Genomic DNA, 62,716 nt, shown 5'->3' with positions numbered 1-62,716 from the left:
CTGCCGAGAGGCAAAGGTAGAGGAAAAAAGCTGGAACACGCAGCTAGTTCCCAAGAGCAGAAGTCCTCCCCCGCATCCGGTAAGTCCACAGCATGACGCTGGAGCTGCTCAGGCGGACCGGGGACGGTGGGGGCCCGTCTCAGGAATTTCAGCGCTCAGTGGGATCTCTCACAAATGGATCCCTGGGTTTTTCAAGTAATATCTCAGGGGTACAGGCTGGAATTCGAGACGTCTCCCCCCCGCCGTTTCCTAAAATCTGCCTTACCGGCAACTCCCTCTGCCAGAGAGGTGGTGTTGGTGGCTATTCAAAAACTGTATTCACAGCAGATGATTGTCAAAGTACCCCTCCTTCAGCAAGGAAAGGGTTACTATTCCACAATGTTTGTGGTACCGAAACCGGACGGTTCGGTGAGACCCATCTTAAATCCTTGAACACTTATATCAAAAGGTTCAAGTTCAAGATGGAATCGCTCAGGGCGGTTATTGCGAGCCTGGACGAGGAGGATTACATGCTCTCCCTGGATATCAAGGATGCATACCTCCATGTCCCCATTTACCCTCCTCACCAGGAGTACCTCAGATTTGTGGTACAGGACTGTCACTATCAGTTCCAGACGCTGCCGTTTGGGTTGTCCACGGCACCGAGGGTCTTTACCAAGGTAATGGCCGAAATGATGATACTCCTTCGCAAGAAGGGAGTTTTAATTATCCTGTACTTGGACGATCTCCTAATAAAGGCGAGGTCCAAGGAACAGTTGGTAGTGGGGGTAGCGCTTTCTCGGGAAGTGCTACAACAGCACGGCTGGATTCTCAATATTCCAAAGTCACAGCTGGTCCCGACGACACGTCTTCTGTTCCTGGGAATGATTCTGGACACAGACCAGAAAAGAGTGTTTCTTCCAGTGGAAAAAGCAGAGGAGTTGTCATCTCTAGTCAGAGACATCCTAAAACCGGGACAGGTGTCGGTACATCAATGCACACGAGTTCTGGGAAAAATGGTAGCTTCGTACGAGGCGATTCCATTCGGAAGGTTCCACGCAAGGACTTTCCAGTGGGACCTGTTGGACAAATGGTCCGGGTCCCATCTCTCCAGATGCAACAGCGGATAACCCTGTCGGCAAGAACCAGGGTGTCGCTGCTGTGGTGGCTGCAGAGGGCTCATCTACTAGAGGGCCGCAGATTCGGAATACAGGACTGGGTCCTGGTGACCACGGATGCCAGCCTACAGGGCTGGGGTGCAGTCACACAGGGAAGAAATTTCCAAGAACTGTGGTCAAATCAGGAGATTTCGCTTCACATAAATATTCTGGAGCTAAGGGCCATTTACAATGCCCTAAGCCAAGCAAGACCCCTGCTTCAGAACCGGCCGGTACTGATCCAATCAGACAACATCACGGCGGTCGCCCATGTAAACAGACAGGGCGGCACAAGAAGCAGGAGGGCAATGGCAGAAGTCACACGGATTCTCCGATGGGCAGAGAATCATGTGTTAGCACTGACAGTAGTATTAATTCCGGGAGTGGACAACTGGGAAGCAGACTTCCTCAGCAGGCACGACCTCCACCCAGGAGAATGGGGACTTCATCCAGAAGTCTTCCAGATGCTGGTAAACCGTTGGGAAAAACCACAGGTGGACATGATGGCGTCCCGCCTCAACAAAAAGCTAAAAAGATATTGCGCCAGGTCAAGGGACCCTCAGGCGATCGCTGTGGACGCTCTAGTGACACCGTGAGTGTACCAGTCGGTTTGTGTTTCCTCCTCTACCTCTCCTACCCAAAGTACTGAGAATAATAAGAAAGCGAGGAGTGAGAACTATTCTCGTGGCTCCGGATTGGCCAAGAAGAGCTTGGTACCCGGAACTTCAAGAGATGCTTGCAGAGGACCCTTGGCCTCTGCCGCTCAGACAAGACCTGCTGCAGCAGGGACCCTGCCTGTTCCAAGGGGATGCAGTCAGTTTACCTCCAATCAAAATCCCGACGTTCTAAATCCCGACACCCATTGACCGATGGTCAAAATCCCGACAAGGTCGAAATACCGACACGGGCTAAATACCGACATTTAAAATACCGACAAGGTCAAAATACCGACATGTAAAATGCCGACAGGTCTAAATACCGACACGAGTTTTTCATGATTTTTTTCATTGAAACCGACTTGTTCATACTTTACCGTCCCAGTGGACCTGGAGGGGGAATATAATAGTGTGCCGAGCGCAGCGAGGCACCGTGCCCGAAGCATGGCGAGGGGACGCGGTACACTTTATATGGTGTCCATGTTGATTTATGTCGACATACACACAAAAAAACATCAAAAAATGCATGTCGGTATTTCGACCTGTCGGCATTTTACATGTCGTTATTTTGACCTTGTCGGTATTTTAAATGTCGGTATTTAGTCCGTGTCGGTATTTCGACCTTGTCGGGATTTTGACCATCGGTCAATGGGTGTCGGGATTTAGACCGTCGGGATTTTGATTGGCGGTATTTCATACCGATCCCGTTCCAAGACTTACCGCGGCTGCGTTTGACGGCATGGCGGTTGAACGCCGGATCCTAAAGCAAAAAGGCATTCCGGAGGAAGTCATCCCTACCCTGATCAAAGCCAGGAAGGATGTCACCGCAAAACATTATCACCGCATTTGGCGGAAATATGTTGCTTGGTGTGAGGCCAAGAAGGCCCCAACGGAGGAATTTCAACTGGGTCAATTCCTGCATTTCCTGCAAGCAGGTGTGACGTTGGGCCTCAAATTGGGGTCCATTAAGGTCCAGATCTCGGCCCTGTCGATTTTCTTCCAGAAAGAACTTGTCACAACTGAGGGCTGATGCTGACCAGGCAAAGCCTCAGTTGTAGGAGCTGAGGTATATGTGTACCTGGGAGGCAGTACAGGGTTCTTGGACATGCAGAGAACCTTTAGAACAAATGCCCGAAGGCGTGACCAAGACAACGAAGGAAAGTTCAAAGGTTTTATTAAACACAGTTCAGAGGAATACTGATGGATGATTTGGGATCGATGACGGAACACCGATGGTTACTGGAGATCGATGACGGAACACCGATGGTTACTTGGGATCGATGACGGAACACCGATGGTTACTTGGGATCGATGGCGGAACACCGATGGAGACTTGGGATCGATGGCGGAACACCGATGGTGACATGGGATCGATGGCGGAACACCGATGGTTACTGGCAGGGCAGAGCACTGCTGGAAGCTGGTGTCGGTAACTGCCAGTCACAGGATGCAATGATGAGACACTGCAGAGTCAGGCTGTACTGCAGAGAAAGTCTATGGGAGGACTGCACACTGGGATCACTGAAGACAATTGAAGCACTGACATCTCTCCACCCGAGGAACAGGATATTTATACCAGCTGGGAAACAGGGATTGGCTGGCTGATTAACCAGAGACCACAGGGCAGCTGCTGTGTAATCAGGCTGAGAGCAGAGTCCAGCTGATAGGCTGAAGGTAACATGTGATTAGGAAAACATGGCTGCGCCCATGTTAGCTTTTGGAGGGAAAGATTGTTTGTAACTTGCATGTGAAACTTAACCCTGATGCTGCCAGAATCACAGTAAAGAGATTAGAGACAATGAGATGCAGCGTGCTGCACACAGACAGTGCAGATGGAATCCAGGCTTGGAACACTGGGACAGTCTCAGGAGGCATTTGGAAGGTAAATACTGATAAGGAATTACCTGGATCGTGACAGCACCCCCTCCTTTAGGAGTGGCCCCAGGACACTTCTTATAAGTTCTTTACCTGAACAAATGGAAGGATCCAGATTGAATCCTGATGAACTTGAACTGGCTGGAACCAGAGGAGACTGTACCGGACTTATGGACGAGACCAGATTGTGCCCAGACAAACTTGAACTGGTTGAGACTGGCGGAGACTTTAGACTAACGGATAGGACAGGATTAAATTTGAAGGTTCTAGAATCGTCTGGAACCGAAGGAGGCTGATCCGGACAGACGGATGGGACCGGAAAAGCTTGAACTGGCTGGGACCGGAGGAGTCTTCGGATTGACAGTTGAATCAGCTGGAACTGAAGGAGTCTTTGGACCTACGGATGGAACCGGATTGGGTCCAGAGATATTGGAATCGGCTGGAACCGAAGGAGTCTTTGGACCTACGGATGGCACCAGATTGGGTCCAGAGATATCGGAATCGGCTGGAACCGAAGGAATCTTCAGACAGACGGATAGAACTGTTAGGCGCCGGGGTCCGCTCGTCGGTGCGGCCCGGCGCCTAGCAACCAGGGATGCCGTACGCGGACAGCCGCCGGCTCCCTGGCAACGCTGGACGCCGGGCGCGCTGAGCCGCACGGACCCTAGCAACGGGGACGCCACTGGCGGACCACGTTCCCCGTTGCTAGGCTTTAGGAGTTAATGTATTTACCTGCTCTCTGGCCGTGCAGCAAGGCAGCTGCACGGCATTTATTCTAATCAGCCTTTTGACAGCTGATTGGAGGACTCCTTGTTAAATACACTCCCAGGGCTTCTCACAGACGCCAGTAATAGCTTCCTGCATGCTGTCTCTGTTTTCTGAGAGTCTGTTCCAGTCTTGCTGTATCCGGTCATTCCAGTATTCGGAAGTCCTGAACTCGTAAGTTGTCATCTTATTCCTGGAGTCCTGACTAATCACCATATAACATCCAGTGGTGTTCGTGAGTCGCGGCTTTGCCGTGTGTTGCGGCTTGTCCGCTTTATTATTTGTGTTTTGGAGCATTTCGCGGAGGGTTCCGCTTCCACAGGTCCACTCTGGTATCCGGCGGTGCTGGGTAGGAGTATTGGACAAGTGGATTTTGGTTGTCCTTTTCCCTGGCGGGTTTCCGCACATACTTCAGGTTTTGTTAGTTAGCTTGTTGCCCCTGGCCTGTTGTCAGTCAGAGGTCCTCTTGTTATCATCCTGCCTCGGATTTCCCTTTGTCTCTCACTAAGACCGGGGGGCACAATCCGCCCTTCCAACGTGGCTGCCAGGGGCTCAAGAAACCATAGTCTCGCAGGGGATTTCCGATAGCATGGGTGAGACAATAGAGTTAGGGCGCCAGGGGCAACTAGTCTTTCCTGCTCCCGTTACCTGCATTCCATTCCAGCGCTCTGGTCCTTGTCATAAAATCTCCTCCGGTCAGGAGTGCTGGAATCATAACATTATTACCGGCCGTACCAAAACTTAAAATTAAACGGAGTTTAATTTTTTCTTATTCAGTTTTTGTAAGAAATTGTCGGCCTCATGAATCCAACAGGGTTAGGACCAAATCCTGGTCATCTCTTAGTCAGTCAGATTCAAGAACTTACTCAGATGGTTCAGGATCTTTCCCTTCGGGTGAAGTCGCAGGAAGATCTTTTACGAACTTCCCAGAGGGTAGTTCCTGAACCAAAAATGCATTTGCCTGACCGTTTTTCTGGTGACAGAAAAGAGTTTTTTAATTTTAAAGAATCCTGTAAACTTTATTTTCGTTTAAGACCGATCTCCTCGGGTACTGAATCTCAGCGGGTCGGGATTATTATTTCTTTGCTCCAGGGGGATCCCCAGACTTGGGCATTTGGTTTAAAAGCAGATGATCCGGTGTTGTTGTCAGTAGACGCTTTTTTGGGGTCTTTAGGACTGTTATATGATGACCCTGATAGAGAGGCATCCGCTGATGGTCAATTGCGCGCTCTCAGACAGGGTAGGAATCCTGCAGAGGTTTATTGTACGGAGTTTCGCCGGTGGTCGAACGACTGTGGCTGGAATGACCCAGCCCTGCGCAGTCAGTTTCGCCTCGGCTTATCAGAATCTATTAAAGACAGTCTCCTCCAGTATCCCGCTCCTGAGACTCTCGATAAACTCGTGGAGCTTTCTATTAAGATTGATCGTCGTCTCAGAGAGCGGAAGGCTGAAAAAGGAGCATCGGTCAGGTCATCTCCGTGTGTATATTCCATCCCTGAGGACATAGAGGAGCCCATGCAGATGGGTCTCTCCCGGTTGTCTCCTGAAGAGAGAGCCAGAAGGCAAAACTCTGGTCTTTGTTTGTACTGTGGGGGTAAGGGACATTTTGCTCGTAATTGTCCGAATAAGTCGGGAAACGCCTTGACCAGGTGAATTGTGAGGGGGTTCACCTAGGTCTGCAGCTTATCTCCTCGAATAACTCCCTTTTAGTCCCAGCTAAGGTTTCCTTTGGCAGACTCAGTTCCTCGGTGTCGGCTTTTGTCGACAGTAGAGCCGCAGGAAACTTTATGGATTTAACTTGGGCTAAGGCCTTAGGCATTCCTCAGTTATCTTTGGGTAGGTGTGTCACCATGCATGGCTTAGATGGGAGTCCACTGTCCAATGGGGTTATTTCCCTCTGTACACCCCCTGTACTACTTACGGTAGGAGCTCTTCATTCTGAAAAGATCGAGTTCTTCCTTACCCATTGCCCAGCAGTTCCAGTGGTTCTGGGTCACCCTTGGCTGGCCTTTCACAATCCCACCATTGATTGGCGGTCAGGGGAGATTTCTCAATGGGGTGCCTTGTGTGATAAGGAATGTATTTCGTTTCCAGTCAGAATAGCTGCTGCCATTCCTGAACTCATTCCCGTGGAGTACCAGGAGTTTGCTGATGTGTTCTCCAAGGGCAATGCAGACATTCTGCCTCCCCATCGGCCTTATGATTGCGCCATTGAGCTAATTCCTGGTGCCGCGTTGCCAAAGGGAAGGTTATATGCTTTATCCGGGCCAGAAACTGCGGCCATGAATGACTATGTTAAAGAGAGCCTAGGGAAAGGATTTATTAGGCCATCTAAATCTCCTTTAAGTGCAGGCTTCTTCTTTGTGGAGAAAAAGGATGGCTCGCTCAGACCTTGCATTGACTATAGAGCCCTAAATAAAATCTCCGTTAAAAATACTTATCCTCTGCCGCTGATTTCTGTCCTCTTTGATCAGCTGCGTTCGGCTGTGATTTTTTCCAAAATTGATCTAAGAGGAGCGTATAACCTCATCCGAATCAGGTCCGGAGATGAGTGGAAGACAGCCTTCAGTACTCAGTCGGGTCACTACGAGTACCTAGTGATGCCGTTCGGCTTGTCTAACGCTCCAGCAGTTTTCCAGGACCTCATTAACGATGTGCTCCGTGACTTCCTAGGGAAATTCGTGGTCATTTACTTAGACGATATCCTGATTTATTCTGACTCTATTGAACAACATGTTACCCAGGTGCGTCAGGTTCTTCAAAAGTTACGTGAGAATCATCTATATGCCAAACTGGAGAAATGCGAGTTTCATGTCACAGAGGTATCTTTTTTAGGATACATTATTTCTCTGACGTCCTAAGTGGATGCTGGGGACTCCGTAAGGACCATGGGGAATAGCAACTCCGCAGGAGACAGGGCACAAAAGTAAAAGCTTTAGGATCAGGTGGTGTGCACTGGCTCCTCCCCCTATGACCCTCCTCCAAGCCTCAGTTAGGTTTTTGTGCCCGGCCGAGAAGGGTGCAATCTAGGTGGCTCTCCTAAAGAGCTGCTTAGAGTAAAAGTTTTGTTAGTTTTTTTATTTTCAGTGAGTCCTGCTGGCAACAGGCTCACTGCAACGAGGGACTTAGGGGAGAAGAAGTGAACTCACCTGCGTGCAGGATGGATTGGCTTCTTAGGCTACTGGACACTAGCTCCAGAGGGACGATCACAGGTACAGCCTGGATGGGTCACCGGAGCCGCGCCGCCGACCCCCTTGCAGATGCTGAAGAGAGAAGAGGTCCAGAAATCGGCGGCTGAAGACTTCCCAGTCTTCTTAAGGTAGCGGACAGCACGGCAGCTGTGCGCCATTGCTCTCAGCACACTTCACACCAACGGTCACTGAGGGTGCAGGGCGCTGGGGGGGGCGCCCTGGGCAGCAATGAAAGTACCTATGCTTGCTAAAAATACATCACATATAGCCTCTGGGGCTATATGGATGTATTTAACCCCTGCCAGGTTGTCAGAAAAACCGGGAGAAGAAGCCAGCCGAAAAGGGGGCGGGCCCTATCCTCCTCAGCACACAGCTCCATTTTCCCTCACAGAACTGCTGGTGGGAAGGCTCCCAGGCTCTCCCCTGCACTGCACTACAGAAACAGGGTTAAAACAGAGAGGGGGGGCATTTTGTGTGGCGATATTATAATATATTAAGATGCTATTAGGGAAAACACTTATTATAAGGTTGTCCCTGTATAATTATAGCGTTTTGGTGTGTGCTGGCAAGCTCTCCCTCTGTCTCCCCAAAGGGCTAGTGGGGTCCTGTCCTCTATCAGAGCATTCCCTGTGTGTGTGCTGTGTGTCGGTACGTGTGTGTCGACATGTATGAGGACGATGTTGGTGTGGAGGCGGAGCAATTGCCTGTAATGGTGATGTCACCCCCTAGGGAGTCGACACCGGAATGGATGGCTTATTTATGGAATTACGTGATAATGTCAACACGCTGCAAGGTCGGTTGACGACATGAGACGGCCGGCAAACCAATTAGTACCTGTCCAGGCGTCTCAAACACCGTCAGGGGCTTTAAAACGCCCATTACCTCAGTCGGTCGACACAGACACGGACACTGACTCCAGTGTCGACGGTGAAGAAACAGACGTATTTTCCAGTAGGGCCACACGTTACATGATAAGGGCAATGAAGGAGGTGTTACATATTTCTGATACTACAAGTACCACAAAAAAGGGTATTATGTGGGGTGTGGAAAAACTACCTGTAGTTTTTCCTGAATCAGATAAATTAAAAATTGCTAATATCTAAGAAATTATTGGCGTTATACCCTTTCCCGCCAGAAGTTAGGGCGCGTTGGGAAACACCCCCTAGGGTGGATAAGGCATTCACACGCTTATCAAAACAAGTGGCGTTACCGTATCCAGATACGGCCGCCCTCAAGGAGCCAGCTGATAGGAGGCTGGAAAATATCCTAAAAAGTATATACACACATACTGGTGTTATACTGCGACCAGCGATCGCCTCAGCCTGGATGTGCAGCGCTGGGGTGGCTTGGTCGGATTCCCTGACTGAAAATATTGATACCCTTGACAGGGACAGTATTTTATTGACTATAGAGCATTTAAAGGATGCATTTCTATATATGCGAGATGCACAGAGGGATATTTGCACTCTGGCATCAAGGGTAAGTGCGATGTCCATTTCTGCCAGAAGATGTTTATGGACACGACAGTGGTCAGGTGATGCGGATTCCAAACGGCACATGGAAGTATTGCCGTATAAAGGGGAGGAGTTATTTGAGGTCGGTCTATCGGACCTGGTGGCCACGGCAACAGCTGGAAAATCCACCTTTTTACCCCAAGTCACCTCTCAGCAGAAAAAGACACCGTCTTTTCAGCCTCAGTCCTTTCGTCCCCATAAGGGCAAGCGGGCAAAAGGCCAGTCATATCTGCCCAGGGGTAGAGGAAAGGGAAAAAGACTGCAGCAGGCAGCCCTTCCCAGGAACAGAAGCCCTCCACCGCTTCTGCCAAGTCCTCAGCATGACGCTGGGGCCTTACAAGCGGACTCAGGTGCGGTGGGGGGTCGTCTCAAGAGTTTCAGCGCGCAGTGGGCTCACTCGCAAGTGGACCCCTGGATCCTACAGGTAGTATCTCAGGGGTACAGATTGGAATTCGAGACGTCTCCTCCTCGCAGGTTCCTGAAGTCTGCTTTACCAACGTCTCCCTCAGACAGGGAGGCAGAATTGGAAGCAATTCACAAGCTATATTCCCAGCAGGTGATAATGAAAGTACCCCACCTACAACAAGGAAAGGGGTATTATTCCACACTATTTGTGGTACCGAAGCCAGACGGCTCGGTGAGACCTATTCTAAATCTGAAATCTTTGAACACTTACATACAAAGGTTCAAATCAAGATGGAGTCACTCAGAGCAGTGATAGCGAACCTGGAAGAGGGGACTATATGGTGTCCCTGGACATCAAGGATACTTACCTCCATGTCCCAATTTGCCCTTCTCATAGGGTACCTCAGGTTCGTGGTACTGAACTGTCACTATCAGTTTCAGACGCTGCCGTTTGGATTGTCCACGGCACCCCGGGTCTTTACCAAGGTAATGGCCGAAATGATGATTCTTCTTCGAAGAAAAGACGTCTTAATTATCCCTTACTTGGACGATCTCCTGACAAGGGCAAAGTCCAGGGAACAGTTGGAGGTCGGAGTAGCACTATCTCGGGTACTGCTACAACAGCACGGGTGGATTCTAAATATTCCAAAATCGCAGCTGATCCCGACGACACGTCTGCTGTTCCTAGGGATGATTCTGGACACAGTCCAGAAAAAGGTGTTTCTCCCGGAGGAGAAAGCCAGGGAGTTATCCGAGTTAGTCAGGAACCTCCTAAAACTAGGAAAAGTGTCAGTGCATCATTGCACAAGGGTCCTGGGAAAAATGGTGGCTTCTTACGAAGCGATTCCATTTGGCAGATTTCACGCAAGAACTTTTCAGTGGGATCTGCTGGAAAAATGGTCCGGATCGCATCTTCAGATGCATCAGCGGATAACCCTGTCCCCAAGGACAAGGGTGTCTCTTCTGTGGTGGTTGCAGAGTGCTCATCTTCTAGAGGGCCGCAGATTCGGCATTCAGGACTGGGTCCTGGTGACCACGGATGCCAGCCGGAGAGGCTGGGGAGCAGTCACACAAGGAAAACATTTCCAGGGAGTGTGGTCAAGTCTGGAGACTTCTCTCCACATAAATATACTGGAGCTAAGGGCGATTTACAATGCTCTGAGCCTAGGAAGACCTCTGCTTCAAAGTCAATCGGTGCTGATCCAGTCGGACAACATCACGGCAGTCGCCCACGTAAACAGACAGGGCGGCACAAGAAGCAGGAGGGCAATGGCAGAAACTGCAAGGATTCTTCGCTAGGCGGAAAATCATGTGATAGCACTGTCAGCAGTGTTCATTCCGGGAGTGGACAACTGGGAAGCAGACTTCCTCAGCAGGCACGACCTCCACCCGGGAGAGTGGGGACTTCATCTGGAAGTCTTCCACAGGATTGTGAACCGTTGGGAAAGACCAAAGGTGGACATGATGGCGTCCCGCCTGAACAAAAAACTGGACAGGTATTGCGCCAGGTCAAGAGACCCTCAGGCAATAGCTGTGGACGTTCTGGTAACACCGTGGGTGTACCAGTCGGTGTATGTGTTCCCTCCTCTGCTTTTCATACCCAAGGTACTGAGAATTATAAGACGTAGAGGAGTAAGAACTATACTCGTGGCTCCGGATTGGCCAAGAAGGACTTGGTACCCGGAACTTCAAGAGATGCTCACAGAGGACCCATGGCCTCTGCCGCTAAGAAGGGACTTGCTTCAGCAAGTACCATGTCTGTTCCAAGACTTACCGCGGCTGCGTTTGACGGCATGGCGGTTGAACGCCGGATCCTAAGGGAAAAAGGCATTCCGGAAGAGGTCATCCCTATCCTGGTCAAAGCCAGGAAGGAGGTGACCGCACAACATTATCACCACATTTGGCGAAAATATGTTGCGTGGTGTGAGGCCTGGAAGGCCCCCACAAAGAAATTTCAACTCGGTCGATTCCTGCATTTCCTGCAAACAGGACTGTCTATGGGCCTCAAATTGGGGTCCATTAAGGTTCAAATTTCGGCCCTGTCGATTTTCTTTCAGAAAGAATTGGCTTCAGTTCCTGAAGTCCAGACGTTTGTCAAGGGAGTACTGCATATACAACCCCCTTTTGTGCCTCCAGTGGCACCGTGGGATCTCAACGTAGTTCTGGGATTCCTCAAATCACATTGGTTTGAACCGCTCAAATCTGTGATTTTGAAATATCTCACATGGAAAGTGACCATGCTGTTGGCCCTGGCCTCGGCCGGGCGAGTGTCAGAATTGGCGGCTTTGTCTCACAAAAGCCCATATCTGTTTTTCCATTCGGACAGGGCAGAACTGCGGACTCGTCCCCAGTTTCTCCCTAAGGTGGTGTCAGCGTTTCACCTGAACCAGCCTATGGTGGTACCTGCGGCTGATAGGGACTTGGAGGACTCCAAGTTGCTAGATGTTGTCAGGGCCCTGAAAATATGTTTCCAGGACGGCTAGAGTCAGGAAAACTGACTCGCTGTTATCCTGTATGCACCCAACAAACTGGGTGCTCCTGCTTCTAAGCAGACGATTGCTCGTTGGATTTGTAGTACAATTCAGCTTGCACATTCTGTGGCAGGCCTGCCACAGCCAAAATCTGTAAATGCCCATTCCACAAGGAAGGTGGGCTCATCTTGGGCGGCTGCCCAAGGGGTCTCGGCTTTACAACTTTGCCGAGCTGCTACTTGGTCAGGGGCAAACACGTTTGCAAAATTCTACAAATTTGATACCCTGGCTAAGGAGGACCTGGAGTTCTCTCATTCGGTGTTGCAGAGTCATCCGCACTCTCCCGCCCGTTTGGGAGCTTTGGTATAATCCCCATGGTCCTTACGGAGTCCCCAGCATCCACTTAGGACGTCAGAGAAAATAAGAATTTACTTACCGATAATTCTATTTCTCGTAGTCCGTAGTGGATGCTGGGCGCCCATCCCAAGTGCGGATTGTCTGCAATACTTGTACATAGTATTGTTACAAAAATCGGGTTATTATTGTTGTGAGCCATCTTTTCAGAGGCTCCGCTGTTATCATGCAGTTAACTGGGTTCAGATCACAGGTTGTACAGTGTGATTGGTGTGGCTGGTATGAGTCTTACCCGGGATTCATAAATCTTTCCTTATTGTGTACGCTCGTCCGGGCACAGTATCCTAACTGAGGCTTGGAGGAGGGTCATAGGGGGAGGAGCCAGTGCACACCACCTGATCCTAAAGCTTTTACTTTTGTGCCCTGTCTCCTGCGGAGCCGCTATTCCCCATGGTCCTTACGGAGTCCCCAGCATCCACTACGGACTACGAGAAATAGAATTATCGGTAAGTAAATTCTTATTTTCCCCTCTGGGATTTTTCATGGAACCAAAGAAGCTCCAGGCCATCCTTAGTTGGGCGCAACCCACCAATTTAAAAGCAATTCAGCGCTTTTTAGGGTTTGCAAATTATTACAGGAGGTTCATTCATTCTTTTTCCGATCTGGTTGCTCCCATTGTGGCCCTGACAAAGAAAGGAGCGGATCCTACCAACTGGTCGCGTGAAGCGGAGTTGTCCTTTCGGGCCTTGAAACAAGCTTTTGTCTCGGCTCCAGTCCTCAGACATCCCAATCAAGGATTGCCCTTCGTTGTGGAGGTTGATGCCTCGGAGGTTGGAGTAGGGGCTATACTATCTCAAAAGGATCCAGAGTCTCAGGAACTACATCCTTGTGCCTTTATGTCCAGGAAATTCTCCTCCGCTGAATCCAACTATGACGTTGGTAACCGGGAATTACTGGCAATAAAATGGGCTTTCGAGGAGTGGAGGCATTGGCTGGAGGGAGCAACACATACCATTTCAGTATTGACTGACCATAAGAATCTGCAATACATCGAATCAGCTAAGCGGCTGAATGCCCGGCAGGCTCGTTGGGCTTTGTTCTTTACTCGTTTCAAATTTATTATAACTTTCAGGCCAGGTTCCAAGAATACCAAGGCAGATGCTCTGTCACACAGTTTTCTTCCGGTTCATGATAACAGTCCTGTTACTCCCATACTTCCATCTTCAGTCATTTGGGCAGGCCTCACACCAGATTTATTTACCCAGTTAAAACAGCTTCAACACCAAGCTCCTGGAAATACTCCTGCTGGTCGTCTTTACGTCCCTGAGTTCTTCAGAGCTACTGTTTTGACTGAGTTCCATGATAACAAAGTTTTCGGGCATCCAGGGATCTCTAAGACATTGGAGTTAGTCTCCCGCTCAGTATGGTGGCCTGGTCTTTCTAAAGACGTTAAGGAGTTTGTTTCTTCATGTCAGGTTTGTACACAGCATAAGGTTCCCCGTTCCTTGCCTATCGGGCAACTTATGCCCTTGAATGTCCCTCTCAGGCCATGGTCTCATATTTCCATGGATTTTGTGGTGGACCTTCCCCTTTCAGCTGGATGCAGAGTCATTTGGGTGGTAGTAGACCGTTTTAGCAAGATGGCTCATTTCATTGCCCTTCCCCGACTGCCATCTGCCCAAGGATTGGCAGTGTTGTTTCTCCGCCATGTTTTCAGACTTCATGGGTTGCCCACTGATATTGTTTCTGATCGGGGTCCACAATTCATTGCACAATTCTGGAAGTGTTTTTGTGCTTCATTAAAGATGAGATTGTCATTAACATCTGGTTACCACCCACAGTCCAACGGGCAAACCGAGCGAGTTAACCAATCATTGAAACAGTATTTGCGTTTGTACTCAGCCAAACTCCAGAATGATTGGTCCGAGTTTCTTCCATTGGCGGAGTTTGCTTACAATAATTCTTGTCATTCCTCCACCAACGTGTCTCCATTCTTTTCAGTTTTTGGTTTTCACCCCAGAGCTAATTCTTTTTTTCAACATTCCTCAGTTTCCTCGCTAACCTTAACCTCCCATCTCAGAGCCATTTGGAAAAAAGTGCACCTTGCTCTCAGAAAAGCGGCCTTTCGAGAGAAAAATTTTTCTGACTGGCTCCGACGTCCTTACAATTTTAAGGTGGGAGATAGGGTATGGTTGTCGACTCGTAACATTAGACTTCGACAATCTTCAGCTAGGTTGGGACCCAAATTTATTGGACCATTTCATATCATTAAAAAAGTTAACCCAGTTGCTTTCCGGTTACGTTTACCAAAATCTCTTCGGATTGGTAATACGTTTCATTGCTCCCTGTTGAAGCCATACATTTCTTCCAATAAATTTCCTCGGAAGATCTCTCAGGGAAGATCTCCAGTGGATGTACAGGGACAACAGGAGTTCCTGGTGGAGAAGGTTCTCGATTCCAAGTTGTCCAGGGGCCGGCTTTATTTTCTGGTTCACTGGAGAGGTTATAGTCCAGAGGAAAGGTCCTGGGTCCTGGATAAGGATCTTCATGCCCCAAGGCTCAAGAGGTCATTTTTTCGGGAATTTCCTTGGAAGCCTGGCTTTAGGGGTTCCTTGACTCCTCCTCAAGGGGGGGGGGGGGGTACTGTTGGTGCCGGGGTCCGCTCGTCGGTGCGGCCCGGCGCCTAGCAACCAGGGATGCCGTATGCGGACAGCCGCCGGCTCCCTGGCAACGCTGGACGCCGGGCGCGCTGAGCCGCACGGACCCTAGCAACGGGGACGCCACTGGCGGACCGCGTTCCCCGTTGCTAGGCTTTAGGAGTTAATGTATTCACCTGCTCTCTGGCCGTGCAGCAAGGCAGCTGCACGGCATTTATTCTAATCAGCCTTTTGACAGCTGATTGGAGGACTCCTTGTTAAATACACTCCCAGGGCTTCTCACAGACGCCGGTAATAGCTTCCTGCATGCTGTCTCTGTTTGCTGAGAGTCTGTTCCAGTCTTGCTGTATCCGGTCATTCCAGTATTCGGAAGTCCTGAACTCGGAAGTTGTCATCTTATTCCTGGAGTCCTGACTAATCACCATATAACATCCAGTGGTGTTCGTGAGTCGCGGCTTTGCCGTGTGTTGCGGCTTGTCCGCTTTATTATTTATTATTTGTGTTTTGGAGCATTTCGCGGAGGGTTCCGCTTCCACAGGTCCACTCTGGTATCCGGCGGTGCTGGGTAGGAGTATTGGACAAGTGGATTTTGGTTGTCCTTTTCCCTGGCGGGTTTCCGCACATACTTCAGGTTTTGTTAGCTTGTTTCCCCTGGCCTGTTGTCAGTCAGAGGTCCTCTTGTTATCATCCTGCCTCGGATTTCCCTTTGTCTCTCACTAAGACCGGGAGGCACCGGAGTTGGGCAGACATAATCCGCCCTTCAAACGTGGCTGCCAGGGGCTCAAGAAACCATAGTCTCGCAGGGGATTTCCGATAGCACGGGTGAGACAATAGAGTTAGGGCGCCAGGGGCAACTAGTCTTTCCTGCTCCCGTTACCTGCATTCCATTCCAGCGCTCTGGTCCTTGTCATAAAATCTCCTCCGGTCAGGAGTGCTGGAATCATAACAGGAACCAGATTGAGTCTGGAGACAGTTGAATCAGCTGGAACTGAAAGAGTCAGATTCCGGTTAGAACCGGAATGAGTTGTATCCGAGTGTTCAGTTAGACCATCCTGCACCTGGTCCATGCTGGATGCCAACAGGGTGGTGCTCTCTGAAGACGGCAAACAGGAGTTCATAACTGCATCTGTAGCACAAAAATTTCCATCTGGGAACTTGGCTCTGGATACTTCCCTTGGGGCTGAAATTTCGGTGACCCCTCCTGGGGTTGACGAATCAGACACCTCTCTCAGGGTTGTTTTCTCCAGCACCCCTCCTGGGGTTGACAGATCAGAAACTCCTTTTTGAGAAGACTCATATGCCCCTACTAGAGCTTGAACATTGGATACCCCTCCTGGGGTTACAGAAACTAACGTCCCTTCCAGGGCTGTAGACACAGACGTCCCTTCCAGGGCTGTAGACACAGACGTCCCTTCCAGGGCTGTAGACACAGACGTCCCTTCCAGGGCTGTAGACACAGACGTCCCTTCCAGGGCTGTAGACACAGACGTCCCTTCCAGGGCTGTAGACACAGACGTCCCTTCCAGGGCTGTAGACACAGACGTCCCTTCCAGGGCTGTAGACACAGACGTCCCTTCCAGGGCTGTAGACACAGACGCCCCCCCTTGGGCTGTAGACACAGACGCCCCCCCTTGGGCTGTAGACACAGACGCCCCCCCTTGGGCTGTAGACACAGACGCCCCCCCTTGGGCTGTAGACACAGACGCCCCTTCTTGGGCTGAGTAAAGAGAGTCATCATTCCAGGAAAGTTCGGACGCTAGGATCTGGTACTGTACCAGATATTTACCGACTGTTTGTGTCCCCTGACGTAGCTGGAGGATATCAGAGGAGGCTGAGGTCACACGACCTGGTTCGTCAAAGATGCACCTGAAGGTTGCCACGAAGTCTGCATATGAAGAGAGCAGGTCATCTGACTGCTCCCATAAAGGTGATGCCCAATCGAGGGCGGAGCTACTGAGGAGGGAGATGATGTAAGCAACCTTGGTGTGGTCAGTTGGGAAACTGCCAGGCTGTAACTCGAAATATATCTCACACTGATTTAGGAAACCCCGACAGGCTTTTGGGGAACCATCAAACTTGGCAGGTGTCGGTAAATGGAGACAAGGAGCAGAAACGGGAATGGTGGGTGGGGATACCACCAAAGGTACTGCAGTCGGCACACTGGACGCCCCTGAACCACGGAGGGTTACTTGTATTCCATCCAGCCAAGAGGAGAGGTCCTGGAGACAGCGGATCACATGGCCCTGTGCAGTCTCCTGACGTTCAAGGCAGGCTGCAAGTTCTTGCATCGGCTTGGTCGCTTGGACCTGGTCTCCGGCCGGATCCATCTGGTCAGTGCTTACTGTCACAACTGAGGGCTGATGCCGACCAGGTGGAAGCCTCAGTTGTAGGAGCTGAGGTTTATGTGTACCTGGGAGGCAGTACAGGGTTCTTGGACATGCAGAGAACCTTTAGAACAAATGCCCGAAGGCGTGACCAAGACAACGAAGGAAAGTTCAAAGGTTTTATTAAACACAGTTCAGAGGAATACTGATGGATGATTTGGGATCGATGACGGAACACCGATGGTTACTTGGGATCGATGGCGGAACACCGATGGTTACTTGGGATCGATGGCGGAACACCGATGGAGACTTGGGATCGATGGCGGAACACCGATGGAGACTTGGGATCGATGGCGGAACACCGATGGTGACATGGGATCGATGGCGGAACACCGATGGTTACTGGCAGGGCAGAGCACTGCTGGAAGCTGGTGTCGGTAACTGCCAGTCACAGGATGCAATGATGAGACACTGCAGAGTCAGGCTGTACTGCAGAGAAAGTCCATGGGAGGACTGCACACTAGAATCACTGAAGACAATTGAAGCACTGACATCTCTCCACCCGAGGAACAGGATATTTATACCAGCTGGGAAACAGGGATTGGCTGGCTGATTAACCAGAGACCACAGGGCAGCTGCTGTGTAATCAGGCTGAGAGCAGAGTCCAGCTGATAGGCTGAAGGTAACACGTGATTAGGAAAACATGGCTGCGCCCATGTTAGCTTTTGGAGGGAAAGATTGTTTGTAACTTGCATGTGAAACTTTACCCTGATGCTGCCAGAATCACAGTAAAGAGATTAGAGACAATGAGATGCAGCGTGCTGCACACAGACAGTGCAGATGGAATCCAGGCTTGGAACACTGGGACAGTCTCGGGAGGCATTTGGAAGGTAAATACTGATAAGGAATTACCTGGATCATGACAGAACTGGCTTCACTGCCTGAAGTTCAGACTTTTGTCAAGGGAGTTCTGCATATTCAGCCTCCTTTTGTGCCCCCAGTGGCACCTTGGGATCTCAATGTGGTTTTGGAGTTTGAGCCACTTAAGACTGTGGATTTAAAATATCTCACGTGGAAAGTGGTTATGTTGTTGGCTCTGGCTTCGGCCAGACGTGTGTCAGAATTGGCGGCTTTGTCCTGTTAAAGCCCCTATCTGATTTTCCATATGGATAGGGCAGTGTTGAGGACTCGTCCTCAGTTTCTCCCGAAGGTGGTATCAGCTTTTCACTTGAACCAACCTATTGTGGTGCCTGCGGCTACTAGGGACTTGGAGGATTCCAAGTTTCTGGACGTAGTCGGGGCCCTGAAAATTTATGTTTCCAGGACGGCTGGAGTCAGGAAAACTGACTCGCTGTTTATTCTATATGCACCCAACAAGCTGGATGCTCCTGCTTCTAAGTGAATAATATTACTATATAATAATCAGATAATACGGAGATCTTAGTTGCGTATATCTGCAGATATAGGGTTAAGCCCCCAGGCCGATCGACAAGGCTTCTCCGTCACTGGGGGTCCCTAATACTAGGTATGGGCCTGGGGCGCAGGACCCCACAATGTCGGCACAGGTCGGCCACCCCAGGTCAGCACACAGGTGAAAATTAATAGGGGTTAATAAGAAGCACAGAAGTGCTATGTAAGTGGTGTGATTAAAATAATATATACAAAGTGATAGGAAAAATAATAAGTGTTAATAAAGTGTTAGGGTGTGCCGACCTGCAGCAGCCCACCCATACCGACACAGGGGCCACTGCACCCCACACCCACCCCATAAATAATTACATATATATATATCTGGGTTAAATTCCCAGTGTAAGGCCACATGGTAATGGCACCTACAGCATCTGAGAGCCAGCTTACCTGGGGATACCCCTGACTTCCCCTATGGCACTACTAGAGTCAGCAATCCCTCCTAATGCTGACCCATTTGTGCCTCTCTATATACAATACACAAGGTGGGAAGCTGCTCAATCAGATTGTAATGTCACTCAGGTGCTAAAAGGGGAGGGGTAATTCTGTGTAGGAAAAAAAACTGTGTTCCCTAATGCACACCGAGTGAATAATATTACTATATAATAATCAGATAATACGGAGATCTTAGTTGCGTATATCTGCAGATATAGGGTTAAGCCCCCAGGCCGATCGACAAGGCTTCTCCGTCACTGGGGGTCCCTAATACTAGGTATGGGCCTGGGGCGCAGGACCCCACAATGTCGGCACAGGTCGGCCACCCCAGGTCAGCACACAGGTGAAAATTAATAGGGGTTAATAAGAAGCACAGAAGTGCTATGTAAGTGGTGTGATTAAAATAATATATACAAAGTGATAGGAAAAATAATAAGTGTTAATAAAGTGTTAGGGTGTGCCGACCTGCACCCTACACAGAATTACCCCTCCCCTTTTAGCACCTGAGTGACATTACAATCTGATTGAGCAGCTTCCCACCTTGTGTATTGCTCCTGCTTCGAGGCAGACTATCGCGCGCTGGATTTGTAGCACTATTCAGCTGGCGCATTCTGCGGTGGGACTACCGCAGCCTAAATCTGTAAAAGCCCATTCCACTTGGGCGGCTGCCCGAGGGGTCTCGGCCTTACAACTTTGCTGAGCTGCTACTTGGTCAGGGGCAAACACGTTTGCAAAATTTTATAAATTTGATACCCTGGCTAAGGAGGACCTGGAGTTCTCTCATTCGGTGCTGCAGAGTCATCTGCACTCTCCCGCCCGTTTGGGAGCTTTGGTATAATCCCCCTTATGGAGTCCCCAGCATCCACTAGGACGTCAGAGAAAATAAGAATTTACTCACCGGTAATTCTATTTCTCGTAGTCCGTAGTGGATGCTGGGCGCCCGTCCCTAGTGCAGACTTCTTCTGCAATACGTGTATATAGTTATTGCTTACTAAAGGGTTATTGTTATGAGCCATCCGTTGAATAAGGCTCAGTTGTTGTTCATACTGTTAACTGGGTATAGTTATCACGAGTTGTATGGTGTGATTGGTGTGGCTAGTATGAGTCTTACCCTGGATTCCAAATCCTTTCCTTGTAGTGTCAGCTCTTCCGGGCACAGTTTCCCTAACTGAGGTCTGGAGGAGGGGCATAGAGGTAGGAGCCAGTGCACACCAGATAGTACCTAATCTTTCTTTAGAGTGGCCAGTCTCCTGCGGAGCCCGTCTATTCCCCATATTCCTTACGGAGTCCCCAGCATCCACTACGGACTACGAGAAATAGAATTACCGGTGAGTAAATTCTTCTTATTATTATTATTATTATTGTTGTTATTATACATGGGGAGCAGCCTGTGGTGTCCGGTTATTATTATTCTTATTATTATACAGGTGGAGCAGCCTGTAGTGTCCTGTTATTATACAACGGGAGCAGCCTGTAGTGTCCTGTTGTTATTATTATACCGGAGGAGCAGCCTGTGGTGTCCTGTTATTATTACTATACAATGGTAGCAGCCTGTGGTGTCCTGTTATTATTATTATTATACGGGAGGAGCAGCCTTTGGTGTCCTGTTGTTGTTGTTGTTGTAATAATAATAATACTATTATTATTATTAATACTGGGGGAGCAGCCTGTGGTGTCCAGAAATTATTATACAGAGGGAGCAGCCTGTTGTGTCTTATTATTATTATTATTATTATTATTATTATTATTATTATTATACAGAGGGAGCGGCCTGTGGTGTCCTGTTTTTATTATTATACAGGGGGAGTGGCATGTGGTGTCTTGGTATTATTATGCGTTGTGAGTGGTTGTGATGTCCTACAATACAGGAGGAATGGTCTGTGGTGTCCTGCTTTTAAAGACATCTGTTATTATTTTTACACTGGGGTGCTGCCTTTAGTGTTGTTGTTGTTGTTGTTGTTGTTATTATTATTAATTTGATTATATGTAATTGTGGGGATTGAAAATATTGCTCAAAATCTAGGATGTATAAAAGCAGAGACCATAATATCCCTGGTATGTGTAACAGATGATAATTGGAGCAGTATGAAGCAAATGTATATCAGACTCCTGGGAGTGTCACAGTGACGTCACTTATATCTATAGTAATAAGACAGTGACATGACGGGGGAGGTGAGGGGATCTGGGACCATCACAGTGACATCACTTATATCTATAATATTACAGGGATATGACTGGGGAGGTAATGGGATCTGGGACCATCACAGTGACATCGCTTATATCTATAGTAGTAATACAGGGACTTGAGTGGGGATGTGAGGGGATCTGGGTGCGTCACAGTGACATCACTTATATTTATAGTAATAATACAGGGACATGACTGGGGAGGTGAGGGGATCTTGGCGTGTCACTGTGAAATCACATCTATAGGAATAATATAGTAGGGACATGACTGGGAAGGTGAGGGGATCTGGAAATATCGCAGTGACATCACTTATATCTATAGTAATAATATAGGGACGTGACTGGGGAGGTGAGAGGATCTGGAATCATCGCAGTGACATCACTTATATCTATAGTAATAATACAGGGACATGACTGGGGAGGTGAGGCTCTGGAAGCATCGCAGTGACATCACTTACAGCTATAGTAATAATACAGGTACATGACTCGGGAGGTTAGGGGATCGTGAGTGTCACAGTGACATCACTTACAGCTATAGTAATAATACATGGACATGACTGGGGAGGTGAGGGAATCTGGGAGCATCACTGTGACATGACTTACATCTATAGTAATAATACAGGGACATGACTGGGGAGGTGAAGGGATCTGGGAGTATTTGCAGCAATATTGATGTCTCCCCCATTTCGCAGGGTTACACAGTAGTGAAGACGACCTCTGGTGAGTGTGAGACACCCAGCAGCCATCCTCGTGTGTCAGGTGGATTAAGCAGGACCCACAGCCCCATCACGGTGCCTCCACCTCACTTACTGATACATGAGAGACACAGTGACCAGACGATCCTGGAACTCACCAACAAGACCATTCAGTTGCTGACAGGAGAGATGACGGCTGGGAAATGGGCATTATACAGTAACACCGGGGGATGTGTCTGGGTGATGACTGGAGAGGTGACTGCTGGGAATGGGACATTATATAGTAACACCAGGAATGTGTCTGGTGATGACTGGAGAGGTGACTGCTGGGAATGGGGCATTATACAGTAACACCAGGGTGTGTGTCTGGGTGATGACTGGAGAGGTGACTGCTGGAATGGGACATTATACAGTAACACCAGGGGACGTGTCTGGGTGATGACTGGAGAGGTGACTGCTGGAATGGGACATTATACAGTAACACCAGGGGACGTGTCTCGGTGATGACTGGAGAGGTGACTGCTGGGAATGGGACATTATACAGTAACACCAGGGGATGTATCTGGGTGATGACTGGAGAGGTGACTTCTGGGAATGGGACATTATACAGTAACACCTGGGGATGTGTCTGGGTGATGACTGGAGAGGTGACTGCTGGGAATGGAGCATTATACAGTAACACCGGGGGATGTGTCTGGGTGATGACTGGAGAGGTGACTGCTGGGAATGGAGCATTATACAGTAACACCAGGGGACGTGTCTGGGTGATGACTGGAGAGGTCACTGCTGGGAATGGGGCATTATACAGTAACACCAGGGGACATGTCTGGGTGATGACTGGAGAGGTGACTGCTGGGAATGGAGCATTATACAGTGTCACCAGGGAATGTGTCTGGGTGATGACTGGAGAGGTGACTGCTGGGAATGGGGCATTATACAGTAACACCAGGGGACGTGTCTCGGTGATGACTGTATCACTGTGTGTGTCAGGTTCCTATAAGGTGTCAGGATGTCACTGTCTATGTCTCCATGCAGGAGGGGGAGTATATAGAGGAACACAGGGGTCTGTACAAGGACGTGATGATGGAGAATCACCGGCCCCTCACATCACTGGGTAAGAGGAGACTGTCATGTATTGTACAGGGGAGAGCAGGTATGGGGGCCCCCTATATAGACACATCATCTGATAATCACATATATACACTGTACTCAGTCACTGTGTGTCTCCTACAGATGGGCTCAGTAACAGAGATACCCCAGAGAGATGTCCCCGTCCTCTGTATTCCCAGGATTGTACAGAGGAGAATCACAGGACCCCACAGGAGGATCAGGTAGGTGGGATTTAGGGTCTCGCCAATATACCAAAGTGACTGTCACTATATGATCTGTAGAGGAGCTGTGTGTCTTATACACTGATATTATACTGTTTCACCTCAGTTTAATCACTATGTAAATGCCATTGTATTTTCTGCTGCGGGATACACTGGGCTCCACAAGGATTAACATCGGGTGTAGAGTAGGATCTTGATCCGAGGCACCAACAGGCTCACAGCTTTTGACTGTTCCCAAGATGCTCAGTGCCGCCTCCTCTATAGCCCCGCCTCCTCTATAGCCCCACCTACTCTATAGCCCCACCTCCTCTATAGCCCCGCCTCCGTGCACAGGAGCTCAGTCAGTAAGTTGGAGTCTTGCAGTAAGTAGGCATATAACAGGGGGGCTGCATTAGGCAGCCTATTGATGGGTTTATTGTAAAGGAAAAGACTGAAGATTCTTCTGACAGAGTAACAGGGCTGCAGCCGGCAACGTCTCACAGACGTCCCTGACTGCAGCTCCATCACTCCCAGCGGCTCTGTATACTCCCGCGCCCTGGTTGCCGGGTCACTGCAGCGGAGGCTCCGGTTCTTTCACAGCATCAGTCACACACACGCCGCCGTCCTCCCGGATCGTGGGGCCGCAGGTACGGGGGGGGGGGGTAAGGGGTCTCTCTGGCCGCACTTTACCGCGATCCAGCACGGCTGTAGGAGGCGGGCTGCGCGTGCGCTGGCGTGGACACTGTTATTGGGCAGCCACGCCACTAGCCACCAGGGACAATTACAGGGCACAGGTCTGGGTTTTCTAATATACATAACCCCGGTTTTCCCTGCCCGCAGCGCCCGGTGGGGATGTCAGCAGGGGGAGCAGATCTGACCTGTGGCCCCTCCCCCCAGCCCCAGGGCGCCATTTCTGAAAATGTTCCCACCCTGGAGCTGCATCTCTCTCTCTCTCTCACTCCCGGGCAGCGGACATTATAGACAGGGCTGAGCTGTTCCTGGGAATGCTGGGGCAAATCCTCCTCTGTGGAACCTCCTGACTGCCAGCGCTGTGCTTCCTATAGGACACTTAGTATTCTACCTGTCACTGGGACTGTTAGGTAAGAAAGAGTGCATACAGTCAGGGTTGTGTGGTACAAACACCCTGTGATATAACAAAGCACAGTAGGTACTGGATGTATATCTACTGTTATCACATATAGCCGTACTGAGTATTACTTTGTATTGCTAGTCCAGTGCAGTTTATGGTGTATAATTTCTGCATGGTACGTGTGTGACTATATATGTGTGTGTGCATGTAGCTGCTGCGTGGCTGCCTTATTGCAGAGTATTTCACTCAGTGGGCTATTCCTATATTGTTATATCTATTGTTATCACATATAGCCATACTGAGTATTACTTTGTATTGCTAGTCCGGTGCAGTTTATGGTATATAATGTCTGCATGGTACGTGTGTGACTATATATGTGTGTGTGTGCATGTAGCTGCTGCCTGGCTGCCTTATTGCAGAGTATTTCACTCAGTGGGCTATTCCTATATTGTTATATCTATTGTTATCACATATAGCCATACTGAGTATTACTGTGTATTGCTAGTCCAGTGCAGTTTATGGTGTATAATTTCTGCATGGTACGTGTGTGACTATATATGTGTGTGTGCATGTAGCTGCTGCCTGGCTGCCTTATTGCAGAGTATTTCACTCAGTGGGCTATTCCTATATTGTTATATCTATTGTTATCACATATAGCCGTACTGAGTATTACTGTGTATTGCTAGTCCAGTGCAGTTTATGGTGTATAATTTCTGCATGGTACGTGTGTGACTATATATGTGTGTGTGCATGTAGCTGCTGTGTGGCTGCCTTATTGCAGGGTATTTCACTCAGTGGGCTATTCCTATATTGTTATATCTATTGTTATCACATATAGCCATACTGAGTATTACTGTGTATTGCTAGTCCAGTGCAGTTTATGGTGTATAATTTCTGCATGGTACGCTTGTGACTATATATGTGTGTGTGCATGTAGCTGCTGCGTGGCTGCCTTATTGCAGAGTATTTCACTCAGTGGGCTATTCCTATATTGTTATACCTGAGTGACTAAGTGTATCAGATGTCTTTCTGTATAATATAGGATTGTATCACAAGATATACTTGCTGTGTATTTTTCCTTGTGATTTATAGTCACCATATTGATTTATATCTCTTGAACACCCGGTTTGTGCTGTCATAGTCACATCACCGGGTGTTCTTGCTGGGTATATTGCTGCTACACCTTGTACCAGGTTTCCCGATATTGTGCACGCTCTTATGTCTGCTACACGTGGCAATGACGCTGGGGCTTCTCCCACACTGCGTGGTAGTGAGGCCGCAGATGTAATGGAGAAAATGGTTGTTTCCTCTGCTCTACAAGTAACTACCGTCACCTCCCTGAAGGAACCGACGGATAGACGTGTGGAGGGTTGTTTAAAAGCAATTTATACCCTAGCGGGGGCTGTGCATAGGCCAACCATTGCAGCAACTTGGGCTGCTGAAGCTGTTGAGGCGTGGGCTCAGGAGCTTGAGGCGGAACTGCCTTCCAATGCGTCTGAGCATGCTCGACAATGTCTCTCGTATATTACCACGGCTTCTCTGTACCTTAAGGAGGCGGGCTCCGATGCCGGGGTGCTCGAGACCAAGGCTGCTACTACGTCCGTCTTGGCAAGACGTATCCTTTGGATGAGATTCTGGTCGGTGGATGTGGATTCCAAGAAAACCCTGGAGGTGCTTTCTTTCAAGGGAGACATTCTCTCCGGAGAAGACCTCAATAAGATTGTGGCTGATCTGGCTACTGCTAAAACTACTTGCCTACCTAGTACGGCTCCTTCCGCAGAGAAGGCTAAAAGTACTTTCGCTCTGCCCTTTCGTCCTCCAGGAAAAGCAAAAGGTCAGGTGTACCCAAAGCAAGCTCGTGCTTCCAGACCTGCCAAGCCCAGACTGAAGCGTGCCTGGGCCGCCCATCAGCCAGCTTCCAAAACTGACAAGCCTGCCACATGATCCCACGTGGGGGGCCTACTTCTAGGTTTTGCCCAGGAATGGTTGCAGACCACTTCGGATAACTGGGTAAGGGAAGTCGTCACTCGAAGGTTACGCCATACCTTTCAAGAATCGTCCCCCTCATTGATTTTGTTTGACAGATGTGCCTCTGGATCCGGCAAAAGCATACACCTGGCATTTGGTGGTGCACTCCCTCCTGTCCACCGGAGTGGTGGTACAGGTTCTTCTAGCTCAAAGAGGCAACGGGTACTATTCAATTCTGTTCCTAGTCCCGAAAACCGGACGAGTCCTCACGGCCCATTCTCAATCTGAAGTCCTTGAACAAGCATGTGCGGGTCTCCCAACTTTCGTATGGAAACTCTGCACTCTATTGTTCTGGCCTTGGAGCCTGGGGACTTTATGGTCTCCCTGAACATACAGGATGCCTTCCTGCATATTCCTATTGTGGTATCTCATCAGCAGTACCTGAGGTTTGCGGTGGGCAACCTACATTACCAATTTCGGGCGTTACCCTTTGGTTTGACAATGGCTCCCCGAGTTTTCACCAAAGTTATGGCGGTCATGACAGCTTCACTCCGCCGTCAAGAGGTCAGGAGCCTGCCGTATCTGGATGAATTGTTGATCCTGGCGAATTCCCCAGATCTTCTCCTGTGTCATCTCGATCTGACGGTCCAGTGCATGAAAGCCCACGGGTGGCTGATCAACTGGAAGAAATCCTCCCTGGTTCCTGCTCGGAGCATGGTACACCTGGGAGCGTTATTGGACACTCACAACCAGCAGTTGTTCCTATCTAAGGAGAAAGTCCTGAAACTTCAGGACAGGATTCAATGCTTCCTATCTCGTCCGCAAGTGTTGATTCATTCGGCAATGCAAGTGCTAGGTCTCATGGTGTCGGCTTTCGACATGGTGGAGTATGCTCAATTCCATTCTCGCCCTCTGCAGAAGTTGATTCTGTCCAAGTGGGATGGCCTGCCTCACCGGATCAGGTTTCACATGATCTCCTTGTCTCCGGGGGTCCTCCTGTCACTGAGCTGGTGGTCCCAGGACCAACGGTTATGCAGGGGCCGTCCCTTCTGGATATCCAACTGGGTCCTGCTGACGACGGATGCCAGTCTAAGAGGTTGGAGAGTAGTGTTGGAACAGCACTCTCTTCAGGGTCGGTGGACCAAGGAGGAGTCTCTACTCCCGATAAATATTCTGGAACTGCGGGCAGTGTTCAATGCATTGACAATGGCCCAGCATCTCACACTGAACAGACCTGTTCAAGTAGAATTGGACAATCAGGGCGGCACTCGAAGCCACATGGCATTGAGGGAAGTATCACAGATTCTTCAGTGGGTGAAACATCATCTGCCAGCCATATCGGCAGTGTTCATTCTGAGGGTCCTAAATTGGGAAGCGGACTTTCTCATTCATCAGGACGTACATGCCAGAGAGCGGAGCCTCCATCCAGAAGTGTTTCAACTCCTCGTGGACAAGTGGGGCCTTCCAGATGTAGACCTGATGGCATCTCGACACAATCACAAGGTTCCAGTCTTCGGAGCAAGGACAAGGGATCCTCAAGCTGCGTTCATGGACGTTCTGGCAATACCATGGAACTTTCAGCTACCTTATGTGTTCCCTCCGGTGTCACTCCTGCCCAGAGTAATACGGAAGTTCAAGCAAGAAGGCGGAAACCTACTTCTGGTTGCGCTAGCGTGGCCCAGATGGCACTGGTTCTCCGATCTACTGGGACTCTCGTGGGATCGTCCCCTTCTTCTTCCACAACGAACGGACCTCCTCGTTCAGGGCCCTTGTGTTTACCAGGATTTGACCCGTCTGGCATTGACAGCGTAGCTATTGAAGCTTCCGTCCTGAGTGCCAAGGGTTTTTCTGAGGTGGTCGTTCAAACTGTGTTGAAGGCCCGTAAGCCGGCTTCTGCTCGGATCTACCATAGGGTCTGTAATGCTTACTTCACTTGGCGTGCGTCTCATAATCATGACATTTCGAAGTTCAGTACGGCCAAACTATTGGCCTTTCTACAACAGGGCCTGGACTTAGGCCTGCGTCTGGCCTCCCTCAAGGTTCACATCTCTGCCATCCCCCAAGGTTCACATCTCTGCTTTGTTCCTTTGGTTTCAGAGAAAGATAGCTACCCTACCTGATGTCCATACATTCACTCAGGGTTTGCTGCAGATTCAGCCTCCATATGTGCCACCTGTGGCCCCTTGGGACTTGTCGGTGGTTTTGGAGGCCTTGCAAGAGTCTCCGTTTGAGCCTCTTGCCTCTGCTGACCTTAAGTGGCTGTCCCTTAAGGTCCTCTTCTTGCTGGCGATTGTTTCAGATAGAAGGGTATCGGACTTGGGTGCCTTATCCTGTAAGTCTCCCTATTTCATTTTTCACAGTGAACGGCCGGTTCTTAGAATGCGGACAGGTTATTTGCCTATGGTGGTGTCTTCCTTCCACCTTAACCAGGAGATATTGGTTCCGGCTTTTAATTCTCCTGAGTTGTCTTCCAAAGAGCGGTCTTTGGATGTGGTACGGGCTCTCCGTATCAATGTGAAGAGAACTGCCTCTTTTAGGAAATCTGATTCTCTTTTTGTGTTGTTTGGTTTTCACAAACGTGGCTGGCCTGTTTCCAAGCAGACTTTGGCCAGGTGGATTAGAATGGTGATTGCACATGGTTATGTACAGGCTGGTCATCCGGTTCCTGCTACCATTAAAGCCCATTCTACTTGGTCGGTAGGACCTTCTTGAGCGGCCCACCATGGTGCGACCCTTGAACAGTTGTGCAAGGCGGCAACGTAGTCCTCTGGGAACACGTTTATAAGGTTCTATGCCTTCGATTCTACCGCCTCCCAGGATGCTTCCTTTGGACACCGGGTTGTTGTGCCCGCTACAGTGCTTCCCCTCCCATAAGGAACTGCTTTAGGACATCCCCGATGTTAATCCTTGTGGAGCCCAGTGTACCCCGCAGCAGAAAATGAGATTTATGGTAAGAACTTACTGTTGTTAAATCTGTTTCTGCGAGGTACACTGGGCTCCACAAGGCGTCCACCCTGACACACTTAGCTTCTTTGGGTTGGTATGGGCATAGCCGCTGACACCCTTTCCTGTGGTGAGTGTGTGGTGTACTTGGCTACGAGCGATTGTCGTCTCTGATACCTGCTACTGCATTGGGCTGGTTAATGAAACTGAGCTCCTGTGCGCAGAGGCGGGGTTAAAGAGGAGGTGGCGCAGTGCATCTTGGGAACAGTCAAAAGCTTTGAGCCTGTTGGTACCCCGGATCAAGATCCTAGTCTACACCCGATGTTATCCTTGTGGAGCCCAGTGTACCGCGCAGAAAGAGATTTAACAACGGTAAGTTCTTACCATAAATATCTTTATTTTTTGGTTATTTAGATAGAACGTCTGTCTGATATTAAGGCAGAAGATATAGAGGGAGAAGAAGAGACGTATGTGAGGGGTGATCAGCAGTGTAAGGAGGAGGAGATCCCTACAGATATCAGCACAGGTGAGTAATAAACACTTATTGCAGAAGTCACATATTCTCATTGCTCAGTCACTACAGCAATCTCTTATCCTACACCCTCCTCCGCCATCAGCCCTATTCTCAGTTGGGTGTTTCTAACACAAGGCTATCCATGACAAATTTCACATGTAGAGAGTTATTACACACAACACTATAATGTTATTAAAAATAACAAGCAGAAGTTTATTATTAGTGATTATATATAAATGTGTATATATGTATGTATATAATATAATTAGTATTGTTTTTTGTGGAGTGCCTAATTTATATGCATTTTGTTAGATGATGCAGGTATGAAATATTTCCTGCTATACAGTAGACCTGAGGTCACCAAATACAATTCGTATAAGATTCAGAAATAAAATGAAATTTGAATCTTGAACTTCAAGTAAAACAGATTAAAATCTTATCACAAGTACATATCTGTATAATCATAAGACAAGCATTTTGCACTTGTGTTCACCCTTGCATGGGCGGGCTTGTTCTTATCCACTCCAATTCACTCTAAATCCAAATTGCGTGTCACCCAATGCGTTTTGTCAATAGTGACTTCTTCAGGGGTGTTTTCTGTTAAAGGCTTTATTCTCAAATATCAGTGTAGACTTGAAATAATTGTGTAACCTTCAGACGGTAATTGTGGACTTGTTCATGATGAACACATTCCTAATTACTTGTGAATAATAGTTCCTGCTCTGTGCAGTTCTGAGGTTATGACTTTAGGAAATGTAATGGCCAGATCCAATATTGCTCAATCTAAGGTCTCCCAGTAGCCTTACTACATACATAAATGTGTCTTGCCCTCACTATTTTAACTAACAATAATAAACAGTGGATTTTAGTTCATGTATTGCTCAGTGCATTTAAGCCTGCAGCCCCCGACAAGGGACCCCACTATACTGCAGGTCCTACTCTATGGCTCAAAATAATTACCATAAAAACAGCTATCACATTAGTGTTAAACTTTAGGTATGCTCTCAGTGGCGGAACAGTGGGTGAAAGGCTTGGATTGGTTTTCAGAGCACCAGTCTGACGTGCCACCACATCTCACGTGGCCCTCCAATTCACCAGATCTGGGACTGTTTGGCTGGGTCCGGCATTGTACTGTTGGTGCAGTTCCTGATGCGTTTGGTACGATTGGTGGTTGCTAGGCGCCCTAAATGCCTGTGGTCCCGATTTGTCATGATCTGCTTTCGCCCACTGTTCCGCCGCTGAGATTCTTGGTGTCCATACTTCTTCCACTGTAGATGGATACTACTCACTGTCTACAAGGGATCACCAACAAACAAATGCCGGTCTCGGCCAAAACCAATGGCTCCCTTTTGCCAGTCGCATCACGTGCACGACCCATGGTTCCATCTGAAAAAGAAACAATATCTCAACAAATTTGCATTGTATCAATACCTCAGGCATCCACAATGATCATCCAGTAGTTGTAGTGTCACCATCTACACGCATGTGCACGTCAGTTTTTTGTTTGGTGCGGCAGGAGCCAGACCATGGTCAGAGGGCTGCTGTTTTTTAGCAGCCATAAGTTTTCTTATTTCTCATACGTCCTAGAGGATGCTGGGTCACTTCAGAACCATGGGGTATAGACGGATCCGCAGGAGACATGGGCACTTTAAGACTTTTCCAGAGTGTGAACTGGCTCCTCCCTCTATGCCCTCCTCCAGACCTCAGTTTAGAATCTGTGCCCAGGCAGACTGGATGCACTCCAGGGGAGCTCTACTGAGTTTCTCGGGAAAAGACTTGTTAGGTTTTTTATTTTCAGGGAGCACTGCTGGCAACAGTCTCCCTGCTTCGTGGGACCTAGGGGAGGAAGTAGGAACCAACTTCTGTGAGTTTCATGGCTCTGCTTCTAAGCTGACAGGACACCATTAGCTCCTGAGGGGTACTGAACGCTAGCTGCGGCTATGTGCTCACTCCCACAGCCTGCCGTCACCCCCCTTACAGCGCCAGAAGTCAGAAGACAGGGGAATAAGAGGAAAAGACTCTTCAACATCGGGACGGCTAGAAAGGTACCGCGCAGCGGGCGGGAACGCTGTGCGCCATGCTTCCACACACACAGGCACTGCAGGGCGTGGGGGGAGGGGGGGCGCCCTGGGCAGCATGAACCCTTATAGGACTGGCAGATTAGGGGCATAAGTTGCTGCGGCACAGTCCTACCCCACGCCAGTATAAACATGAGTCTCTCTAAGTCTGAGTGAAAGCGCGCCATTACGGGGGCGGGGCTTCTTCCTCAGACAGCCAGCACACTGCTCAGCGCCATTTTCACTCCCTCCAGGCTGCAGAGAAGACCGCTGGTCCTCCTCCACTGCTGAAACAAGTATCAGAGTGTAAAACGGGGGGGGGGGGGGGGGGGGGGGTGGCGCAGTGAAATTTGGTGCTATGTACATTGTGTAATTATAAAAGCGCTGCATGTCAGTGGGCATCTTGTGTTTCACAGACAATTTATTACTGGCGCTGAGTTGTGAGCTGGCAATTCCTTCTGTATCCTTCTGACAGATTTTACTGTGGGTCTGTCCCCTATAAGCCCCGGAGTGTCTGTGGTGTGGTGTACACGTGTGTGGCATGTCTGAGGCAGGGAGCTCTTCCCCTGAGGAAGCCATTATGGGGACACAGGGTTGTAATGTGATGTCGCTACCGGCACACCACGAGCCTGAATGGGTGAAAGAATTACGTGATAGTGTGAGTCATATCAGTAAGAGATTGGATAAGTCTGAGTCTCATGCAGAAACTTGGAGAAAGTCTGTGGAAGATGTGATTTGTCAAAACTCTGTGTTTTCATCCACAGGGGATCCCTCTGGGTCCCATAAGAGGTAATTTGCTCAGGTTATACAGACTGACACGGACGCTGATTCCTGTGTCGACACTGGTGATTCCAGGGCAATAGATCCAAAATAAGCTAAAAACATTCAGTACATGATTGTGGCTATAAAGGAGGTGTTAGAGGTTACGGAGATCCCTTCTTTACCTCAGCAGAAGGTTTACCTCTATAAAGAAAAGAAAACTAATGTAACGTTTCCTCCTTCTCATGAACTGAACACTCTCTTTGAGGGTGTCTGGGCAAACCCTGAAAAGAAGTGACAGATCCCCAAAAGAATTCAGGCTTCTTATCCTTTCCCGGTAGAGGACAGGACAAAGTGGGAGTCACCCCCCGTTTTAGACAGGGCCCTGTCACAGTTAACAAAAAAGGTGATTCTCCCTGCACCTGGGATGGCTGCTCTCAAGGAGCCGGCAGAACGCAAGTTGGAGACTATATTGAAGTCTATTTATGTGGCCAATGGGACACTACTCATGGCCTACCATTGCCTGTGTGTGGGTGAGTAGTGCTATTGAAAAGTGGTCAGATAACTTGTCTTCTGAAATTGACACAATAGATAGAGACAAGGTTCTCCTTACGTTGGGTCATATAAAAGACGCTGCAGCATACATGCGTGAAGCTATGAGAGATAGATGCTCTTGATCCCAAGAGCCCAATACCATGGCAGTATCAGCACGGAGAGCGTTGTGGATTCGCCAGTGGAATGCTGACGCAGATTCCAAAACAAATATGGAGTCTCTCCCGTATAAAGTATAGGCCTTGTTTGGTGATGGGCTAGATGCTTTAGTTTCTGCAGCTACTGCAGGTAAATCAACTTTTTTGCCTTATGCTCCTACGCCGGCAAAGAAACCTCATCACTTTCAGATGCAGTCCTTTCGGCCCAATAGATACAAAAAGGCTAAAGGTTCCCCTTTCTTGGCAGGTAGACGAATGGGGACGAGGAAAAAGGTCCTCAGCGTCCCCAGGATCACAGGAGCAGAAGTCACCTGCTTCTGCCAAGTCTACAACATGACGCTGGGGCTCCCTTGCGGGAGTCCGCTCGAGTGGGGGCACGTCTGCAGCTTTTCAGTCAGTTCTGGGTTCATTCTGGCCTAGACCCGTGGGTCTTACAAATTGTGTCCCACGTGTACAAACTGGAGTTTCACGGCGTTCCCCCTCGCCGCTTTTTCAAATCTACCTTACCAGTTTCTCTCCCCGACATGGAGGTGGTAACTGCAGCAATACAAAAATTTGTGCCAGGATCAAGTCATTGTCCTGGTTCCCCTCTCACAACAGGGAGAAGGTTTTTATTCAAGCCTCTTCGTAGTTCTGAAGCCGGACGGCTCGGACAGACCAATCCTGAACCTAAAATCTCTGAATCTATACCTGAAAAGGTTCAAATTCAGGATAGAATCTCTGAGAGCAGTGATCTCCAGTCTGGAGGAAGGGGATTTCATGGTATCAGTGGACATAAAAGATGCCTACTTACATGTTCCCATTTATCCTCCGCATCAAGCTTATCTGAGATTCGCGGTACAGGATTGTCATTACCAATTTCAGACGTTGCCGTTTGGACTCTCCACGGCACCGAGGGTCTTCACCAAGGTGATGGCAGAGATGATGGTCCTCCTTTGTCAGAAAGGAGTCAATATAATTCCTTACCTGGACCATCTCCTAATAAAAGCGAGGTCCAGGGAACGGTTGGTGCAGAACATTGCACTCTCCCCGACAGTGCTTCAACAACACGGTTGGATCATAAACATTCCAAAATCACAATTGGAAGCTACAACAAAGTTATCCTTTCTGGGAATGATTATGGACACAGAAGTACAGAGGGTATTTCTTCCAGTGGAAAAGGCTCTGGAAATCCAGAAAATGGTCAAATTCTGAAACCGACAAGAATGTCAATTCATCAGTGTATTTGGTTGTTGGGAAAGATGGTAGCGCCCTTCGAGGCCTTGCAGTTTGGCCGATTCCATACCAGGGTATTCCAGTGGGATATGTTGGACAAGTGGTCCGGATCCCATCTACACATGCACCAGAGGATAATCCTGTCATCAAAAGCCAGAATTTCGCTCCTGTGGTGGCTACACAGTGCTCGCCTACTGCAGGGTCGCAGGTTCGGGATTCAGGACTGGGTCCTGGTAACCACGGATGCAAGGCTGGGGGGCAGTCACACAGAGTAAGCTTCCAAGGAAGATGGTCAAGTCAGGAAACTTATCTTCACATAAACGTTCTGGAGTTGAGAACCATTTACAACGGCCTTCTACAAGCAAAGCATCTTCTTCAAGATCTACCCATACAGATCCAGTCCGACAATGTAACAGCAGTGGCGTACATAAACAGTCAGGGCAGAATAAAAAGCAGAGCGGCGATGGCAGAGGTGACAAGAATCCTCCTCTGGGCGGAAAAACATGCAAGCGCTCTCTGCAATTTTCATTCCGGGAGTGAACAACTGGGAAGCAGACTTCCTCAGCAGATATGATCTCCATCCAGGAGAATGGGGCCTCCACCCACACGTCTTCGCAGAGGTGGCAAATCTTTGGTGAGTCCCTCAAGTAAACATGATGACATCTCGTCTCATCAAGAGGCTTCAGAGATATTATTCCAGGTCGAGAGACCCTCAAGCAATAGCAGTGGATGCACTGGTGACGCAGTGGGTGTTTCAGTCAGTGTACGTCTTCCCTCCACCTCCACTGATTCCAAAAGTCCTCAAGATTGTAAGAAGAACAAGGGTTCTGGCGATCCTCATTGTCCCAGACTTGCCAAGGAGGGCTTGGTATCCAGATCTTCAAGATTTACTCATAGAAGATCCTCGACCTCTTCCTCTTTGCGAGGACCTGCTGCAGCAGGGGTCGTGCGTGTATCAAGACTTATCGCGGCTACGTTTTTGACGGCATGGCTGTTGAACGCCAGATCCTAGCCCGAAAGGGTATTCCAGAAGAAGTTATTCCCACTTTCATTCGGGCCAGGAAAGGAGTAACATCTAAACATTACCACTGTATTTGGAGAAAATATGTATCTTGGTGTGAATCCAAGAAGGCTCCAACGGAAGAGTTTCACTTGGGACGTTTTTCTCCATTTTCTACAGGCGGGTGTGGATGCGTGTCTGAAATTGGGCTCCATTAAGGTCCACATTTCGGCCTTAACAATTTTCTTTCAGAAACAGTTGGCCTCCCTTCCAGAAGTTCAGATGTTCGTGAAAGGGGTTTTGCCCATCCCACTTCCATTTGCACCATGGGATCTTAATGTGGTGTTGCAGTTCCTTCAATCACGTTGGTTTGAACCTCTACAGGAGATAGTTAAAATTTCTCACTTGGAAAGTGGTCATACTGTTGGCCTTAGCATCCGCAAGGCGGGTGCCTGAGTTAGCGGCCTTGTCTCACAAGAGCCCTTACTTGATCTTCCATGAAGATAGGGCGGAGTTAAGAACTCGGCAGCAATTTCTTCCGAAGGTGGTTTCCTCTTTCCATATAAACCAGCCTATTGTGGTGCCAGTGGCTACTGACACCTTCTCTGCATCAAAGTCCCTAGATGTGGTCAGGGCTTTGAAAATTTATGTCGCAAGGACTGCTCAAATATGGAAAACAGAGGCTCTGTTTGTCCTGTATGCTCCCAACAAGATTGGGTATCCTGCTTCTAAGCAGACCATTGCGCGCTGGATCAGAGGTACGATTCATTCCATGGCAGGATTGCCGTTACCGAATTCGGTGAATGCCCATTCTACTAGAAAGGTGGGCTCTTACAGGGCAGCTGCCCGGGGTGTCTCGGCGTTGCAACTTTGCCGAGCGGCTACTTGGTCGGGGGGCAAACACGGATGCCAAGTTTTACAGGTTTGATACCTTGGCCGATGATGACCTCAAGTTTGGTCAATAAATGTTGCAGGGTCATCCGCACTTTTGATAAAGCCTATTCTTTACCTGATAACATTCACTATATATTTGTACCAGATTCAGTACGCAATTGGCGTATGAAGTACCTTAATGGTACGCTTATAGCGTAGCAGACGCAGTGCCCACGAGAACACGAGCGGCGCAGACGCTCACAGAATGACACTCAGTAAACCTTGCTAGCAACACACTGAAAGGATATGCTTATACTGTAAAACCTTAGTACTGTAATACTGTAATGATATAATGCTTATTAACCTTGTTAATATAAAAGCTGCTTGAGCGATTGAGACGCTCAGAGTACCCTTAGCAATGTAATGATAAACACACAATACCTTGTAAGGTTCCAAAACCTTTATCTAGATGATTTTAGTATGTAAAAAGGGAAAACAGTTACAGCTTATACACTACAAAACTAACATTAATACCTAAACAGAATAACTAGACATGAATATACAATAGTGGCACAATCGCAAATAATAACAGAGAGAGTAAATGGCTAACACAGAAGGAGAACAAGATGGTCACAGAGAAACTTACGTGGGAATGACTTCGCCGGCGCAACCTGGACCAGGGCTCCAGCCTTCAGTGTGAAAACATTGCAGAGTCTTGTGTGTCCAAGCCTATTGCAAGCTATATTTATTTACTAACTCAAGACATACTACAATAGATACTGTGTGCTCTCTTTCCATTGGTTAGGGGGTGGGACATGTACTGCACCTGGGATCATTGGTTAGTTCAAGAAGTGGGCGATGGCTAGGACTTGTTAGTATTCTTTTTTTTTTTTTTAAACATTCAATTTTTATTGAAGGGTTTACACACAGAAATGGGGAACCGAAAAAAGAAATAGGGGTAAGGGAAACACAGGGGAAGTCCAGAATGGTTACCATATACAGGATATAAACAGTGCACAGTTGGATGAATATACAATTGGCTACATTAAGCTTTCAAATACATGAGGAGGCGAAAGCATTTGAGAAAAGAGATGGAAGAAGAGAGAAAAAAAAGGACAATAAAGATTAAAGTGCATTACATTTAGAGAATACCCGATAGCACAACATTCTTGTAGAGGTCGATCTAGGATGGGTAAAGCACAGACACATCAATTGGAGAGCTATAAACAGTTAGCCTACCCTCTCTACTCCTATAGTCGGACCATCCTAACCGTTTCAGGTGAATAGAGTTAGCCGAGGAAGAGTATTTAGCCTCCGCTGTTTCGAAAATGAAATGTTTATGAATTTTATTTTGAATAAACTCTAAGGTAGGAATATTCTCAGACTTCCACAATTGTGCTATAGCAGCTTTAGTGGCTATCAAGATATGTCCCAAGACGTAGCGATCACCTACGGAGAGGCGATCAACGCATAAATGGAATAGCGCTAAAGCTGGGTCCATGGGGATGTTGAGCCCTAACACTGTACTAGCCATATGTAAAACCTCTCTCCATAGAGATCCACATAAACAGCTAGCAATGGACTCTTCCTAAAGCTGATGCCATCAAACATCTCTTCTGTGGAAACCGGTAATTATCTGCTGCTACAGTGAATGCTACCTGGAGACTGTCCTAGCCGTACAAAATGTATACATGTCCCAGAGGAGAGTGGATGAAAAAGTGATTATACCCAGGGGGAATTATTATACTATATATTTTAAGTGTTATTCAGAATAATAACGGGATTTTACACCTGTCTTTTTAAATAGTTTAATAAATTGACATTTTATTCAGCAAACCGTCCTTATATAATTCTTACAGCCAGCGCTGGTACCTTGTGCTTTTTATTCCAATATATTCTGGGATTTGACCATCCCCATACCAGCTGCTGCTGGCTGCGCACTTACACATCTTTTTACTCTCTCCATAGAGGCTGTACCTTTGGGCCTGCCCAAAAGATATGAAAGATATCCCCCGTAGAGCCGCATTTCCTCCAACATGATTTGGATTGTGAAGGCCAGATCCTGTGTTGTCTTTCAGGGATAAAGTAGGCCCTCTGTATAAGCTTGTAGAACATTTCAGAGTGGTTTACACATTTGGAGACTTTAAAACAAGAACTAAATATACTGTCCCAATCTGCATCAACAAAGGACCTGTTCAAATCTCTTTCCCATAAAGTCTGGGCTTTTAATTTTGTCTGTGGGCCATTGGTTAATTGAAATTGGTACCACCACGTAATCCCATATTTATGCGAGGACAATTTCAATCGGCTTATAATATAAGCCGGAAGAGAAGGTTTGTGTAGATGTGGGGGAGTAAATGAGTGTAACCAACTTCTCACCTGCAGGTATTTGAAGAAATCTTGAGTCCGAATCCCAAATCTCTCTTGCAGTTGAGAGAAGGACATCAAGACGTCGCCTACAAATAAATCGCCCACAGTTTAGAGCCCCCTTCGAATCCACTCCTCTAGGGAGACGTTAGGAATCGATGACATAAGAGCAGATAACGACAGGCAGGGGGCAGGTAAATGAATCTCTTCCGAAGAGAGCACTAGTTTATGCCATGAATCAAGGGTCGTTTTAATAGACTTGCAGGATCCGGCCCTACTCCGAGCAGCAGACAGTGGTTACCAAAACAGATCAGGGAGAGAAACAGCATCTAAGCATGAAGCTTCCAGGGTTTCAGGCTCGAGGTGTCGAACCAGTCTCTCTAGACTGACTCATCAGACATGCAGCATGGTATTTTTCTATATCTGGGAAAGCTACCCCACCAGACAGTTTGGGCAGAATGAGAGTTTTTTTTGCAATTTTTGGTCTAGAGCCTCCCCACACATATCTGATCAGGACCTGATTAAATTTATTATAGAAGAGTCTGGGAAGGGGCCTCGGTATGGCGCGAAACAGACACCTCCTGTAGCATCCACTCCCCAGTCAGCTCCACAAATGCTTTTAACAACGGGGCATAATTACACTCAATCAAATTATCTTCTCTGGTTAAATTAATTCCTAGATATCTCAAAGAGTAGGACTTCCAGGCATATTTGTATGCGTCCTTCAACCTAGAGACCACAGTCGGGGTTATATTGAGTGGGAGGGCTTCAGTCTTATTTGTATTTAATTTATAAAAGGAAGCATCCGAGTAAGTTTGTAGGACGTCATGAAGAACTGGCAAGGAAGCCTCGGGGTCCAAAAGACATAGCAGAATATCGTCCGCAAACAAGCTAATTTTGTGGGAGATGCCCCCTATAACCGGGCCTCTAATCGAGTCCCGGGATCTAATACAGGCAGCCAAGGGTTCTATCGCCAATGCAAAAATAAGAGGAGATAGCGGACAGCCCTGTCGCGTGCCATTAGAAATATTGAAGGGCGAAGAAAGGCATCCGTTAACAAAGACCCGCGCACTGGGTGTGGAGTAGAGAGCCAGGATAGAGTCTAAGATCTTTCCAGAAAAGCCAAATTTGTCCAGGGTTAATCTCATAAAATCCCAGTTCAATCTATCGAACGCCTTTTCGGCGTCCAGAGACAAAACTAGGAGGGGTTCTCCTCTACAGGCAGAGTGTTCAATGACCTTAATCACCCTACGCGTATTATCCGGGGCCTGACGGTTTAATACGAAGCCCACTTGATCAGGGTTGATAAGGGAAGGGAGAAGGGGACTGATACGGTTAGCAATTAATTTGGCATAGATTTTTAGATCCGTATTTAATAAAGCAATTGGTCTAAAATTTTGGACTGAGGTAGGGCTTTTTCCCGGTTTGGGAATTGTGATGACTTGAGCTTCCAGCATCTCTTTGGGGAAGTGGCCAGCCTCTGAGGCTTCATTAAACACTGTCAAGAGCACCGGGGCCAAGTTCTTCTTAAATAATTTATAGAAACCGGAGGGGTAACCATCAGGTCCCGGGGCCCTATCTGCTGGAAGGGAGTCAATAGCCTTTTCAACTTCGACTAAAGTCCAAGGCGCACTGAGTGAGCTACATGACTCCGACGACAGCGAGGGGAGAGGAAAGTTACTCAGAAAATTCTGGATATCTATGCCTGTAGGTTGAAAAGTAGAAGGATCCCCCCCTAGGTTGTATAATTTAGAGTAATAGGATGGAAAAACATTAGCAATTTCGTCAGGATTGTATACTCTCTTACCCCTATCTGAGAGGACAATATAGATTTTTTCTTTCGCCCTCTTCCCCCTCAGCTTCCTCGCCAGTAATCTACCAGCTCTGTTGCCATAAACATAACATTTTTGGTTCAGTCTATGAAGGTTGCGTTGGACCTCCGCTAGATAGAAAACATTTACCGCCTCCCTTGCTTCTTTCAATGACTTAAGAAGGGCTTTATCGTGCGGATGTGCCTTGTGAGAACTCTCTAGGGAAGCAGCCGTGAGCTCAGCTTGTTCTAATTTCTTACGATAAGCCCTTTTAAGCTTAGCCGCAGTTTGAATCGCCGTCCCTCGTGTTACTGCTTTGAGGGCGCACCAGAATGTGAAAACAGATGTCTCCCGAGGAGAGTTCTCAGAGAGGTAATGATCCAAAGTGGTTTGGATCGCCTGCGTGGTCTCTGGCTGAAGAAGACTGAGTTTACCCAAGCGCCTGGGGGCCGGGGAAACCTTTCTACTATTTATGTCCCTTTCGATGTATAGTGGGGAGTGATCTGACCAGGACATGGGGAGGATGGAGATTTTACCGATGGACTGTAGAGTCCACTTGTCTGCTAATGCTAGATCTATTCTAGAATAGGAGTCGTGCACCGGGGAGAAAAACGTGTAATCTCTGTCCATTGGGTGTTTAACGCGCCAGAGGTCTAAGAGATTATATTCCGCCAGTAGCTGGCTAAAGCCCTTTGCATTCCTATGGAGCTGACCGGAGAGCGAGGGCTGCTTGCTAGAGTTACCAACTAGAGGGTCCAGGGTCAAGTTAAAGTCCCCCATTAGGAGTAAAGCGCCCTTAGCCAATTGTTGCACCTTAGCGCAAAGTTTCCTGCAAAATGCTAGTTGCTTGTTGTTGGGAGCGTAGCAAGAAACTAATGTCACCTCTTTATTTTCAAGAGTGCCAACCAAAATTAGAATTCTCCCCTCCGGGTCGCAGTATTGCGAAGTGAGGGAAAACGTGCAGTGTTGAGATATCAAGATTGCCACCCCCGCCTTCTTTGCTGGCCCGTTGGCTAGGTAGCAATGGGGAAATCTCCAATTAGTAAACCTAGGAGGGGCTGATTTAATAAAGTGAGTCTCCTGGACGGCTATGATTTGAGCTTTAAGTTTATGGACATAATTAAGTGCTAATCTCCTCTTGTGTGGGGAATTAAGACCCTTTGCATTTATAGAAACAATGTTAACCATTTTGTAGAACTATCGGGGATTGCATAACAATCGACAACCAACTGGCGAGTGAAAAGTGTATGTAACGTTTCCGGACAAATAAAGAGGGAAAGGGATGGAAAGGACACAAAAGATGGAGGATAACAGAAAGAAGAAACATAACAATAACCCCTCTCGGGGGCACATTTGGACGCCTAACCATGGCGACTCAGAGTTAAACTGTGTGGGGTAGTGGTTAATCTGCCCGCACCCGAACCTAGATTAAACAAATTGTAGTTCCTCGGCACTCCATCTCTGGTCCCCCCCGACCGCCACCGGAATTAAAGGAGACTCGGGTAGAGTTCCCAGCCGACAGAGAAGTGCGGGCGGCAGACGGGGCAGCAGAGACAGGTAACTAACAGTAAATCGGCAGGGAGAAGGCATCACTGAAAAACATGCTAATAACACATAGCTATCCCATAGACACCCTCATCAAACAGTTGCCAAGGAACTGGTGCAACGTAGGAAATACGACACTACAAACCAATCAGAAAACACGAAGTGAATGCAAGTTTAGTAAATCAAACAATACTCAAAGTTCTGCCACCGAAGAGGCCCAGTCCCGCTGAAGGCCCCGCTCGGGAGAGGTGTGTGTAGAAGAGCTTGCAGAGTTCCATGATGCTAGGATCTTTTCCCCCTCCTCGACATTTGTTATGACGACCGTAGAACCTTCTCGGGATATAAGCAACTTAGTGGGATATCCCTATCTGTATAGAATGTTCTCTTTACGTAGCACTGATGTGATGGGGTAAAGAGAGCTAAAGTTGCGGGGGACAGGTCTCCGAATATCTGAAGTGAGCCCAAAGCCTCCGATGCAGTATCCGAGGGTCTAGCAGCTTTCAAGATCGCCTCCTTCACGTGGAAGTAGTGTACCCTCATGAGGACATCCCGGGGGACCCCGTCTGGAGTGTTCCTGGCTTTAGGGAGCCTATGGATACGATCAAGTATAAAGTCCGCAGAACGGAACGAGGGAAGGAGTTTGCTGAAGAGGTCCGCTGCAAAATCTATTAAAGCGCTATTAGCGACGGCTTCCGGGACACCACGTAGCTTTATGTTATTACGTCTCGCTCTGTCCTCAATATCTGAGAGTTTGTCCCTGAGTGCCGTGACCTCATTTTGTAGCAGATCATGAGATGAGATCAGGTCGTTGTGCGACGATACCACCTCACCCATTTTCGTTTCTAGGTGATCGATGCGGCCACCTATCTTGTCGATAGATCTCTGACATTCCTTCGTAGTCGCTCTGAATTCTGCCGCAACTTCATCCTTAAATTGGGTCAGGAGATGTTTCATAGCACCCACCGTAAGTGAGTCATCATCATTGATGGAGGGGGGGTGTGCTGTGGTCGGGGCAGACATGTCTGTAGATGGCGAGGGCACCGGGACAGCAGGTTTAGAGATACCACCCCGTGCATCCTTTGCTTTAGCAGCCTGGGGAGAAGGTTTAAAGAACGCCACCTGGGAGACAGTTTTAGCGGCCTTATATTTCTTGGGAGGCATGGCAGCGCTGAGTGACATAAGTAGAGGAACGAGAGGCACACGGCTTCTGGGGTATCAATCGAGGAGGTGTCCACGCAAAGGTCAAGTTGTCATATCATGTCATAGGAGCATTCGGGTGTAGGCAGAGTTATCTCAGAGCGATCACTTCATAATATCTTGGCTATTCAACCATAAGGGCATCACAGCCGATCGTCCCGGGGGGTGACGGGATATCTGCGTTCCTATAAATTCTGCAAAGTAATATGTATTTTATATCCAGCACACTGTATGAGAAATGTGTGCTATTTCACCCAGCGGCCACTAGATGGTGCAATTGCTGAATTAAATATTAGAGCCTAGTAAAAGGCTATTTCTCCTCTCATAGGTGTATGCACTAATCCCTCCACAGGGGCCCCAGAGTGGGTGCAGGGGGAGAACAGTGCTAGAGGGCCACCAATCCTGGTGTAGCCCTAATCCAGGGACCCCCACAGATGCACAGGCACACAGCTACCTCAGGTAAGCTTCTATAGTTGAATCAAAGATGGCTGCCGCTTCACCCTGGGTCTCGGACCCACTGCTTTCTCCTGCTGCCAGGGGTCTCCCCGGCCTGCTGCCCCAGGGGATATCCACCGAGGGGGTCAAGGGAAGGCTCCCAGATGGTCCGGCGCTCCTGTATGGGGTCCGCGCCGCTTCCCGGCGCCGCGTCTCTGCCGTGGAGCTTGAGTCGCGGGCGCCGGGAGTATGTGAGTCCCCGGCTTCCGGGGATGTATAGGCCGCAACCTGCGGGAGCAGTGAAAATTGATCCCCGGCTCTGCGGCTGTCACAGCAGGACTTAGGAGGCTTGCAGGGAGGGAAGGGGAGCCCCCGGGGAGGATGTATAGATGGTAGGACTGCAAGTTAGTGAAAATAGAGCACTGGAGAGAGGAGGCCAGCAGAGACACGTCTGCTCTCTTCTCCAGTCAAGCCACGCCCCCTCGACTTGTTAGTATTCTAAATTCCTCTTTGTCTGATTATATTGAGGAAAGCTATTGTTTTGGATCTTCCAAACAAACTCTGTCTCTGGGCTTTGTTCACCCCACTGTCCCCTCTTTCAGTTGAGACAATAGACAACTCAGCCCTCATTATTCTGGAGAGAAACCTGGTCCTATTCATAAACAAAGGTGTAAGCCCTCTTCATAGAATCTCAAAGCTTAATGTAAATAACGCTATTGTATTCAGTCTTTGGGAAAGAAATGACTGAATTCCATTCACCTACCCTGCACTTATGTGTAATTTATTCGGAATACAATTAATCTTATTTTCTACTTCTGTGCATAACTATGCGTAAGAACATGTGAATCCCTCCCAACTATCATAGGCACAACACCACTTCAGTACCCCACAGCTGGACACCAAACACTACCCTCCAACTTTTGTCTGAGCCCTCCCAGCATGCAAAGAGGAATCTCTCTGTCCAGGAAGTTTTAAACTTACCATAGTTGCTGACATTATTAAGGGGAATATTATCTATAAAACACACTATATAGGTTAAATATGTTATGATCTAGTCGCCCGCTACATGCCCACAAACCCTACCATAAATGCGCATACCACGCGCCAAAGCGCATGACCGTGGAGCGCTGTTACGCAAACTGCGAATATGCGCACACTTGGGAGAGCGTGTGTACACGCAGCGGGCATGTGCAAGGGGTTAGTGCAAGGCATATGAATCACAATATTTTTCGACTTTGACACTTTCCCACCCGTTCTGGAGCTTTGTTATAACCCCATGGTTCTGAAGTGACCCCAGCATCCTCTATGGACTAGGAGAATAGGATTTACCGGTAGGTATTAAAATCCTATTTTTATTTTGTATTACTATTTTTTGATGAGTGATCTTTCTAAAAAGCATCTTATATGCACCTTAGAGTCGCTCCAACAACTCCCCGCTGGGTCGAGACAACGCTTACCCATGTGTACAGTGAGGCAGGCACAGGTTCTGGTGAACCTTCATGGGCTACTTTGCACAGACATTATCCAATGTAGCTGCGCAGTTTATACCAGCTCTATACCAGTGATAGGTTTCCCTATTAACCCTTACATGCAACATTCATTCTGAGGTTTATACACCTAGGGAATTGTCAGCCTCTCAAAAAAAGCAGCCTGAAAGGCTGGTGGTAAGTAAATCACATAGACATGATACAACATCTTCACAGTCTACACATGATTTAGATGAGGATTCGTTGGAGGATGAGGACTCATTGCACTGCGGATGGTCTCAGCTCAGTGGACATACCTGAGCTAATTAGTGCTAAGTCATTCTTTCCTTAGAAGAGGCAGCAAAGCCTGTGTTAAAAACTAAGGCAACTGTGTTTAAACATCCCAAAACAGCTGATGATGGAAATTTTTTGTGTACGCCCAGTGAAAAGTTAGAATTCCAAGAAATGGAATTCCAGTTATCCTCGTCCAGCTGGGGACTGTTTAAAAAAAAAAGGGAGGTGGCTCCCAAAGTAGATTCGCAAGTCTTAGATTGGTGCAAAAATCTACATTACTTTTATTTTCAACATCAATAAATGATGTCATGGGGTGTGTGGCCTGACTGGAAAGGCAGCAGGAAGCAGGATAAAGGAGCTCCTGCTTATATAGGTCCTTTCTGCCTTTTACAGCTATCCTACGGGCTCTTTCGGGCCCTTTCTTGCCCCTCTGTGTGTTTTGTAGGTTGCGGAGCCGAGGACCAATTCATTGGGCTTTTGCAGGTTGTGGCGTACTCCCGGATCCGAAGCCGCGGACTGAAGTTGTGCAGTGATCCCACCACGGACCAGACCTCAGTGAGGTAGCGCTGCTAATCACCAAGGGCTGTGCGCCCTGTCCACTCTTGTGCCTAGCCGTGCTGTTGGAGTCATGTGGATAGGCTGACTGGGGATCAGCGGTGACCGCGGCTGGAGACACAGAGCGGAGCTGCTCTCCCGGCATCTGATGCGGTGCATACTACGGGGATTGGTGGGCTCAGCAGGGACGCGTCAGGTTAGTCAGCTCACCTGTCCGCAGCCTGCCTTCTCCTACTGTCCGGCCGTTGAAGCCATTAGTCGTGGCAGCAGGAAATACATGGAGCGCTTGCCTGTCATCACTCCAGCAGTGTCCCGGCATCTCCCCTCTCCTCGTAACCCATGGTGCTACGGGGGAAATCTGGTGGAGCTGTGAATTATAGAGGACATACAGGTGTGGTTCCTGTGCAGCCAGATACGCTACCCTGTGCCACTGCATCCTGGAACCTCTCCTCTCCTGCCTTTTTTACTGACCTGGTTCACCCGCCATAGCCGGCCAGTTTCTTCTGATCTGGGCTTCCCTGCGAGAAGTGCCATCCTGAAAACTGGCAATATAGCCACATTCCCTCCTGAAACCAGCCACTTCCCTGGGAGCTACAGACACTGACAGCCCATGATCAGTGCCCTTCACTACAGCCTCAGTGATTTCTGGTAGGGACTTCTGCCGCTGCGGCCCTACCTGGGCAGTAAGTGGTCGCCTGAACTGCTTTAATTATTATTATTGCCTGGCCTCCACTCCTGCTCTGTCGACTCCCTCTGGTGGCAGACTGTGCTGACTACATCCTCCATACTGTTTGACTGCTGCTGGGGTTTTTTGCCCTCCTGCTCCCCTCAATCCCTGTAAGATCCAATTAGCGCTCTTGGGGCTTCAGTATAGCTACGGCGTAACAGTCCATGTGTCCATGACAGTAGCAGGCTCCAGTTGCTGGCTCCTGTAAATTCAAGGATGGCATCTTCATGCTAGTACCCATAAACAACTGACCTCACAATGTTTCTGTAACCGATGGCCACTGGGGGTCTATGCTCACTGATGCCTCCCTATTTCCACAGTTCAATACTTCTGCTATGTTGCTACTGGCCTCCTGACCTTGGTCTTTAATCTCCGTAATGTTATGCTGAAGAATTGGCAGAACTGGAAAATCATCTCATAAGAAAGCTAAACCTCGTCCTTAACAGGAAACCTCTCAAACTGACTTGGGGCCTTTTTCTTCTTCCTAATCAACTAACATTGAGCCTCAGTCCTGATCATTCAGAATCTTCTCCCATTCCGTCTTCTCCAAGTCCTTCCATGATGGCTTAACCCATTGTTTAAACTCGTTGTTTAAACCCATGGCAAGCCAGGTGGGCTCTCTTCTTCTCTCTGTTCTCCTTTAAACTATTAACCGCCCAGCAACCTTAAATTGAAGAGCAGATGCACTTTTTCGATCTTTTCAAACGGTTGATTCACTCAACTCCTTTGAGAAACAATGTATTCTGATTCTGGCTTCATTTGCTTCAACTCGTACTGTTCCTCTACCTCCTCTGGGGAGAACTTTTGTAGCACCAAAATTTTGCAGGAAATTGCTTACTTGGGCTCATTCTTCATCTTTCATGGGTCATGCCGGTGGTCTTAAGACTCTCAAGTTCATTCAGCGATTCTACTGGTAGCCTCATCTTAAAACGGATGTCTTTGAATTTGTAGCAGCCTGTTCCAAGTGTGTTCAACAAAAAAGTCCACGAACATCTCCCTCGGGTCTTCTTCATCCACTTTCAACACCTCAAAAGCCTTGGACTCTCATCTTAATGGATTTCATAAACGATTTGCCAGTCTCCAGAAGGCACAACACCGTTTGTGTCATTGTGGAATGATTTTCGAAGATGGCTCACTTCATACCCCTCACCGGTCTTCCCTCTGCTCCTCAGCTATCCATATTTGTTTTTCTCATAGATTTTTCATTTGCATGGCCTTCCACAGGAAATAGTTTCTAATCGGGGTCCTCAATTGCTCGCCAAGTTCTGGAAAGATCTCAGCTCTGTCCTAGGAATCAAGTTGAACTTCTCTTCAGCCTACCATCCCCAGACTGACGGACAGACTGAGAGAGTCGACCAAGATCTGGAAACTTTCTTAAGGATGTTCATGTCCCCTGCTCAGGAAGACTGTATGGATTACCTCCCATTTGCTGAATTTGCATACAATAACCTATATCATTCTTCTACCAATTCCCCTCCTTTCTTCATTAACTATAGTTTTCATCCATGAGTTCCTTCCTTGTAATCTCTCCCACCTCTTGAGGTTCCTGCTGCTGAATCCGTTCTTCGTCATATCACTAAGATTTGGAGTCAAATTCATAAGGCGCTACTTAAGACTTCCCAGAAATAAAAGACCTACGCTGATCGGAAACATAGGGCTGTTCCTAGTCTCAAAGTGGGAGATAGTGTTTGGATATCCACCAGAAACCTCAGACTCAAAGTTCCTACCAAAAAGTTTGCTCCAAGATTTATCGGTCCGTATCCTATTAAGAGTGTTGAATCCTGTTTCTTACAAGGTGAAACTGCCTCCCTATTTGAAAATTCCCAATACCTTTCACATTTCTCTGCTAAAGCCCCTTGTACTAAATCATTTTCGGGCAGCTTTCCCTTAACCTCCCAAGGTTCAAGCTGCTCAAAATGAGGAATTCGAGGTTCATAAGTTTCTTGACTTCCACAAGAGGTATGGTCGTCTCCAGTATCTCATAGATTGGAGAGGATATGGTCCGGAGGAAAGATCTTGGGTGGCTGCAGAGGATGTTCATGCTCCAAGACTAGGTTGTGCCTTTCATGCCAAGAATCCCACTAAGCAGCATGGGTGTTCGGAGACCACCCTAAAAAGGGGGGCATGGTCAGCATCCGGAGTTCTGGTCCCTGCAGCCTTCCTCTTAGCTGGCTGGTGTCGCTGCGATGGATAGGAGCTACAGCAGCAAGGTCTTCCGGTGCGGCTGCTGGGTGTCTGGAGGCCGGGGTCCTGGGGAGCGGAGCATGGCAGCCGGATGTGTCTGTTTCCAAGTGTCCTGTTACTGGAGTGCGGCGTCTAGGAGGCTGAGGCCAGATGTAGTGCCTGTGTGCTGGTACCACATGTGTCCTCTGTGCAGGGAGCCACCATGTTGGAGACCAATCCAAGTTAATAGGTATCCCAGTTGGTGTCCTGCCAATCCGGTACAGGCTTCCCACAAGCAGGAAGTGAACATTGTTCCATACTTGGACGATCTCCTCATAATGGCTATATTCAGAGTACAGTTGATGGAAAAGATCAGCCTTCAAACACGACTACTCACGGATCACGGGTGGATTCTCAATCTGCAGAAATCCCACCTAGAACCTACGCAGAGGCTTCAGTTCCTTGTAATGATAGTGGACACGGTGTCTCAGAAGGTGTTCCTTCCTATGGACAAGGCAAAGATAATTCAGACGATGGTATGTTCCATTTTGAAGCTGAACAAAATCTCGGTACATCTTTGCATACGCTTACTGGGAAAGATGATGGCCTCCTACGACGCATTTCGGTAAGGAAGATTCCATGCATGACTATTCCAGCTGGATCTGCTGGACAAATGGTCTGGGTCACATCTGCACATACGCCAGATGATATGCCTTTCACTAAACGCCAGGATTTCCCTCTTATGGTGGTTGCTGATCTTCCTCCTGGAGGGTCGACACTTCAGAATTCAGGATTGGATTCTGTTGACAACGGATGCAAGCCTCCATGGTTGGGGTGCAGTGACCCTAGGGGCTCGGTTCCAATGAAGGTGGTCTGATCAATAGGGTTTCCCTTCCGATAAAAGTTTTGAAACTCAGGGCGATTTACAATGCCCTTCTGCTGACCTCTTTTATATCCTTCAGTATCAGGCCATACAGGTATGGTTGGAAAACGCACCAACTGTGGCATACATAAACCAACAAGGAGGTCCAAACAGCAGAACTGCAATGAAGGAGGTGTCACAGATACTCCTCTGGGTGGAGCGGAATCTCAAGGCCATTTCCGCCATATTAATTCTGGGAGTAGACAGTTGGGGAGCAGACTTCCTCAGTAGACACGATCTGCACCTGGGGAAATGGGGCCTCTACCCACAAGTGTTTCAGCAGATATTTCATCGGTGGGGCTACCCGCAAATCGACTTGTTGATTTCTCAGCTTACCAAGAAGCTTCTTCGTTACTGTTCTGGGACGAGGGATCCACAGGCCGCAGCAGTGGACGCTCTGGCGACACCATGGATTTACCGGTTGGTGTACTTGTTTCCTCCAGGTCCTGTAATTCCAAGAGTTCTCAAAGGACTTAAAGGGACAGGGTTCAGGCAGTTCTGATTGCCCCAGACTGGCCCCGCAGGGCCTGGTATGTAGACATTCTAGCCTTATTACTCGTAGGCCCCTGGCCTCTGCCAATTGAGGATGATCGTCTTACACAAGGGCCGTTCGTCTATCCAGACTTACCACGGCTACGTTTGATGCATTGGAAGTATATTGGGAGGATTTTTGCCAGGAAATAGATACCGGGCAAGGTTATCTCGACTATGCTCCAAGCCGGCCAGATCGTCGCATCAAAACATTACCATCGCATATGGAAGAAATGTGTCTCTTGGTGTGAGGGTCAACAGTATTCTGCTGTGGATTTTCATCTGGGACATTTCTTGCACTTCCTGCAGGCTGTTGTCGATGTGGGCCTACGTTTAGGCTATATAAAAGTTCAAATCTCAGCCTTGTCTTTTTTTCTTCCAGGGAAGTAGATTATAGTGGTACTATATAAATAGAAGGTAGTTTCACTTCCAGGCAAATGCTTCAATTTATTGTAGTGACCCCAGTCCAGCCGTCAGGACACTTATTTATATTAAACCTTATTGAAGGCAAAGCATGCGATGGCCACGCACCAGGATGCAAACTGGCAGTTATCTCCCTCCCCAATATCACCGCTGGACTCCAGTGACTGTGGGCAGCCCATTCTGTCCCCAGCAGTAGCGGGAGCTACGCACCTGTGTTACCTGGAGAGCAAGTACTCCCGTCTTAGCCAAAAGCACCTTCAAGTCAGGTATCCGGAGCGTGCAGGAAAGTCTGGGCGCACATAGCCCCAGAATACAGCCCATGGCTTCATAGGCGTCACTAGGCTGCGGCAGTGAACGGTGCCCAGAGTGAGCGGAGCGAGCGGCTTTAGGGCAGTAGGAGTGGGGGCTTAATAGATTGGGTCTTGGTCCCAGCGGCGGCTGAGAGCTATCAGGTAGGGTAGATAAGAAGCCACTTAGTGAGGAGAGCTCCAGAAAGCACGTCTGGATGGACCACGCCCCTCTTATTTTTTATTTTATATACTAACAGGGGTGACAGGTGTGGTACATCCCTGCAAAGGCAGATCCAATCTCTTTCTCATCAGACTCTGCTGTCTTCCCTGCACTCTCACTCAGATGTTCACTGCTGCCAGTAGCACACGTATGAGAAGCAGAAGTATGGCGGCAGCAGTATAGATTCTGATATGTAATTCTCTATATCATACTTACTATACACACATCATCCTTATTACTATTGAGAGTATAGAGGTAATACACTGATGATGGGGATGTAAAAATAGGATTTTAATTACCTACCGGTATATCCTTTTCTCGTAGTCTGTTGGGGATTCTGGGGTCCATTTAGTACCATGGGGTCTAGACGGGTCCTTTGTGACCCACTGGCACTTTAAGAGTTTAATAGTGTAGACTGGCCCCTCCCTGTATGCCCCTCATTCCAGACAAGGCCCAAATCTGGAACTTGATGGAGCCCAAGCGTAGGCCAACATCCACACCCGCTTTCAGAAAGAGGAGAAAATGTCCCAGTTGAAACTCCACCGTAGGGAACTTCTTGGATTCACACCAAAACACATACTTTTTGCAAATCTGGTGGTAATGCTTAGACGTTACCCCCTTCCTAGCTTGGATCAGAGTAGGAATAACTTTATTCGGAATGCCCTTCCAAGCTAAGATCTGGCATTCAACCTCCATGCCGTCAAACGTAGCCATGATAAGTCGTGATAGGCAAACGGCCCCTGCAGTAGAAGGTCCTCGCGAAGAGGAAGAGGCCTCGGAAGATCCGCGTGCCAAGCCTGCCTTGGCCAGTCCAGAGCAATGAGGATCGCCGGAACTGTTCATCTTTTTATTAGTTTGAGAATCCTTGGGATGAGTGGAAGTGGAGGGAACACATATACTGACTGGAACACCCATGGAGTCACCAGGGCGTCCACCGCCACTATCTGTGGGTCTCATGACCTGGAAAAGTACCTCCGAAGAGCCTTGTTGAGGCGATAGGCCATCATTTCTATCTGAGGTACACCCCATCGGCGTTTTACTTCTGTGAATAACTCCGGGTGGAGGCCCCATTCTCCTGGAAGGAGATCGTGTCTACTGAGGAATGAAGATCGCCTACAGTGCCACCGCGTGTCTTTCTGCCCAGAGGAGGATTCTTGTTACCTCTGACATTGCAGCCCTGCTCTTCATTCCACCCTGCCTGTTTATGTAGGACACCGCTATGACGTTGACTGACTGAACCTGCATGGCTCGATATTGCAGAAGATGAGCCACTTTTAGAAGGCCATTGTATATGGCTCTTAGTTCCAGAATGTTTATTGGAAGGACCGATTCCTGGCTTGACCACTTTCCTTGGCAGTTTTCCCCCTGGGTGACTGCTCCCCAACCTTTGAGGCTTGCATCTGTGGTTAGAAGAATCCAATTCTGAATCCCGAACCTGCGGCCCTCGAGCAGGTGAGAAGTTTGCTGCCACCAGAGTAGTGAAATTCTGGCATTCGGCGACAGACATATCCGTTGGTGCATGTGAAGATGCGATCCCGACCACTTGTCCAGGAGATCCAGCTGGATGAAGCGTGCATGGAATCTTCCGTATTGTAGAGCCTTGTAGGAGGATACCATCTTCCCCAGAAGGCAAATGAACCGATACCCAGGGAGGTTTCAGACATCCCGGACCATTGATTGGATCACCAAAGCTTTCTCCACCAGTAGAAACACCCTCTGCACTTCCGTGTCGAGTATCATCCCCAGAAAGGGCAGTCTCCTTGTCGGTTCCAAATGTGACTTTGGAAGGTTCAGGATCCACCCATGATCCCAGAGTAGTTGAGTTGAGAGTGAAATATTCTGCAACAGCTTCTCCTTGGAAGATGCTTTTATTAGCAGATCATCCAGATATGGAATTATGTTCACTCCTTGTTTGCGTAGGAGGAGCATCATCTCCGCTAGTACCTTAGTGAACACCCTCGTTGCTGTGGAGAGGCCAAATGGCAATGTTTGGAATGGATAGTGACAGTCCTGTAGTGCAAACCGTAGATAGGCCTGGTGAGGTGGCCAGATCGGAATGTGAAGGTACGCATCCTTGATATCCAGGGATACTAGGAATTCCCCCTCCTCCAGACCTGAGATTAACGCTCTCCGAGACTCCATCTTGAATTGGAAAACCCTCAAGTAGGGGTTCAACGCCTTCAGGTTTAATATAGGCCTTACCTAACCGTCCAGTTTTGGTACCACAAACAGGTTTGAGTAATAACCCTTGATTTTTGGGTGAGGTGGAACTGGAACAATAACATTTGTGCGTACCAGTTTTTGAATGGCTTCTTGTAGAATAGCACTTTCTGTCCGCGAACATGGTAAGCCTGATTTGAAGAATCTGTGAGGTGGGAGTTGCTGAAACTCCAGTCTGTACCCCTGGGTAACAATATTTGTCACCCAGGGGTCTAGGCATGATGACGCCCAGACATGACTGAAATTTTTTAGTCTCACTACCACCTGTCTGATCTTCAGACTGAGAGGTCCACCATCATGCTGAATATTTGGAGGTAGCTGAACCTGGATTCTGTCCCTGGGAACCTGTTGGTGCAGGTTTTTTGGATCTTCCCCAACCTCCTCTAAAGAAGATGGGAGGAGGTTTGGATTTTTTAAATTTTGCGGTCCGAAAGGACTGCAGTGTAGGTGTACGATAAGATTTTCTACCTGGGGCTGCTGTGGAGGGAAGAAATGTTGTCTTACCCGCAGTGGCAGTGGAAATCCACGAATCCAATGCGTCCCTAAATAGTGCCTGACCTGTGAATGGCATGTTCTCCACACTTTTCTTGGATACTGCATCCGCAGTCCATTGACGTAGCCAGAGTCCTCTGCGTGCCGAGACAGCCATGGAAGTAGCAGGCCAATGTCCTTCATGGCCTCCACCATGAAACCTGCAGAATCCTGTATGTGACGTAAAAACAAGTCAATGTCACTCCTATCCATAGAATCTAAGTCCTCTAGTAAGGTGCCTGACCACTTTACTATGGCTTTAGAAATCCATGTACAAGCAATAGTGGGCCTTAAAGCCACGGCTGTAGCAGTGTATAGTGATTTGAGCGTAGTCTTAATCTTGCGGTCAGCCGGCTCCTTTATGGCGGTTGAACCAGGGACAGGTAAAACCACCTTTTTAGACAGCCTAGATTCAGAAGCGTCTACCATAGGTGGGTTTTCCCACTTCTTCCTATCCTCTTCAGGGAGAGGCAAAGTAATGAGAATTCTTTTACTGATCTGGAATTTTTTCTCTGGGTTTTCCCAAGATTTTTCAAACAAGGAGTTTTAACTTCTTCGAATCAGGGACGGTAAGCGAGGACTTCTTATTTACTGTAAAATAAGATTCCTCTACTTGTTCCAGAACCTTCTCAGAAATATACAAAACATCTCTAATGGCTTCAGTCATTAGCTGCACCCCTTTCGCAAGGGATGCACCCCCCCTCCCCCTGCATATCCCCATCACCGTCCCCTGTATCAGAGTCGGTATCAGTGTCAGCTTGCATTATCTGGGCAAGTGTACGTTTTTTGGGTATGTAGGTGTAGAAACTGCGTCTCTTTCTCAGCATGTGACATCCTTGTTGAAATCTGGGATATCATTCCCCTTAAAGAAACCACCCATGGGGGGTTGGATTCAGAAGGCTGAGACAGCACATTGCAGTCCTGAGTACATGGAATAGACTCCTCAGGAGAAGATACACACTCTGCAGCACAGGGCACATGGTAATGTGGATATACACACACACACAGGAAAATGTCAAACACAGGTTCCCCCAGAGTACCTTCAGAGAGACACAGAGTATAAGGAGCCAGCCACACAGCGCCTCTGTAGGCAGTTATTATGATAAAAGCCCGGCGCTGACTAACTAACCTTAATAGGGAGGGCAGCGCTCCCTGTCAGTGTCCTAGTTCCTATGATCTGCAGGGAGAAAATGGCACTGGTGAGTGCTGGATCCACTCTGAGAGGAAGCCCCGCCCCTTGTAATGGCGCATTTCTCTGATCCATCAGCTCATATGACTGATGTTATTGTTCATCTAGAATCTCCAATTCATACGATATGTTCCCCATCCATTCTTTTACATTGGTGCTGACATAGGACTTGGTGAGTGACTACATCTCCATTTATACTTCATGGTTAGTTAACAGTACAAGAGAGAGATATCTAAGTCTTATTATAATATTACATTTGTCATTGGGAGTGTTCTCAGGAGGTGGACACAATGATAGTTTGAGACACAATATTATAAAGCCTTCAGTAAAAGTTATGTTTTATTATACACATACATTTACAATTAAGTGTCCCAGAGAGTCGTCTTCTACTGTTTACAAGATTAATATTGTTACATTATGGAAATGTGACATTTTCTGTATTTTATTTCCAGCAGATGGACACACAAGCAGGAATATCTCAGAAGGACATCTAATGTTATCCCTGGATTGTGACATAAAAGATAATGACAGTAGACCGGATTCTTCAGGAGCTAACCCCATTACCCCAATTATACATCCAGCTCTATCAGCTGATCCCTCTGATCCTGGGAAATGTTCTCCTGATCACTCTGATATTGGTGCATCTGTTACAGCTCTGAGAGTAGATACAGTGTTTCCCTGTTCTATAGATGCCAAATGTTTTACACAGAACACAAAGCCTAATAACCCACACACAGGTAAGGCAGGTGAGAGTCCACTGACATGTTCTGAGTGTGGGAAATGTTTTACATACAAATCACAACTTGTTATACATAACAGAAGTCACACAGGTGAGAAGTCATTTTCTTGCTCTGAGTGTGGGAAATGTTTTACACAGAAATCAAGTCTTGTTAATCATCATGGAAGTAACACAGGTGAGAAGCCATTTCCATGTTCTGAGTGTGGGAAATGTTTTGCACTTAAATCACATCTTGTTAGACATCAGAGAAGTCACACAGGTGAGAAGCCATTTTCTTCTTCTGAGTGCGGGAAATGTGTTACACAAAAATCACAACTTGTTACCCATCAGCAAAGTCACACAGGTGAGAAGGCATTCCCATGTTCTGAGTGTGGGAAATGTTTTATAAGTAAATCACATCTTGTTATGCATCACAGAAGTCACACAGGTGAGAAGCCATTTCCATGTTCTGAGTGTGGGAAATGTTTTGTAAGTAAATCACAACTTGTTACACATCTGCGCAGTCACACAGGTGAGAAGCCTTTTCCATGTTCTGAGTGTGGGAAATGTTTTGTAAGTAAATCACAACTTGTTACACATCTGCGCAGTCACACAGGTGAGAAGCCTTTTCTATGTTCTGAGTGTGGGAAATGTTTTGTATGGAAATCAGATCTTGTTACACATCAGAGAAGTCACACAGGTGAGAAGCCATTTTCTTGCTCTGAGTGTGGGAAATGTTTTACACAGAAATCACAACTTGTTACCCATCAGCGAAGTCACACAGGTGAGAAGCCATTTCCATGTTCTGAGTGTGGGAAATGTTTTGTAAGTAAATCACAACTTGTTACACATCTGCGCAGTCACACAGGTGAGAAGCCTTTTCCATGTTCTGAGTGTGGAAAATGTTTTGCATGTATATCAGATCTTGTTATACATCACAGAAGTCACACAGGTGAGAAGCCATTTTCTTGCTCTGAGTGTGGGAAATATTTTACACGGAAATCACAACTTGTTACCCATCAGCAAAGTCACACAGGTGAGAAGGCATTTCCATGTTCTGAGTGTGGGAAATGTTTTGCACACAAATCACATCTTGTTAGACATCAGAGAAGTCACACAGGTGAGAAGCCATTTTCTTGCTCTGAGTGTGGGAAATGTTTTGCACACAAATCAGTTCTTGTTATACACCAGAGAAGTCACACAGGTGAGAAGCCATTTTCTTGCTCGGAGTGTGGGAAATGTTTTACATACAAATCACAACTTGTTACCCATCAGCAAAGTCACACAGGTAAGAAGGCATTTCCATGTTCTGAGTGTGGGAAATGTTTTGCACACAAATCAGTTCTTGTTAGACATCAGAGAAGTCACATAGGTGAGAAGCCATTTTCTTGCTCTGAGTGTGGGAAATGTTTTACATACAAATCACAACTTGTTTCCCATCAGCAAAGTCACACAGGTGAGAAGGCATTTCCATGTTCTGAGTGTGGGAAATGTTTTACATACAAATCACAACTTGTTATACATCAGAGAAGTCACACAGGTGAGAAGCCATTTTCTTGCTCTGAGTGTGGGAAATGTTTTACATACAAATCACAACTTGTTTCCCATCTGCAAAGTCACACATGTGAGAAGGCATTTCCATGTTCTGAGTGTGGGAAATGTTTTGCACACAAATCAGTTCTTGTTATACATCAGAGAAGTCACACAGGTGATAAGTCATTTCTATACTCTGATACATAAATCATCAGAATCAGCTTTATTGGCCAGGTGTACTCGCGTACACTAGGAATTGTTTGTGGTACAATGCATCGCCAAGCAGCAACATGAAAGGGGAATACATGGCATAAGAAGGGGGAAAAACATAGCATACATTACACACGTTACACATGAGTTCATACTGCACATTGCAACTGTACAATAGACTCAACATATTATACATGTAAGACTAAAGACGAAGGCTGCTTGGCAGAGCGGCACTGAGGCAGCCGTCTGCTGCGCCAACTAGAACTCAAACAATGCACATAATTCAGAAGATTTAAGTATTACACATCAAAAGATAAACCAGACAGACAAAAAAAAAAAAGACACAGAAAGAATAATGCAGGATTGGTGTAGGTATTTTGAGTAATAACTTCCATGGGCTGTGTATTCCACCCTCACAGGGTACCAGGTGCGGCAGCCATCTTTGGCGCACTGCGTAGGATTACCCTGGGTGGAGTAGTCCATCCTTGAGGGGTAGGCCTGTAAGGTACTACTGATGTTCTCTGCCAGAGGGTTAGTGGGCATAGTCCTGGTGATTTCATTTTCGAGGTTTAATGAGTCCACATAATGGTCTGGATTTCTTTCTTGATGTTGTTCAACTGTTTTTTTTAACTGTTAATTTTCAAACGCTTTGAGTATTGGAACGCACAGCTGTGCATGGCTGAAGCTATAGGTATATACACACAATAGACAGCACTCAGATTGCACACAATAGACATCATTCAGGTGAGGAACCATTTTAATTAATTTATTTATTAAGTTTCTTATATAGCGCAGCATATTCTGTTGTGCTTTACAATTAGAACAGCAGTAATAGAACAAAACTGGGTAAAAACAGACAGAGGTAGGAAGGCCTGCTCGCAAGCTTACAATCTATAGGGAAATAGGCATAGATACACAAGGATAGATGCTACCTATTGCATAATGGTCCACCAGATTGCTAGGTTCTTAATGGGTTGTATGATGATACCCCACAAAGTTATCCAAGTGTCAGGAGGGTGTGAGACTAAAGAAATACAAGATATGTGATGTTATGAATACTCTATAGAGGATGTAATTAGATAGGGAAGCACTGAAGGTTATGTGGGTGGGTCTGGAATTTGATAGGCTTGTCTGAAGAGGTGAGTTTTCAGGGAACATTTAAAGGTTTGGAGACTAGAGGCGAGTCTTACTGTGCGTGGGAGGGCATTCCACAGAGTGGGTGAAGCCCGGATAAAGTCCTGTAATTTTGAGTGTGAACAAGTAATGCGTGTGGATGAGAGACGTAGATCTTGTGCAGAGCGGAGAGGTCGGGTAGGGAGATATTTTGAGATGAGTGAAGAGATGTATGTTGGTGCAGTTTGGTTAATAGCCTTGTATGTGAGTAAAAGTATTTTATATTTAATACGGTAGAATACCGGTAACCAATGGAGGGACTGACAGAGCGGATCTGCAGACGATGAACGTCTGGCAAGGAAGATTAGCCTCGCAGCTACATTCACAATGGATTGTAGTGGTGAGAGCCTATGTTTGGGAAGACCGGTCAGGAGACTATTACAATAATCAATGCGGGAGATAATGAGAGCATGGATTAGAGTTTTTGCTGTGTCTTGTGTAAGATAAGGGCGTATTTTGGATATGTTTCTTAGATGTATGTAACATGATCTTGAGACAGATTGAATGTGGGTAACAAAGGACAGTTCAGAGTCAAGAATGACACCTAGGCAGCGAGCTTGTGGGGTAGGGGTGATTGCAGAGTTCTCAACAGTGATAGAGATATCAGGTTGGAAACTACTAGTGGCCGGTGGAAATATAATTAATTCTGTTTTGGAAATATTAAGTTTGAGGTGGCGAGATGTCATCCAAGATGAAATGGCAGAAAGGTATTCAGTGACACGGCCCAATACAGATGGTGACAAATCAGGGGAGGATAGGTAGATTTGAGTATCATCCGCATACAGATGGTACTGAAATCCGAAAGAGTTGATAAGTTTGCCAAGAGATGTGGTATAGATAGAGAAAAGCAGAGGACCTAGGACTGAGCCTTGCGGTACTCCAACTGAGAGAGGTAGCGAAGGAGAGGTGGAATCAGAGAAACGAACACTGAAGGAGCGATTAGATAGGTAGGATAAGAACCAAGAAAGGGCTGTGTCCTGACTACCGAGGGATTGTAGTGTTTGTATGAGAAGAGAGTGGTCAACAGTGTCAAAAGCAGCAGAGATATCAAGGAGAATAAGTAGAGAGAAATGTCCTTTAGATTTAGCAGTGACCAAATCATTCACTACCTTAGTCAGTGCTGTCTCTGTGGAGTGTTGGGCACGAAATCCTGACTGAAGTGGGTCCAGTAGGCTGTGTGAGTGAAGAAAGTGTGTGAGGCGAGTGTAGGCAAGTCTCTCCAGTAGCTTGGAGGGGCATGGGAGCTGAGAGATGGGACGGTAGTTAGAGAGAGAGTTCGGGTCAGAGTTTTGTTTTTTCAGAATGGGAGTAATCACTGCATGCTTGTATAGAGAAGGAAAGATACCAGTAGACAGGGAGAGATTACAGATTTTCGTTAAGGTTGGGATGAGCACAGTAGACAGAGCTTTACTAATTTGTGAGGGTATAGAGTCAAGGGGAGAGGTATTAGAGTAGGCAGATGAAAAGAGTGCAGATACTTCATCTTCATTTGTAGGATCAAAGGAAGAGAAGGTGTTAGAGGGTTCAGGCAGGGAATTGAGCAGGTCACTTGCTGTGGAAGAGCATACCATTTCATTTCGGATCTTGTCAATCTTGTCCTTGAAATAGGAAGCAAGATCTTGCGCACTGACAGTGGCTGGTGGGTTAGGTGAGGGAGGTAAAAGAAGTGATTTAAATGTATTAAAAAGTCGCTTGGGGTTAGAGGCTTGAGCAGAGATGAGAGATTGAAAATATGTTTGTTTGGCAGTGTCCAGAGCAGTACGATAAGAGTGGTAGGTGGTCTTATATGTGAGAAAGTCACTTGAACTACGAGATTTACGCCACTGGCGTTCAACTTTTCGTGAGAGTTTTTGTAAGTGACTAGTGTATTTAGAGTGCCACGGTTGACATCTAAGTCTACGTGGAGTGTGATGGGTAGCTGGAGCCACTTTAATCTTAATTTTAATCTTCTGGAGTATACTCATCAGTGCCATGCGTTGTTCTTCAAGGTTCTTATCCTATCTCTATGCTTTTTGCAATACACATGTTACCACTGGGTGAAATAATCAGATGTCATACCCTCATCTACCACTGCTATACAGATGACCTGTCTTTGCTCTAGGTACTGAGAGCCCAGTACCAATCCTAAATGGTTGTCTAGCTGAGCTTCAGGTGTGGGTGATGCCAGTTTGCTGTGATTCAGTCCTGGTGAAACAGGCCTTTAAGCTCGCCAACAAAGAGCAGGGATACAGCTCAGCTTTACCTACCAACCAGACTTACGCTTGGGGGGTCAGAGTTACAAAATGCTGATCATGTGCGGAATCTTGGTGTCCTGGATGGTGGAGTGACACTTAGACATCAGTATCTGCCACAATCAGATCGTCATCTGAGGAACATAGCCAGACTCCAGCACTTATTTCCCTCAGAAGATCTACCTACAGCCATACATACACTTGTATCATCACGCATAGACTACTGCAATGTCCTCTACCTGGGTCTCCCAGCAAAAGAATTACACCGTTTGTAGCTTGTCCAGAATGCAGCAGCCAGGCTGTTGCCTAACCAGCCCGTTCCTGCCACATAACACCCATTCTCTTCTCCCTTCACCGGCTGCCTGTAAGATGGTGACTCTATTACATAATCTTACTGACTCTCCCAATCCTACATGACCAGGGTCCATGTACCAGAAGCAGCTTCTGCCTCCTTACTGCCACCTGCAGATGAAGGACTGTTACCAGCAGTACCAAGAATCCCCAAGCAGTGCTGAGATGTCAGGGGGAAGACAGGGTGGTGGCACTAGTGCTGTAGTAGGGGCTGCCGGAGGCAGTGTCTGAGAATCTTGTCCTCAAGCAGCGCTAAGGTATCAGATGGGAGACAGGGTGGTGGCAGTAGTGTGGAGAGGCGGGACTGGCATTAGTGGGGGGGAGACAGGGTGGGTGGCAGTAGTGGGGGGAGAAAGGGTGGGTGGCAGTAGTGGGGGAGACGTGGCAGTAGGGGGGGGAGACAGGGTGGTGGCAGTAGTAGAGGGAAACAGGGTGGGTGGCAGTAGTGGGAGGAGACAGGGCAGGTGGCAGTAGTGGGGGGAGACAGGGCAGATGGCAGTAGTGGGGGGAGACTGGGCGGATGGCCGCAATGCAGTACCAGCGGCTGCTGGAGACAGTAACAAGGTGTATGGGTCCCGCACAGAACCAGTTGATAATTAGACCTAATGATGATTATGCTTCCTTATTTCTAATTAATCCCTTGTATGCGTTACTGTTATTTGCTGTGTCAGCCTTTATGCGTGTTCTGTGTAATAATCCTGAAAGTAGTGCTGCTACCGATCTCATATCATTTGTAGTAACTTGGAAAAGATGAGATATGTGGTGCACTCTGGAAGCTTATAGGGGGTTAATCAGAGATGAACGCAGATGTGACATCATGCAGCCCCTGGAAAATGGCCCTGGCCCGCCTGCGTTTACCCCTCAGGGATGTGACCACAATGTGTGTGTCTGCGCGGCCGCTGCGCATGTGCATTTTGCCACCACCAGGAAACTGCTGTTGCCCGCTATTGCGGCTGGGTCTGAATGACCCCCATAGGGTTTTGGCTCTCCTGATATGTATCTGTTTTACTTACCTGCAATACTATAATGTAACTTGAATTGTTTCT

General features: G+C 47.8%; 1 protein-coding gene across 1 annotated transcript; it reads left to right on the top strand.

Moving 5' to 3' along the window:
- The first annotated feature begins 23,367 nt into the window (after positions 1-23,367).
- Positions 23,368-60,497, top strand: LOC134984087 (gastrula zinc finger protein XlCGF26.1-like). The gene is made up of 3 exons (XM_063949721.1): positions 23,368-23,460; positions 29,855-29,966; positions 55,907-60,497. The coding sequence occupies exon 3, from the start codon at positions 55,948-55,950 to the stop codon at positions 57,910-57,912; it is 1,965 nt and encodes a 654-aa protein (XP_063805791.1). The 5' UTR covers positions 23,368-23,460; positions 29,855-29,966; positions 55,907-55,947; the 3' UTR covers positions 57,913-60,497.
- Positions 60,498-62,716: the final 2,219 nt, after the last annotated feature.

The sequence above is a fragment of the Pseudophryne corroboree genome (assembly GCF_028390025.1).
Source record: "Pseudophryne corroboree isolate aPseCor3 chromosome 3 unlocalized genomic scaffold, aPseCor3.hap2 SUPER_3_unloc_34, whole genome shotgun sequence".
NCBI classification, from domain to species: domain Eukaryota; kingdom Metazoa; phylum Chordata; class Amphibia; order Anura; family Myobatrachidae; genus Pseudophryne; species Pseudophryne corroboree.
This window is presented reverse-complemented; position numbering and strand designations above follow the sequence as displayed.

Coding starts and splice junctions, on each gene's coding strand:
- LOC134984087 (XM_063949721.1), top strand. CDS start 55,948: ATGTTATCCCTGGATTGTGACATAAAAGATAATGACAGTAGACCGGAT.